At 37.8% G+C, this 72,089-nt stretch overlaps 1 protein-coding gene and 2 pseudogenes across 7 annotated transcripts; 1 reads left to right on the forward strand and 2 right to left on the reverse strand.

Moving 5' to 3' along the window:
- Window positions 1-5,597: 5,597 nt before the first annotated feature.
- LOC104609787 (uncharacterized) lies at window positions 5,598-13,428 on the reverse strand. 6 transcript variants are annotated; one of them, XM_010276177.3, is made up of 6 exons: window positions 13,018-13,207; window positions 11,248-12,298; window positions 10,150-11,148; window positions 9,899-10,000; window positions 9,767-9,817; window positions 5,598-6,096 (listed from the first exon to the last, which is right to left on the reverse strand). In XM_010276177.3, exons 2-4 carry the CDS (start codon window positions 12,262-12,264, stop codon window positions 9,962-9,964), a joined length of 2,055 nt encoding a protein of 684 aa, XP_010274479.1. In that variant the 5' UTR covers window positions 12,265-12,298; window positions 13,018-13,207; the 3' UTR covers window positions 5,598-6,096; window positions 9,767-9,817; window positions 9,899-9,961. The 6 variants fall into 6 exon arrangements, with proteins under 6 accessions (XP_010274479.1, XP_088750310.1, XP_088750307.1 ...); XM_088894184.1 differs by having other exon boundaries at window positions 13,044-13,185; XM_088894181.1 differs by lacking the exon at window positions 5,598-6,096 and having other exon boundaries at window positions 9,475-9,817; window positions 13,020-13,428.
- Window positions 13,429-31,973: 18,545 nt separating this feature from the next.
- LOC104609788 (isoeugenol synthase 1-like) lies at window positions 31,974-33,644 on the reverse strand (annotated as a pseudogene). Its single transcript, XR_016081391.1, has 5 exons — window positions 33,315-33,644; window positions 33,084-33,218; window positions 32,735-32,963; window positions 32,379-32,579; window positions 31,974-32,266 (listed from the first exon to the last, which is right to left on the reverse strand). The product of XR_016081391.1 is annotated as an isoeugenol synthase 1-like (transcript).
- Window positions 33,645-42,846: 9,202 nt separating this feature from the next.
- LOC148803796 (THO complex subunit 5B-like) lies at window positions 42,847-44,589 on the forward strand (annotated as a pseudogene).
- The last annotated feature ends 27,500 nt before the right edge of the window (window positions 44,590-72,089 follow it).

The following is a 72,089-nucleotide window of genomic DNA, read 5'->3' on the forward strand; positions in this document are numbered from 1 at the left end:
TTAGTCATTCTTCATGAACCAACAAGCACCAAGCAATGAGCTCATGAAGGAGAAACTTTAATTAAAGAAGAAAAAAGAAAGAAACAAATATAGAAGCCTTACAAGGTTAGGGAGAAATATAAACAACAGGATAATGCAGAGGATCAATCTTAAAATATCATTCAACACTCACCAGAGAAACAGAAAGAATGATAATATAGGGTCTCTAGGGTGTTCAATCCTATTTAGCACAAGATCAATTTATCATCTTTATTGATGAAGACTTGATTGAAGGCATCAAACTGGCTTACAAACTAGACCAATGACATATACAGCTTATATACAATAAAAAAAGTGAAATAATAAACCCCCATGGCCAGACAGGCAGACACCATATACACAATAAAATAAATAAATAAGACAATTCCCTATTATAGAAATTCTAAGGTACCAGCTAGCTTAGTTGGTAAAGTCTGGGGTAGTCAAACCCCACTTGGAACCAAATTCTTCATTGTCACTAACTACTAAAAACTGATCACTGAGTTTGACAACAAAAGACCCTACAATAAAAACTTGAATTCCACATCAGTATGGTACAGATGGAATGGAGTGACAGAGCATGACTTCTGTGATTGATCCCAAATAGTTAGATTTATTCTTAATTGAGTTCATTCTGTAGCTTGTAACCAACTTTATACAAAAGGCGCCTATATTCCTACTGCTATATCAGAAGGTATCACCTTCTCTCTCCTGTTGGGGAGGATCATGACATAATTTGAATACCTTTATTTATTGGAGTATGTGGAGATATTGACATAGAATTTTCCTTGGGAAACTCAATCAAGATTTCCTTTTTGAGAAGAGGTAACTATATTGATTATGTATCAAGAAGAAATTTAGACAAGGGATATACACAAGAAGTATTAATAGTTAATACTGTTGAGCAGAAGGAGAAGGAGAAGAAGAAGAAGAAGAAGAAGAGGCTACAGAGTAATGGCCTCAAAAAACTTAGCTTCAGTCGAGTGAAGCTTTGCATTTATACTATTCTGGCCGTACATAACAATACGTCTACAGAATTACAAAAATGCCCCTGTGGGTACTAAGTCTGTGAACAGTACATATATTACACCTGTTAACACTCCCCCTCAAGTTGGGGCATAGATATCAATCATGCCCAACTTGTCACAGAGACCTTGATGTTTGGAATGGTTTAGCCCTTTTGTAAATAAGTCTGCTAGTTGGTCTTCAGAGCTGATGTATGGAGTGCATACTTCGCCTGTGATGATTTTCTCTCTGATAAAATGCTTGTCAACTTCAATGTGCTTTGTTCTATCATGTAGTACCGGGTTGGCAGCGATACTGATAGCTGCCTTGTTGTCACAGAATAGAGTCATGGGTTTACCAAATGGAAAACCCAACTCTCCCAATAGATTCTTCATCCACATACCTTCGGCTACTCCATGTGCCATTGCACGGTACTCAGCTTCAGCACTGGATCTAGTTACCACGGTTTGCTTCTTACTCCTCCAAGTAACAAGGTTCCCTCCTACAAAGGTGCAGTAACCACTAGTAGACCTTCTGTCACTTTGGGATCCAGCCCAATCCGCATCTGTGTAAATTTCAACCCTCAAGTGTCCATGTTTCTAGAATAATAAACCAGCACCCGGGAACTTCTTAAGATACCGAAGTACTCTCTCTGCTGCTTCAAGATGGGTGGACCTAGGTGCATGCATGAACTGGCTGAGGACACCAACAGCATATGCTATGTCTGGACGAGTCATAGAGAGGTACAACAATCTTCGTACAAGCCTCTGAAATTGCTTCACATCCTTAAGAGGTTCACCTTGGCTGTCACTTAACTTATGGTTGGGGTCAATGGGAGAGTCAACTGGTTTAACCCCAATCTTTCTAGTGTCCTTAAGCAAGTCTAGGACATATTTCCTTTGGGAGATGAAGATACCCTTTTTTGATCGGGCAACCTCAATTCCAATGAAGTATTTGGCAGGTCCTAGATCTTTCACTTCGAACTGAGTGGCAAGGAAACCCTTCAAACTTTGAATTTCATCCTCCCAGTCACCAGTAACAATTATGTCATCCACATATACTATTAGGGCAGCCATTTTACCTTCTACCCTTTTTACAAACAGTGTGTGATCTGACTGACATTGCTTGTATCCCCTCTGCTGAACTACAGTATGAAATCTGCTAAACCAAGCTCTTGGTGATTGCTTCAGCCCATATAAAGACTTCTTTAACTTGCACACTTTCTGTTCACTTCCTTGAGCCAAAAAACCGGGGGGTTGAGCCATATAAACTTCCTCTTCAAGGTCACCATTCAAAAAGGCATTCTTGATGTCGAGCTGATGTAGATCCCAATTCAGATTGACAGCAAGAGAGAAAAGTACTCTAATAGAGTTCATTTTGGCAACAGGGGCAAAGGTTTCTGCATAATCAACTCCATATACTTGAGTAAAACCCTTTGCCACTAAACGAGCTTTATACCTCTGCACAGTTCCATCAACCCCATGCTTAACAGTGAACACCCATTTACATCCAACTGGAACCTTACCCTTAGGGAGATCAACAAGTTCCCACGTGCCATTCTTATGAAGAGCATCAATTTCTTCCTTCATGGCATTTGTCCATTCTGGTACTAAGAGAGCTTCTACCACATTCTTGGGAATAGGGATACTGTCAATGGAGGTAAGGAAGGCACGAAATGAAGGTGAGATGTTCTCATAGGAGACAAAGTTGGAAATGGGGTGTTTTGTGGTGCACAACCTAACACCTTTCCTGTGAGCAATAGGAAGGTCAAGATCATTAGCAGCAGGGAGGTCAGGACTATCATTGAGAGTCAAGTTACCTGAGAGGGTATGATCTTCCCTCGAGGAGTTTGATGGCACTTGAGGTATAGCTTATGGATTCTCCACAGCTCTTGAACTTGGTTGGTCTTTATGACGACGAGAAAAAACACGGAAAGGTGGAGGATCAGGAAGAGAAGGGGGAGAAGGAGAAGGATTAGGAAGAGGAGGAAGTTGAACCAGTTTCTCCTCATGCCTACACTCCCCCTGAGGAGAAACAGGAAAGAAGGTAACATCCATGGAGACATAGAATCTTCGAGAAACAGGATCAAAGCAACGATACCCTTTCTGAGAGAATGAGTAGCCAAGAAATATACACGGGATAGCACAAGAGTCCAATTTCCCCCGGGTGGGAGATAGGTTTTGGACAAAGCACCGACAACCAAAAGCACGAGGAGGGATAGAAAGAAGAGGGACCTTAGGAAAGAGAAGCTGATGTGGGGCTTTGTACTCTAACCAACGAGAGGGCATTCGGTTAATGAGGTATGTAGAACAAAGGACAGCCTCAAGCCAAAATCGTTTGGGAACATTCATGTGGAGTAGTAAACCTCGTGCCACTTCAAGGAGGTGTCGGTTCTTCCGTTCAGCCACACCATTTTGTTGTGGCGTACGGGCACAAGAGCTCCGATGAAGAGAGCCATGTGAAGCAAAGAACTCCGTGAGGTCACTATGAAAAAACTCTTTTGCATTGTCTGACTGGAATATTTGAATCTCGGTCTGAAATTGGGTGAAGACCATCCGCTGAAAATCTTGGATAATTTTTGGTACTTCCTCACGGGTTCGCATTGGATATACCCAAGTGTATCTGGAATAATCGTCAATGAAGGTAATGAAGTACTTGTAGCCACTCTCAGAAGGTAAAGTAACAGGGCCCCACACATCAGAATGCACAATGTGAAAAAGAAACTCAGATTTACTATTTCTTTGAGGGAATTGAGTTCTACAATGCTTACTTAACTGACACGTTTGATAGGAAAAATTAGAAAAAGACATTGACTTACACAGTTCTGGGAAAACCAATTTCAAGGTTTCAAAAGACAAATGACCCAGACGACAATGCCACAAATACATTTTACTCTTTTTGAACTGACTCATAGACTCTGTAACATGAAGGCCAGCCATATTCTCCAGCATGTAGAGTCCTTCAACCATACAACCCCTACCAATCGTCCTCCCCGAGGCCAGATCCTGAATCACACAATAGGTAGGGAAAAAAGTCATAGAACAATTCAAGGAATTTGTAATACTACTGAGTGAGAACAAATTCATAGGGAATTTTGGAACATGAAGAACATCAAAAGAGTAAGGCCGAGGGGAAGAGAGAGAGTTCCTTGACCAGCTATAGAAGTGTATGATCCATCAGCTAGTCTCACTTTATCTCTTCCGGAAAGAGGGTGATAAGTTTGAAAGTAAGAGGACATACCAGTCATGTGTTTTGACGCTCTAGAATCGATTATCCATGGAGAGTCAAGGTTGTGTGAGGAAGCATGGAAAGCAGTGGCAGAATTACCTGATATGGATGCAAAAGAAGTGGTGGAGTTTACAATATCCTCCCATGGGTCTGATCCAGAGTAGTTGTGTTGGCTATGAGGTGTTTGAGGCACAGGAGAAGTGGAGGGCTGATTCTTCCGAGAAACCATATTTGCCATGTGGTGTTTCTTGGTACCTTGTTGCCCGGGTCTTCTAATTACATCTGAGCCTTGCTTCTTAGGTAAATCCTGAACCCACTTTGGTTTCCCATGGAGATCCCAACAAGTATCTTTGGTGTGTCAGGGCCTCTGACAATTAGTGCACCACAATCTTTCCTTATTCATGATTCTAGGTTTAGAAGTACTCAAAAAACACAGGTACACTGCCTTACAGAGCTGTTACAGTCCACAACTAGGCACTTGCTGATTTTCAGTTTCACAGAGAACCAAACACAAACACTGCAGCTGCAGTACTAGGATGTATGACCTACACTGTGTAGGAGTCCACAGAACAATATATGAACTGCTCTTGCAGTGTAACCAGATCTGAAAGATCTATAGTTTTGCAACTTCAATACAGTTTCTCAACCAAAAGAAAAAAAAAAACTCAGTAGAAACAACAATACAAGTGGTGACGCACCACACCTAGTCGGCTGATATCCACTTTCCAAGACAGCCGAACAGTCACTTAGGGTCTAGGGTTCAACCACAGTCCCTCGGAGAGTTGAATAGAACAACATACACTCGGAGGAAGGGGAACAGTCCCTACACAGATTTTGGGACATTAACAGTCGTGCAAGAAGAGAGCCATAAACAGGAAAAGAAAAAAAAAGTTTCAGTCCCTATGTCACCCGAACTGTGAATAGGTAGAACAGTCGTGGATTCGAACTTCTCTTCAGGACAGAACCTTCCTTCGAACATCTGGGATGGATTTCCATAGACTTCTTAGCCGAGCAACACCAGCTACTAGCACCTAAGGCTGGAAGTTGAACAGTCAGTAGCAGAACCCCTTTTTTCTGCGCCAGGAAGTTGAACAGTCAGCTTTCATGTAGCAGAACCCAACTCGACAGTGGAGACAATCCACAGTACTAGAGAATGCTTCCTCTCCTTGTCTTCGAGCATCAGGACTATAGCTTCTATGCAGCAGTGGAGAGAGACCTCAGTTGGTTGTTTTCCAGGCCTGGACAGTCCTGCTCTGATACCATGTTGAGCAGAAGGAGAAGGAGAAGAAGAAGGGAAGAAGAAGGAAGAAGAAGAAGAAGAAGAAGAAGAAGAAGAGGCTACAAAGTTAAGGCCTTCAGTCGAGTGAAGCTTTGCATTTATACTATTCTGGTCGTACATAACAATATGTCTACAGAATTACAAAAATACCGCTGTGGGTACTAAGTCTGTGAACAGTACATATATTACACCTGTTAACAAATACAATACAAAAACTGCTCAAGATGGAGCTATCATCACTATATGAAAATGTCCCTCTGCACCCTGGATTTTGCTAGGCTATCTTCTGGAGCATCCGGTTCTCCAGGGAACCACCCCTAATCTGTATCCTCAGCCCAGCCAGCACTTCCTTAATTCCACTGACATAATTCACCAGTCTTCAAAGCACATCTCCAGTCTGGTACCAATAACTAACATTTTCTGAGTCTCATTTAATGGCCACGGGGGAGATCGAAAAAAGGAGCCATCTTTTCTGAAGGGGGTGGTGGTCTGGTGGAAACTGAAACAGTGGTGGATGACATGAGAGAAACCTAATTACAATCTTCAGTCTTCCCCTGGTCACCCTCCTGTGGAAGGGGAGATCCTTTTATAGTTAGGTGGCAGTTAAGTCGGTCCTGGGCTGTCAGGCATTGGTGGGGTTTTTAATCCACTGCCCAAATCCATGACATGAGCAAATAACAAGAAATTTTTCCCTAAGGCTTCAAAGCATGACTCTTTAGGCTGAAGAAACCCCACCATGCTGCCACATGGTGCTTGTGGAAAAAATAAGAAATTACAACCTTACATTTACCTGAAATCACATCAGGAATTTGTATTGCAACAGTAACAAGTTCATCTCCCAAAACATTCAAAGAGGAACAAACATCAGAGTAATACCTTGGTTCAGAAAAAAAAAGGATAGTTGTCCAATGCTTCCTTTTCTAGATTTTGGATTCCTGAATCCTGATACATCAAATTCTACCTGTTTTATGTATCAAAGACTAAGATGCCCTATGAATATATATATATATATAATTTAGCCATGCCTGTGAGAATTCTGATTGATGTACAAATTGCTTAAAATGTCTAATATGCCTCTCACTTCTTAAGATGTTAAAACTAGGATTATCCAATTATTTAAATTACCTTACGATTGTAGTTACTTATAAATGAACTAGTCCTAGGGCTGTCAACAGATGGACTCCAAATCTGAAACTTAATCCAACATCCTATCCAATTAAGGTCCAAGTCCAATTAAATTTATAATATGTAAATTATATTATATATAATTTACAATAAAAAATTCAATATTTCATATCTATAGTAATTAACTTTCTTTAGTTTTTATTTTCTTTATTTTAATGAAATATAAAACAGACTTGATTTATACCTGAAACTGATTCAAGTCTGGAAGGATATGAATCTGAACCAAGATCCCTAAATCCAAATGGATTCACATTTCAGTCTTTGATAATTAGATTGGATTTGACTGTGGCTGGATGTGATTCGAATCTGACCCAATTAGATCCCTAACTAGTCCTACTAGGTAATTAGTGATTGCAGCCTAGTTTTATGATGTGGACGCGTATTGGGAGAAGCAGCAGCAATGATCCGGTGTTCTCATCCTATCCAACTCGGCAGCAACAGTCTTATCCATTCAGCAGATTAGATTAGACTGTCTTGTTATTCTTATTTTATCTTATTAAGTTAGTAGATTAGATTATCTTATCTTATTAGGATTAGGATTAAGAGAGACTTATCTTATCTTATCAGTCTTATCTTATCAGGATAGAGTTGGAGGTCTCCCTATTCAGCAAGGAGTCTCCCTAAGAGCAGGACTCTTGTAATCTCCTATTTAAGGAGCCACTATTATTGAATAAAGGCATCCAAAATTACAGTCAATAGAAGAGTAAAGGAGAGTTAGGGTGATCTCTTGGACAAATCACCCCTTAGGTCGCCACGATAGGGTTTCCATGCAAAGGGAGGGGCAAGGGGAAACTAGAGGTTCTCCCCGTGGACCGACCCGTGACGAGATCCTACGCCCGGGCCCATAACATTTTGGTATCAGAGCAAGGCGTCATGGGTGATCTGGAGCAACTGCTGTCCAGGGTCCACGAACTCGAGCACCAGCTCATGGAGACCAGCTCAGAAGTACATGAGATCATGAACGAAGTCAGGGAGCTGCGGCGTCTAATAGAGTTATTCCTTTCTAGCAAAGAGAGGAACACAGAAGGGGGGACAGCCACTAGCGACCGCCAACCAGATCTGCCGGAGTCTTCCGACGAACAGCAGTTCGGCAACCAGGAGGCCGCAGTCATTCCCAAGTAGAGCAGGTTAGAATTCCCGTCGTACAACGGCAACGGAGATCCCTTGGGCTGGCTGTACCGGTGCGAGCAGTTTTTTCGAAATCAACGGACAGACGACCGGGATAAGGTAAGCCTAGCCGCCTTTCACTTAACAAAGGAAGCGCAACTCTGGTTCTATCAATTAGAACAGGAAGAACCTGGGCTCAGTTGGATCCAGTTCAAGTCCTACTGCCTTCTGAAGCAAAATACCAGTGCCAGTTCTAGACCCTCCTCGCGAGGGCATCTTCAGTGCGACCGGACCAGCAGGTAGACATGTTCACCGCTGGGTTAGCAGAACCTCTGCGGGTGGACGTGGAAATGCAGAATCCCCCCAACCTGGTTACAGCCATGAATATAGCTCGCACCTTCGAACGCAAACTACAACTCAGCCGTGGACCCTTCAGTATGGGGCGGCCTCCATCAGCATGGGCATCCCCGGAACCACTCGGAATGGCTCCATATTCAGCAGCCAGCCAAGAACAGAAGCCACAGACGAGCAACAATTCCATATCAGCATCCAATGTGGGGAGCAGCGTCGTTGCACCCCCTATTAGGCACTTGTCCAGGGCTGAGATGGCGGAATGCAGGGCGAGGGGACAATGTTTTAATTGCGATGAACTCTACTCAGTAGGGCACAAGTGCAAGAGACTTTTCTGCCTCCTGGTGAAACAAGAGGAAGATGAGGATGAACCCTCTTCATTGGAACCCGATCCAGGAGGGCGAAATCATTCCACCTATCCAGGATTCCTTTGACTGTGTTTCCAGACACCCATCCTGAATTCGAGCTTGAGGACAAGCTCGTAGTCCAAGAGGGGAGTAATGATGTGGACGCGTATTGGGAGCAGCAGTAGCAATGATCCGGTGTTCTCATCCTATCCAATTCGGCAGCAACAGTCTTACCCATTCAGCAGATTAGATTAGACTATCTTGTTATTCTTATCTTATCTTATTAAGTTAGTAGATTAGATTATCTTATCTTATTAGGATTAAGAGAGACTTATCTTATTAGATTAGGATTAAGAGAGACTTATCTTATTAGATTAGGATTAAGAGAGACTTATCTTATCTTATCAGTCTTATCATATCAAGATAGAGTTGGAGGTCTCCCTATTCAGCAAGGAGTCTCCCTAAGAGCAGGACTCTTGTAATCTCCTATTTAGGGAGCCGCTATTATTGAATAAAGGCATCCAAAATTTCAGTCAAGAGAAGAGTAAAGGAGAGTTAGGGTGATCTCTTGGACAAATCACCCCTTAGGTCGCCACGATAGGGTCTACACGCAAAGGGAGGGGTAAGGGGAAACTAGAGATTCTCCCCGTGGACTGACCCGTGACGAGATCCTACGCCCGGGCCCATAACATTTTATTATCAGATTTCAGGAGAAGATGTTCTTCCAAGGGAAAACATTTTTAAGAGAAACTCGAAAATGAATAGAAAGAAACCATCAAGATGTGCATAGATATCCATAGTCCATGTTTAAGTCTTGAAAGAATGAAGTTTAAGATACAAATTAGTACTAGTATAGCATACGGGAATTCAACCAAGTCCTGTACAAACATGTTAAAAGAGCAGTATTTGAATTGTATCTAGTTTCCAACTTATCAATACACAACTAGTAGAAACTGAAGCTAAAGCAGACAAGTATCTGCCAGAGAAATTCCTTCATTAAGAGTTACAAAAGGCCTCTTATTTGACCAAACCGTGAATGACTTTGTGTTTGTGTTGCCAATTTGGCAGCTTATTCTGTTATATAGAATGGCTGTTCATTCAGTTTACAACATAATCATAAAAGGAAACTGCACCAGTGAACTTGATATTCAATGAATTTGATGACCTTTACAAGAAACCAATCCAGAGATGTATAACTACTGATCTGCTCCATGAAAGAGAAGAGAATAAACAGTAATTAACTTACATGTATACTTCTAGTTACAAAATGGAAACTCGACCACTGAATTTCATTAACCTATAATAGCACAAGTAAACAATTAGAAAAAGTACCACGGCACCCACCAAGAAAGAAATATATAGAGAAGCTTTTAATTACCTTTTAATTCATTGATTGGAAAAACAATTCAGCTCAAGTAATTTAGGATAAGCCTTTGCAGTTCTATGTTCCTGCTTGCAGGGATGGAGGTGTTATTAATTCCTGACAAAATGCAAAAGAATGTAGGTGAAAATCAATTCAACTCTCCCAGAAAAAAGAAAAAGAAGAAAAATCCAAATCAATTTAACAACCTTGTCCCAAATATTTAGCAACTCAATGTGAACTACAAAAAGGAAGAATGACAAAATTACCTCAGAATACCGTAAATAGTCTGCATTTGTATTTGAAGATTTGTCAATCGTCTCCCACTTGGGATCATTGGAAGAAGTTTCAGAAAGCTGCTTTCTGAGATTGAACCGTGTGCCTTGGTATGACCGTAAAGAGGGATTCCTTGAGGGAATGGAAGGCAAGGCACGTAAAAGCCAAGACTCAGAAGGTGATTTTGGTAAAGGTGGGGGAAGAAGAGCACTTAAAGAGCTGGTACAAGAATTTCCATCATCATTATCTGCTGATAGAGGTTGTGAGTTATCAAAATCCAATTTTGCATCAGTAGGCACTTCTTTACACAAGGCAGACCTTGATTCCTGATCAAGAAAAGTATCCTGTCTGGAGCCCTCTGTTCTGTCTATCTGCCCTCCAAGAATTGACCTTTCTGCAGAACAAGGTAGATCAGAATCAACAACCCCAAATATTTTAGGATCCAATATGCGTTTATCCTCCAAGATTTTAAGGTTTTTAATATTTTCAATGCAAGAACCAGTTGCAAGGTTTTCTTCTTCCATCATACTTTCTCCCATAACTTCAGAATCTTTATCTTTGGTATCCATCAATGTCCTAGAATTTGCAGAACTTGACTTTGAATTTGGAGTCTCCACTGTGTGTACAGAGTCTACATAGAGAGTTTTCTCAACCATAGGGCTCAACGAGCCCAACTCTTGCTTATTGTTCTGGTGGAATAATATATCTCTTAAACAGTTACCACCTTTATTATATGAATCTAAACCATTAGCCTTGCGATCTTTAACTTCTCTAGGAATGCCAAGAAATCCTGATCCTTCATGAAAAGGAGACCGAGGTGCTTCATTCCGATATGGTAATATCCTGTAGGGAGAGGAGCCATCTGGTGTTTGAGAATCACTTGAATAAGTAAGATGGTTAGATTCACTTGTCAGCTTAGTCTCATCCTCAAGGACCCCAGATGGTTTTAGTCGACTAGCTAATTTGTGTTTATAGACAGCATCCCATGTGTGCTGCAAAATGCATGAGAACAGAGCAAACAACAAAAATATGGACATGAGACAAGAGCAATATTCCCAGGCACAGAGAGAGAGAGAGAGAGAGAGAACTACCTCATCATTTATTTCCATGTGAGGCCTAGAATGTCCAGTCTTGACCCGTGTACCAACCTTACGGACAGAAGAAATGGGCACGTGATTCCTAACTTTCATTCCTGGGATTGGATTTAGAAGGCAAAAGGAGTTCTTTAGGCCAAACCGAGGAAATAACCCACAAGCTTTTGCGGATAAATTCCCAGTATCATCATAACCATCTTCTTCATCTTCATCTTCACTTTCTTCTTCCCCTTGATCCATAGGAAATTGTGGCAACATGTAAGGCTTATAATGATATTGTGGAGGCCGCCTATCTTCACTTACCACCTTCACCTGCCTTTGTTGTTCACGTGGCAGAGGTTGCTTTCTTGAAGTATGTTGAGGTGTCTCCTCAGCCATTGCCTTGGCTGCAGGTAAGAAACGTCCCAGCATGAAATCCCTGGTCTGTGGATCTGTTGAGAAAGTTCCAGATGGTCTCATGTTTGGACCATCCAATGCACTCAACCCGGTTACACTACAGTTCAATAAGAATGATTCAGTTCTTGACAATGTTTCAAGTGCATCTGTAAAGGCTTCATCAACATCTTCCTCAGTATCTGCATCCCTTTTTTCCTTCAAGCTCTCCTTCAAGTTATCCAACGCAGTTACATTTTCATCCAAAGATGAAATTTTATAACTAGGATGAATATCATTAGCTTGGGGTCTGATGGCATTTGGATCTTCAGGTTCCTTGTTTGAAGACTGTTGTTTAACACCAAAAGCTCTCCCAGGTGGAAGCTTTGGGGGTTCAATAGGCCGTGCTTGGAGTGCATCCCCATCCCTTGGTCTTCCTGGGATCTGCTCCCATAGAAATGGAACTGCACCAGGATTTCTAACAGGCCCTGATTTCAAATCCGACTTGTGATAAGGAAAAGAAGGTATCTTTCGCTGAGACTTCTCAATTCTCTTACTCTCCTCTCCTGAAGAAGCTGTTATAGATGAGAAACGCCTCACAGACAGAAGTGGAGCATTAAAATCCAATTGCTTTTCCTCCATCTATTTCTTCAGCACACCATGATCCAAGTTAATTCTACAAATACAATGTATCAATCAAAAAACGCTGCACATACAGTGCCCCAAAACCCAAGTTCAAGATTCAATACAACCAAGCATAGCTCTGAAACCAATTGGATAATACAAGGTACGAAGCACAGAACAAACCGTAAATGATAAACCCATCAAACGTCCATCTCTCAAGCCAAGTCAGAAATTTTTCACAACAATCAGAATTCATAAAGCTCTATTGAAATTAGAACGATCAAGATTTAAGAAACAATCAAATTAATGCAGAAACACTCAATTGTAACTCTAAAAGTGAGACTAACAAGAAGATAACATCTTCAAATTGCTTCTAGTTTTCTTCAGGATATCAAACAAATACGTCGAAGAGTGAACTGATAACCTGATTCTTCACCGAAAGAGAAGAACAAAAACAATCAATTCCAGAAAAAATAGACAACTCCCAACATTACCTCCAAAACAAAAATAAGAACAATTATCAAACAAGCCAAATTCCTTTAATTCTACTGAAACTGGGAACCACGAAAAAAAACCGACACCCTTGACAAAAAAGAAAGCTATTTTTTATATAAAACAAGCATGTAAAAAACGAACCCAATTCCTACTTCTCTCTGAGGTTATGAACAACAAGAAGAAAAAATAGAACTAAGACAAAAAAAGAGCCAAGATCTATATTGCAGATATTCCACTAAACTTATAGTCCAGAAAGTTAAATAATTATCTACTTACACACAAATAAAAACCGAGAAGGGTACCTCCTTGGATTCGCCGGTCGTGAAAACCCAACTTCCCTCTTTTGCTGAAAAGATGGAGAGAGAGAGAGAGAGAGAGAGAGAGAGAGAGAGAGAGAGAAACAGTGACTTCAGAAGTGATGCTCCATCAGTCAATATAACCAGGAAAAAAAAGAGAGAAAAAAGAGAAAAAGCGACTCAAGAATAAACCCTTTTATCGGCTTTTTCTTCTTCTTTTCCCTGCTAACTCTCCTTCAAGTTACCGGGCGTTAATGGAAAATCAAATATTTTTCATTTCCTTTTTATTTTCTTGCCATTTTTCTTTCCATCCAAACAAGCAAATCGTGTTCACAGTTTTATAAAAATTTCAAATTTTAATCCTTGTCTTTTAATTCAACTCTTCTCTTGAACCTCGTTTAGTATCACGTGGAGACATTTATTGGGTTTATAAAGAAAAAGGCGGGTCTCTCTCTCTCTCACCGTCTTCAAACTGTGAAGCTCCATGTTCAGACGACGACGGCCTTCATTTCTTGGCTCATTAGATTCTGAGAAAAAGAACAACTGTATCCCTACATTTACCAAAATATCCTTCTTTATTTCAGCTAAAGTCCACTCGTGGGTCCGAGAGTAGTGGAATATTGTGTTTTCGCTTTACCCTTTTTGGAATTAAGGGCTGGCTACTCTTTTACTGAGTTTTCAAAGGAACTCACTCCTCTTAATCCGTGAAAATAGGGTGAGGGATTTGCTGCTCATTAATAAATGAGCCTCGGGCAGTTACTTTATTAAGCTGAGAAACGTTAGAATATGACTAAATACATCTAGTAAGTTGCATTGCTGCAGTATTATCCGTTCATCCATGCGATTAGAAAATCAAGGGGTGGTGATGTGACGTTGAGATTGAATTCGAGTCAAATGGGAAATGCTTGACTTCAAACTTGACCCAAGGCTGTGTTTGGTTTGAAAGAGAAGGTTGGGAAAGCGGGTAAGCGGGTTTTTAGAAAAATTGGGTTAGGAGTACCCGAACCACAAAAAAACCGCTCGGGAAAGCGGGTAAGCGGCTGCTGCTGTTTGACTCAATAGTAATTGGGCCCGTTTGGGATGGTTTTCTAGCAGCGGCTTCTGGATTTAAGAAGTGGGCCTCACCCAGAAAGCTTGTAAACCATGTTTGGTAGATGCCCTAAACATGACCTGCTGAACTTCTAGTGACGTCTCCAAAACGGTTCAATCAACATTCAGCAGTGTTTTTAAAATCAGACCGGACCAGACGGTCAGACCGAAAAACCGAGAATCAGTCATCTGACCAGTTCTGTTTTATCTCAAAATCGTCTTTTGGCTCAAAATCATTGATTTGGTCAGCAAACCGTTGACCCGAGTGATCAAACCGTTTAAACTGTCCAACAGTTTTTGGCCATTTCTTTATTTTTTTATCAGAACGGATCATCCATTTGGTTTAAACAGTCAAACCGTTCAACCTCAAAAACCGAACCCCTGAACAGTTTGTTGTCTGATTCATTTTTAAAAACCTTACATTTCAGCCCTTCCAAACAGGCCCTTGGGTTTTGAATCTTTCATTGATCTGCTTTTGCTAAGCTGTTTTGTAGAAAAACATTAAACGCCCATTTGGGAGCTGAGTTTATCACTTAATTAAGTTGATTCAGTTGCTTTGAAACACTCCAAACAAACTATCTAAAGAGGCTGAAGTGGATAGCCCAAAAATGACTGAAAGTCTGATTTGAGATCTCTAGATTTTTTAACAAACATAGCTTAAAAACTGTTTATATACGGTCCACCTCAAAAAGCCAAAAGCTGCAGTAATTCAACCCTCCTAAATGGGCACTAAAATAAGTTTCAACAAAAGCCATTTTTCGGGTTGAATAATAGTAATTTTGGGCTTTTTTTAGATTTTCTCATCAAACATTTTAAATAGACATAAAGGCTGCAAATGAATCAGATATTGATTCAATCTGATTTGAATTATTGAAAATCAGATTTGAAGATAACAATTTTCTTATTGTATTAAATTCCAAGATACCCTATCCAAATTTGACACGCAGCCCACTCGGTGCTATCAAATCAAATATGGGTGGGACCCGAAACCGTATGGCTTACTAGGTCCCCGATACATCGTTTTAGTGGAATTTCCATTAGAAAACCAGGACCCATAACAAATGTGAAATGTCCAATCTAATCCGGGTTTGACAACACAGCCTAAAGCAATGGCCTGCCTAGCTACTCTTGTAGATTCGGTTTGATTTCTCTAAATGGATCCGGATTAGTTCTCAATATGGACATTTCATTTTCCAGCTAACCCGTTTATTAAGTCAAGGTCAAGATAGCAATTTGCAGGTTCACATTAGACGACTCTTTAGTGAAAGTAATTACTAAATTAATATGACAAGACTCCATAAATTACAATTATAGAATACCCACTTGGAGCTTGAGTTAAAAGTTAAAACCACTTTTTTTGTTTTTACATGACAGAGAGAAGTGCTTTTTTTATTTTATATCTTGTATAGTTAGGCACGAGACAAACAACAGACTTGTGGAGTAGCGTTTGCTTTGAATCGTATTCTCAGCACCATGTAGGCCCACTTTTGTCCTCCTCGGAACTGAATGACTTTACAACCAAACAAGACTTATAAAAAACAAACTAAGGAGAATATAATAAAGGTTTTTTTACTCCAATTAACAAATGAGAAAAATGCTTTTCGTCAATGACAATTACTAAAGTATAGTTTGGCAAGTATTTTTTTCTTTTGAAAGATCTGACTGCCGATAGACATAGTGGGTTTTTACGTAAATATCTTAGCAGCCCAGGTATATTTTTTCGCACGAAAATGAAATGAAAAAAAGTTGAAAAACTTTATTTAGAATTTTTCGAAAATAACCCAAAATTGACTTTTTGCATTTTTCGAATTAGAATCTTTTGACAACTAGATTTTCCCCAATCAAACAGAACAGGAAAAGATGAAAATATGGTCTACCAAACTTCTAAACAGCCTGCACTAAGGAAAAACGCCAAAGAGGGTCTAAAAAATCTAAGGAAATTTATAAAATAAAAGTGTATGAAAAAACTGTTCATTACATATAATATAAAATAACGAAATCTACAATTTGATGGGTCCCACCAAAGCAAATTGTACCGATTTGAAGAATTTACACTTCATCAAAATGATGTGATAGATCTTACTGTTATAACCATCCGATCGGATTAATCGGTAGTTGTTAGCTGAATCTACTCCAAATTAAGTCGCTCTCATTAGAAAAACTGCAAATTAATGCTTTTTGAAACCCTTCCAGAAAGCCAGACAAATCCCACAAATATCTGCATGTAAATGGACAAATGACACCCACGTATAATACAAAAGTGCCATTGATTGATTGAAACCCATGAAAACATCAAGATGGTGGATTGATTGGTGGGTCACCCACATCATCTAATGGTGGAGATCAACTTTGACGATGGGTGCTTTAGAGTTTACTCATGGGAATCCAGGCTCTGCTTCCACGTTCCTAACCAAAGTCTAAATTTGACTTGCTTAGCTTTGTCTTAATTACATCATCCCAAGGAAAAATTAAATTAACAAATATAAGTTACACGAAATTTATTGCAGGCCACCTCATGTTTTTCTCATGGCAGTTCAGACTTTGCTGCCATTTTAGGGGTGTCAATTGGAGTGGATTTGGTCCAATCCAATTCAATGAATATTTCGGATCAATCTAATTCAATGTTTGGATCATTCAATTTGTTTTAATTTAGATTGGTTTTAATTTAAATCCGATCTATTGATATATATATTCTAACCTTATATCAATGGATCAGATTAATCCAATCCAATTTAATAAATATTTTGGACTGAATTGGTCCAATTTAATATATCTTATTGGTCTGTTTAATCCATTCAAATTAATTTTAAACCAGACGGGCCCAGTCTAAAACTGGTCCATTGACACCCATAGCTGCCAAGTACCTAACCAGAGTCAAAAGTAGCTTTCCCAGGCATGTCATATATACCAACTCTTCTGTAGCCTTGTTTGTGAAATTAAAAGTTTAAAATAGGTCAAAGGTTCAAAACTAACTGGTGAAGAGAGAAGAAAAGAAAAAGGCATGTCATATATCAATTATCAGACCCAATCAGAGGTGACTGATGGGGTGGAAGAGAGAGTCTAAGAGGGAACAAAGATTTCTCTTAATTTTTTATATACAGAAGTTCTGATCAAGGCAGTATTATTGCTCTGATGGTGTTCATCAAGAGCTAAATGATTTGTCTTTTTAATTCAGTATGCATTAACAAAAGTGGAACACCCATAATACCTTGTACTATTTTTCTTCAACAGCCACATTGAAGGAGTGACACCCAAAAAGCTGCCTACAGAAAATATGAGGATTTATGTTTTTCAACCTCTGAGTTGTAGATTATTTTATTGGGATATCTGATGAAATCTTTATCCACTCAATGGAATCAATAAATATTTCAGTTGCAGGTATCTAATTGTAATGATGCTAAGGGAACCTTTGTAGATGGAAATCATCATTCTTTGATTGGTTCTAAATATCTGTACAATAAACACTTATTAAAGAGTGGAAGATGATACCTCATAACCCCACTATGTGAGCTGCATGTCATATGGGAAATTGTGGCCTTGCGGTCCACCATCCACATAACATTTGATATGGACACACCCTCCCTCATTACACCACTGCTCATTTTGCTGGACCAATTATACACTCTATTTATTTATCCTGTTTATAGAATGCATTGTAGGAAGTGAAAATTAATTAAACATCACTTTCAATAATCAATTTGAAGCATTTAAAAAAGGTCTGATCCATCATCCAAAAACAGTATTTATTTATTTTACTATTTATTCTTTCTTTTGTCAAGACTATAAAAGTCAAAGTCGAATTTTTTTTTTTATATATATATTTCAATTGTAAGACATGTACATGTAAATTAGAAAATACAATTTTGTGAGATAAAAATGTTTTTTTTTTTGTAAACAACAAAAATAAACCTTGATCTGTAAATGATGCATTATGATCCCAATTCAATATTACATACAGAGTTCATATTGCAACATTTAAAGTTTGTACCACAAAACTTTTAGGAAAAAAAAGTTGTCTCCCATGAATGTCTTGGACCAATTAACAGTCAGTAGCTAGTGATAAGGACTGAGTCCCCATTTAAGTTTACATGCTGCCCCATTGAAACCCTGGCCAGCTAGGTTTAAATTCACTCAACACTTAGGGCTATGTTTGGTTTGAGGGATATGAGAAATGAAAAAGATAGTAAAGGGAAAGTTCTTAAGGAATTGTGTGAAATTCCTTGAGAACTTCGTGTTTCTCTTATTTTCTGTCAAACCAAACACAGCCTTGACACCCATAATCACGTTATAATGAGAGAGAGAGAGGGAGGGAGGGGTTGAGAAAAGCCCGGTTGGACATTACCGGATGAGTTGGCAATGGTGCATGGTTGGGCTACAAAGCATTTAACAAAAGTTTCTGTTTGGCATGGAAAATGGAAACAAAAAACAGGAATTCTGGTTAGAGCTTGGAAACCTAATATCAAGAGTCATTAATTCGTGCAACAGGAAACTTGACGTTTATCTACTTTTTGAAGGTCGGCTAGGGTTCTTACTTCTTATTAGGGGAAGCAGATGATTGAAATTTGCAATTTTTCTTGTTGTGAGTTTCAAAACCTAATTAAACCCATCAGTTTGAAAGCAATTTGTTTTCTAAGACAAAAAGCATAGAAAACATGTTATTAGTTGTAAATCTGTGTATGATTGTATCTCCCCTGATTTTTATGGTTAATAATAAGACCTCCCCAAGATTTTTAAACTGGACTACTACCTCCCCTGTTAAGTGATGTCACTGGGCAAAAACCTCCTCTCTGTTTGGAATTTGTGAGGTCCAGTTCGACCTCACCCATGGTTAAATTTTTTAAGGAAAGCCCGGTATTGCCCTCATCTATGAAGCAACCACTATTGTTCTTTTTCGGGGGTTTTTTTTCCAATAGATAGCGGTTTCTAGCGTGTTGACGTTCATGGCAGATTTTGGGGTGGATTCAACTAGGGATGGCAATCCTTCCATCCCGGATGGTATCTGATTTTCTTGACCCGATGGGGTCAGAGGTGGAGATTTTTTTGGCAAGATAGGGATGGGGATGGGGATTAATAGGAATTTTCGATCGGGATCAGAGATGGAGATTAAGGTTTTCACTTTTCTCCAACCCCAATTATATATATATATATATATTAAAATATTAATTATAATATAAAATTTTTATTTATTTTAAATAAATTTATTTTTCAAAAAAATATTATTATCTAAAAAAAATTTAGGAGATTCGGGTACTCAAAGGGAACCCATGGGATAGAGTGAAAGAATTTAAGGACCTGGTTTTAGATCCATCTTTGCCTTTGTCTATATATGATACAGGGAAAAATTACTAGTCACCTTTTACAGGGAATCAAACACAATACCCACTGAAAAAGAAAAAAAATATATATATATATATAATAAATAAATAACTTACAAAATTACCTTGCAAATGTTACGGTTAACAATTTATAGTAGATTGATAGTTTTTGACAATTGATGTTAAAGTTTTATCTTAAAAAAATAGAAACCACCGAATGGTTTTGAATGAAGATGGGATCAGGAATGGGTTTGGAGTTGTTTGCAGCAACTAGACCATCAAATGGTTGATCGGCACGGATTTTATAATGGTGATGAGGAGGGAGTCGATTGACACAATACAAGCAAACTTAGAGCAAGTAATTAGTACGGAGATTCGGCCTTCTGCTTCCGCATGAGATAAAAGGAGATTTGGGTTCCAATTGAATTTAGATAACATTTCAAAAATGATTAGTTGAAAATTTAAAGTATATTTAAGGGTAATCGAGTCTTTTTATTGACACCATCAGTTATAACAATGTTTTATTCTAACAAGGGAAGTTTATGTCCGTTTAAAAAAAGAAGGGAGGTTATAATATTTACGAGAAATCTGAAGGGAGCGAAGTTTAACTCTTTTACCTTTTTTACATGTTTTCATTTTTTTTTTACTTTTAGAAAAATATGTTTTCATTTTAAATCATCAAATATTATCCAGCATCATTCATAAACCATACAATATCAGAAATCCAACAGAGAGAAGGTAAAGTGAAAACCATCACGATGGTTCTCAAAATCATGTATTTGTTTTAAAAACTATATTTTGGTTTTAAACAAGGCCAATTTATTTTTATTTCTAAAACCAAAAGCGTAGTTGAAGAACATGTTTTTGCTTTTCTTATATCACTTAAACTCAAGGTCCGTAAGGAATAGGGTCTATTCTAATTCTAATTATTTAATTGGGTGGAATTGAAACCGTTGTCATTCCTAGGGAATGACATTCTCTCATTTGAGTAAATGACTATTTCCTCCCTCTCCCTTTGAAATAAAAAGGCAGGAGGAATAAATGATCCCTATTCCTTTAGTTTTATTTACCAAAAGGTGCCTGAAACGGGGAAGAAAGCGGATAGTCTCCGCGGAAGAACCTAGTGAGAATGTTCCAAAGCTCAAGTTAGTATTTCCTCAAAGGCAAGATAAAAACCAGATGGCGCAAAGTTATCACGTACCTCTCTTTTTTGGGGGAAAGGGGCCTTTTATAACCACTTCGCGCACTCATTCCCAAGCTTCTGCCATGTCATCACCTCTGCTAGGGCAGACAACCGCCACTTCTCTCTTTGTCGGAGTCGTCTTTGTAATTGGAGGTGGCGGTGGCAGGTGGCCGTTGAAGTGCGGCTGTCAAGCATCAGATGCTAAGTCAGTCAGGTGCGCCGCCTCAGGATACGGACTCCTTTGATGTCAGGTACGGTTGTTTAGTTTGACGGCCTGGAGACGAAGTGCCGGAGTGGTTGCGAGGTGAAATCTTGAGTTCGGATAGAAGTGTGACCCGAACTGCCCTGGGGTGGGCCAGTTCAGGTTGTTGCCCTTTGCGCTCCTCGTAAGGCTCGGGGTCAAAGGGAGAGTTCAGGCTCCTTTTGGGGAGTTCGGACCGCTGGTTCTTCCTCTCGGAGCTCGCGCCTTGAGTGTACTGTCGTGCCGAGCTGTTTCTCCTGCCAAGTCAACATCGATTGCTTCCACGTGTTGGGTGGCCAAGAGGTCGGGCCAAATCTTCCTCCATCACATCCAACTAAGTGATAATTGGGTGAGACATGCATAACGGGTTTAACATGTGTTGGTACAAGATGTATTGGAGGATTTGGAGAAAAAAAATATTAAACGGATTTAGGATTTAGAATCAAGATTGCTTAAACAGATTTTGAAATGGAAAGAAAAACATTCAAGTTATTATAGAATACCCAAAAATAAATCAGCAAGTTCAATTTCATTTTGACTAATTAGATTTTAAAAATTTGAAAATCAGATCTACAGAAAGCAGCTATTACATACGAGCTGCTCGACCACCACCATTAGACTATAGAGAGGGAGCATGGACCATCGAAAAGTGGAGTGGACATGTCAGTCTGGGTGGTGCCGCAGGGCCACGCTCGGGCAATGATTTACAATCGTCTAGTAGTACTGGGTGGGCAACTCATGATACATACACCATATGAAGTTTGTACATGTTTGTCCAAAACTAAAACATATCATCAGGTTTTCATTTGGCTATGGACTGAACGGCCTAGGCTGCGCACACAGGCCACGAGCTCTCCCTCAATTTGTGATTTGACACGTTAGTCGTCCTCTAGCCCTGTTAATGTTGCACCTAGTTAGTTTGGACTTTGGAGTTTGGATTAATGTGTCACAAAAGAATCCTATTATATATATATATATATATAGACCGTCAAAATATTCCCATTTCCATTGAAAATTCACGTCAGGCTGATGTGGTATATCGCCATTAATTCAAACCACTTTTCTGGTTAAAACTAAATTAATGCCTTTTATGTTGGTCCCACTTTTTTTTAGTATCACTTAATTTCAAGGTTTTTAAAATGGAATCGGACAACGAATCGATCAAAGATCTGGTTTCTAGGTCAAATGATCTGACCATTCGAATTGAATGGACGACATGTTTTGATAAAAAAATTTAAAATTTAAAATAAAAAATAAGCAAGGCCAAAACTGTTTGATAGTTCGAACGCTTGAATGGTTCAATCGCCCGGATTAGCAGTTTGTTGATTAAATTAACAACTTTTGGCAAAATAACGATTCTTGGATAAAATAGAACCGGTAATCTGACCAGTTTCTGGTTTTTCTAGTTCAGTCCGATTTTGAAAACTATGCTTAACTCTGTTAGTGTAAACTTGCCTTCCACCACCCGTTAATAAAAAGGGTGTCTTAGGTTTACAGGTGGTACTAAAATTTTTTGCTAAATTATGAATCTGTATTTATATTTTTATGCTTATTTTGGGGCATTTTTCAAAAAAAAAAAATCTTAACATAATGTTAAATGGGCAAGTATCTTATCACATCAATAAATGGATATAATTTTAAATAGAATGGATTAATGAAACATCATTTATGTAGTTAATCACATATAGTTGAGATAAGGTATGCACGATGATAATAATGCCATTGTCACTTGATGGAGTTGTAACAATACATCTAAAGCCATGATTCTCTGTTTTAGCCACGTGTTGTCAATAATTGGAAAATGTGAACCCATCCTCATTAGCTCATTATCTTCTGATTCAAGAGACTTTAAAGTGGCCTTACCTAGAGGTACAACTTAGATTGGGTTGGGAATTCATTTAACACTCAATGGGTCCAAACCCTGACCCGGCCCACCTTGATGTAGTTGAAACTCTCCAAATGGGGTGACTTACTTAACTTGCAGCCTTAATTGTACCATGTGATCTATTGTGTTATCATTTCCTTATAAAGTCAACGTTTTCGAACTGCTGTTGACATGGACGGTCAGACCGTTTAGCCCGAGAACCGTTCAGGCAATCAGTTCCGTTTTACCTCAAATCCGGAATCTAGTAAAAATCGTTGAAAAAGTCAATAAACCATTGACTCAGGCGGTCGAAACATCGACCTGTTGACCTGTTCAACAGTTTTTTACTGTTTTTAATTTTTTTAATTTTTTAATTTTACTGTCAGAATAGACCATCCGTTCAAACCGAGTGGTCAAACCGTCAACCCAGAAACGATGGCCAGAACGATTCCATTTTTAGATCGTTTTATAAAACGTTACATAAAGTAATAAATAATCAATGAAATATTTAAGAATATAGTAATCGATCCAACTTTTTTTTACTCTTCCCAACTTAGTTTCAGGCTTCCAGCCAATAAACCTTGTTAATTTATATTTATTGAGAGACAAAGAAATAAGCTATTCAGTTCGACCACTTCGACTACTGTTAGCAACGGCCCTACAGAATTTGGACGCTTGGGTAATCCAGCTTAGAAAGGAATAATTAATACCCTAACAAGCACCGACCAAATTAATTTGGATATGACAATCTAAGTATTATCATTATCTATAGGTTTCACAGTCACTGCTTTAAAAAAGAGAGGGTGCAATCTACCCAAAGAGAAAACCCTCAAATGGAAGAAGACACCCGAGGAGAAAACCCTCAAATGGAAGAAGACAAGAGAAAAATATAAACAAAAATGGCAACATAATAACATAAAAAAAAATGAGTTTAATCAATCAAAAGCTTAGATGAATTTGAGTGAAGTAATGGCTGATTGATTATTAATTTGTTTGGTGAGTCTAGACTTTTTGCTTGCACTTCTGGTCTGGTGACATAGGCTCTTTTATTTGTACTTCCAGTCTTGTGACATAGGCAGTACAAATGTAAATATGTAGAATGCAAAACCTTATATCTTGTAGTATTTTGTATGTATTTGTATTGTATATATTTGTATTTATATTCTTTTCAATTTGTTTTTTGTACAAATTTTATTTGCATTAGTGTAAATGCATAAGAGTGCGATAGGTAGAGTGTACATTCTAGTTTACATTTGCCTCAGATTTGACCATCTTATTTGTTTATGAAAAATAAAATAGGAAAATGATATAATTCCCACCTTATATGAAGGAGAATGGAGGTACTTGGAGAGTTATTTGTTCGGAAGTGATGTAGGAAACAAAATGATGTGATCCCCACTTCATATGAGAGAATTGAGATAGCGGGAATGTTGTGTCAATGAGTGTAAATAATATAAAGAGTAAATAATTTTGTATGATGGGAATACAAATCATAGTTACAAATAGATGCCAGACTGAATCGAGTGCAAAATTTGTTTTCGATTCAGATTTGCACTATAAACAAACAGAGCAATATATCTCATTATACATGTACAGATACCCATACATGTAAGACTACATAACTGGATTTCGTTCACTATTTTCCACTTGCGACACTAACCAATCATTGTGTGATAGGTGTTCAGTTATACATGTTTAAAGACCAATTCACATGAGAGCAACTGTGTATCATACTATGTTTGTGTTTGTTGCCAAATACAAATTTTGCACCCAGTTCAGTTTTACATTTTTTTGTATGTACTTGTAATTTATACTTTTATCTAATACACAACAATTATACCTTTTGTCTCACTTGCACTCATTGGCAGTGCAAATTTTATATCCAAGGCTCAGTTTGAAAGGAGTACAAATACAAATATGTACAGCACAAATACATATAAAATAATACAAAATATAAAGGTTTTGTACTCTACATATTTGTATTTATACTCCTTCCAAACTGATCTTAAAAAGAAGATGCAAAATTTGCATCACCTTTCACCCACTTCAATTCTCTCATGTAAAGTGGAGACCACATCATCTAGCTTCCTACCTCAATTGTCTTGCATATAAGGTGGAAGAAAAATCACTTTACTTCCTATTTTAGTTCTCATAAAACAAATAAGGCAAAGTAAAATATGAAGCAAAAGTATACTTAGCCTATTTGCACTCCCATGCATTCATTCCAATGCAAATGAAATTTGCGTTTTAACCAAATTGAGCCATAGGCTCCATTTGGAAGGAGTACAAATACAAATATGTAGAGCACAAAACATTGTATTTTGTATTATTTTGTATGTATTTATACTCTATATATTTATATTTTGGAAGGAATACAATATGTAGACTGCAAAACCTTGTATTTTGTGTTATTTTGGTTGTATTTGTACTGTACATATTTACATGTATTCCTTCCAAACTGAGCCATAATGATTGGTTAGTGCCAAAAGTGTTGGAATCCAAATTTGTAATGGGACACCTGTCACATACTTAATGTTAAGTGCGGGAAAACTGCAGCATTTTGAAACTCTACCAAAACATGAAAAGACAAGTAATTTTCCCCACACATAAATTATCTAGCAATTGGATTTTATTAGATTTTTCTTTTCTTTTTTGAGGGGCTATCCAAAAGGAGTAGCCCATCCCCCATTTGTTGATTGGGCTGAAAATTAGTTGTTAATTTTATGGCCGAACTTGTTAGGATTGATGTCTGAATTACAAAAGTTTCAGCCCACACCTGAGAATCAATTTCTCCATATTTGAAAATTTGAATTTTCTAAATCAATCTAGAATTAAATTGGACTAGATTTGAAACACAAAATTACATTGAGTATGCCTGATATGGAGTCCACAAATTACAACTCCTAGAGTGGATAGTTTATGCCCAAACATCTAAACCGAAATCAGCCTCCTAATTGAAGATGGTGCAATTGTATTTGAAGGTCAATCCTACAACAACTTGTCATGCCCAAACATCTAAACCCAAATCGGCCTCCTAACTGAAGATGGTGCAATTGTATTTGAAGGTCAATCTTACAACAACTTCTCAACTGAATTCGATCTTCAACAAGTTGGAACTTATGCAACTGTGAGAACTGCTTCAATTTTAATGTTTTTCTTCAAAAACATAGACGAGACTAAGGGTAGAACACTCCCTTGCTTGGCTGGTACGAACTAGGATTTACAGGAAGAAGAGAAAGAGTGCAAGGGAGTGACTAATGGGCTAAGGTCCATTTCTTTTAGTGGTTCATGTTTATAACTATTGCAAGCCTAATTGGGCTTGAATAATGTATAACCTACAAAAGTTTCATATCATTCCATATGGCTTTGGTTCAGCCCATGTTTGGAAAGATTGAGGCCAAATTCATTGCACAAGGGTAGTAAACCCTTGAACCAATCAAGTTGGGTTTAGTTTGTGCCTAGCACTTAAGCTTAAGTGATCCTTGGTTTCAGCCACCCTATAAAGTCTAAGGATAATGGATTGATATGAGATAAAACCCATCAGATTTCAACACTGTAATGGTCTCTTGCTCTTAATTTCTTAGCCTAAAATAATTAGAACACTACTCATAGGGAATGACCTCTTCCCTGACTGCAAAATGTAGCGCCACAGTCCTTGTTTAGAAAAATTTTAGGATTAAATTCTTTTGCAAACCATTTAAAAAAATAATACAATATAAGTATAATACATTTTGTAAAGAGATTTCAAATACAATTGAAATCCACTACTAGCATTTTTATGTTTCCATCAGAAAGAATATTAATCTTGATATTCACCTTGTTTAATAAAAGGGTTGATCCTATCACAATGATCATCCACTCGGGTAATATCCTAAATTACTCCAATTACCTAGGTATTTAACCATAAGAGGATCTTATTGATTGGCATATCAAAAGCAACTTAGTCCAATACCTAGTATAATATCGTTATCAAGTCATTGAGTTAAGTGTAACTTTCCAATTTTGCCTATCTACCTTCAAAGTTCATGGCATAATTAAAAATTGATTCATGTTTAGTGTTTCTTACAAATACCCACTTATTATACTTAGGGTCTTACCCACTGATTCAAATTAATAATAATTCAATATCTTACAAAATTAATAATAAAATTATGTAATAATAGTATAAATTATAATTTTATGGATTATTAAATTAAATAAATATTTAATATTTTAAATTTTAAATATTTTACATATTATTTTAGTAGTTAAGTAACTAAATATTTTAAATAACAAAATATTTAACATAACTAGATTTTAAATTTGTTAAATAAAGAAGTTATGTAATAAATTTAAAATAATATGAAAATTTGAAAAATAATTAGAACATAATATTGAAAATAATAATAATTTAATATTTTACGAAATTAATAATTAAATAACTATAAAAATAATTTAATATTTTTACTTAGTATTGTAAGTAACTAATTTCACTTATATCAATTAATAGTTTGAGAAAATAACTTTCATAAAAATTAATATTTATTAATAATAATTTTAAACTCTTAATATATATTTATTATATAATTATATATTCTAATATTAATATTTATTGTATTTTTGTAATTATTTATTATTTTCTATGATAAATGTATTTTCAATATAATTATGTATAAATTTATTTTTGTTTTGTTATTTTATCAAAAAACTTTCAATTATAATTGGAGATTAAACTACTATTATTGAAAATTTCAAATTTTGTTCATTGTACTTATTGTATTTACTGTATTTTTATATAACTTATTGATTAATATTTATTAGAGATTATGCTATTTATTCACTAATTTAATATATTTTTAGTACTTATTGTATTTTTGCAATTATTGTATTTTTTCAATATCAAATATATTTTTCAATAATTGTGTATTTTTGCTATATATTTTCAACAGTTATTGGAAATTAAAATATTATTATTTATCAAAGATGAGACTATTAATTTATCTGAAATTATGAGTATTCATGAGTTGGTTCGGTTCGTTATATGTTGTTTTGCCAACCAAATTGACCTGCTCAGTTGAAACCGACTGACCATTTTTGAAAACCGACCCACTCAAGTTATATCAGTTTGGGTCGATTTTTTGGTTTGGTCAGTTGGTTCAAAAGATTTAAACTTGAAAATTAAATTTAAATTTTAAAAATTATAGTGCAATTGTTAAAAAATAAATTTAAAAATGAAAATTATGATATAAAACATTTTATACTAAGAAATATGGGAAACTTCTCACTTGTTCATATTAAAAATTACATTTTAAATATAAAATATTAATATATATCAATGGTCAAGTCATCCGATTTTGGTTGATTTACAAATGGCCGAAGCAAAACTGATTCAATATGATCAGGTCAAGTTGATCGGGTTGGTCGATTTCATCAATTTAATGAATAAACCTAACTGAAACTAATTTTTGTATTATAAAAATTTTATTAAAAGTAGTATATAAAATATGAATAATTATTAATTATTTATAAATTTGAAAATATAAAATAGTTGTATACTCTTATGTAGGGGTGTCAATTGGACTAGATTTGGTCCAATCCGGTCCAGTCTAATGTGAGTCCATTACAAATGGACCTGGTCCAGTCCAATCTAATGAATATTTTGGACCATTTTGGACCAGTCCAAAGACTGTCCAATCTGTTCAAATTCCTATTAATTTAGATTGGTTTCAACTCAAACCTAGTCCGTTGACACCTATGTTCTTATTTTCTATCAATGGACCAGATATTGGTTCAATCCAATATAAATTCATTATGGACGGACCTGTAGGGATTATTGCATATAAGGGCAACTTTTGGGCCCTAATATCAATAAAAATAATATTTTTAAAAGAATTTCAAAAATAAGTTAACTTTTTAAAAATAATATCAATTTAGGGCAAAAGCATTGTTCATCTTCTTCCTCTTGCAATCCATTCAGCAGCACCGTCGTCTGCCACCGCCTCCGGCAACATTGCCGGAGGTGGGCGGAGGTAGAGGCGGTGGTGGCCATTCCTCTACCCAATGCCACCACCTCCGCCCACCTCCACCTCCACCTCTGACAACGGTGGAGGCAAAGGTGGCGATGACGCTAGTGGTTATTCCTCTGCCCAACACCGCCACCTCCGCCCACCTCTTGCCAGAGGTGGGTGGAGGCAGAGGTAGCGATAGCAGCGTTGGGCAGTGGCCACCACCACCACCTCTGCCTCCGTCCACCTCCGACAACATTGTCGGAGGCGGAGGCGGAGGTGGGCAGAGGCATTCCCGGAGGTGGCGGTGGGTAGCGGTGGACGGCGGTGCTGCTGAATGGATTGCAAGAGGAAGAAGATGAATAGTGCCTTTGCCCTAAATTGATATTATTTTTAAAAAGTTAACTTATTTTTGAAAATTTTTAAAAATATTACTTTTATTGATATGAGGGCCCAAAAGTACCCTTATCTGCAATAATCCCTATTTTGAAAGATAATCACTTGTATCATAGTGGGCATTTGGTAGTCTTTTTCTCCAATAAACACTTAAATAAGCATTTGTGACTATTTTATCCTTCATTTTCTTTCAAAATTTCAAAATATACCCTTATGAAATTACTTTCATAGAAACACTTTTATCAAAGTAATTTTTTGAAAGCACTTTTATAAAAGTAATTTCATGAAAAACACTTTTATGAAAGCGCTTTTATAAAAGTATTTTTAGGAAAGTACTTTTATGAAGGCACTTTAAATAAAAGCACTTTTGTGAAAGTACTTTTATAAAAACACTTTTACGAAAGCAGTTGCTTTTATAAAAGCACTTTTATGGAAGTACTTTTATAAAATTCAACTAGGGATAATTTTGAAAGAAAAAAATTGAATAAGTGATTATTGTATAAGCACTTAAAAAATACTAGAAATTTGGGCTTAAAAAATAAGCCCTTATTTTTAAAACAAGCACTTATTTCAGGCTTATTTAATTTCTCAAACACCAATAAGTGCTTAATGGTGTGGTCGCTGCCCAAATAAGCACTTCCAAACATGGCCTTACTTAATCGACCTTGCATTATTTAATAGTGAAAAATGACAATTTTTACCCTAATGTTCATTTGAATAAATTTAATCAAAAGAAAATAAAAATGAAAATATTATTTTTGCCCTTAGTAAAACATGTGTAGCCACTCTATTTGACTCTATTTGGCTCTATTTTGTCGATCTTTTTTTTTTGGTATAGAAAAGTGCTAGAGATTTTGGAATAAACAAGCAGGAGCCCTTGCCCTAGAACATTTTTCATTAGATAATCATGTTACTATTTTTAGATGGCAAAAAAACATTTCTTAATTAAAGATCAATTAAGCAAATAGGTTACGAACTATAGAAATGTTTTAGTAAAATGAAAATTATAAGAGAAAATTTAAATAAATTTATAAAATTATAGGGAGTGTTCTATTAAATGACCCAAAATTTTAATATGAGCATTATGTCCACTTGAAAAGTGTCATATGAAACTTTGTGTATCAAACATGTCCATATATCGATATGTGGAACCTTGCACAGGAGTTGAAGAATGAAAAAGTAGAAATGCTTGTACATGACCAGCACAACATAATGCACACAAGTTGATGCCTGAAAAAGCTTATACAAATTAAGTACAATGACTCAATGAGACAACACTCAGAGGATGTCTGGCACAAATGAGGTGGCATGTTTTAGAAAGTAAAGAGTAATTTAGGTATTAAAACTTAAAAGAAAAAAATACTTGAGAGTTGAGAGATAAAGTAAGCCGACTAATTTTAGCCCATTTTTTGATAGTTTGTTTTTTTTGTCGCATTCTACACGTCAGTTTATGACTTTGAACGAGAGGGCTGTATGGGCTGTGGGCTCATCGCAAAAGCCACTTTGTATATATCTAGATCCTTTGAAGCTAAATGTCGACAAGATGACAACTACGGTCTATCAATTTGTCAAACAAGGTGTGCCCATATTTGATAATTGATAGCTATAATTATATAACCCTAACAAGTGCACTAGTTATCAAGTAGTATAAAGGTATCATTCCCACGAGGATTTAACAAAATAAGTATTAGAAATATAGCTTTCCTCAATTATTTGAACAACCGAATTCTAATAATAGGAACTACTAAAAATTAAAGATAGAAAAAGAAAGAACAGAAATAAAAACAAAGGCAATCAATGACTGAACTTGCAACAATTTAATTGAAAGCGCTAGGACTATTGGTCCACCTAACCATCCCAATGAACATCAATTTATTAAATTAACCAAGATGATTTATTATTTTCATAAGCTGAAGTCTTTCCTAATATATATGATATTCCCTCCTAGGATATATCAGACCTACTTCTATCAAGTAACCCTTTGATCCCTCGATTAGAATTATCGAGATAGAAAGTGCAATAAGTTTTATAAAAAACATGTATCATCAGATGAATCATGTATATATATTCCTATATACCATTCAATTAACACTATGAATTATTTAGTCTTTTATATGAATTTCCCTTCCGGTTCATTCATATAAACCAAATCAACTAGGAGGTGGCCAAGCTCCTAATTGCATTACGCATAATAACTCATAGACAATATGAAAATAAAAACAGCTTAGTTGAATTAAATAAAAATCAATCAATGGTCGTGGTTAGGTTTTCCACAGCCCTAGCTACAAATAGATTAGTTCATGATAAATGAAATTAAACAAACAAGGTATAAGAAAGAACTCATGATGTCGCCCCTTGAGGTTGAGATCGATGAACTTCTTCTCCTTGCCGCCGCCTTCCTCATTTTCTCCTCCTGCGTTGCCGTCTGCCTTCTTGAAGGTTGAAGCTCTCTTGGAGGATTTCTCCTTGATTGCTCCAGAGATTGATTGATTGATGCCTTGATGCCTTGGTGCTGTCTGCGTTGCCGTTGAATTTGTCAATAACCTATTGACTCAGGTGGTAAAACTGTCCATCCATTCAATGGTTTTGGTTGCTTTTTATTTTAAATTTTTTTTGTTGGAATGAACCATCTATTTGAACCAAATGGTCAAACCACCAACCTAGAAACCGGTGGTTAGAACGATTTCAATTTAGAATGATTTTTAAAACATTGAATATAAACAAAATGGAATAGCCAAATAGGATTCATGTATATGATGCTGACGATGCATATGTTTTACCACATTTTGACAAAATTCAGGAAAATAACGAAGCTGAATTACTGTAGTAATTAAAAATTACGGCATTGATCGATTTAATGGATCTGCAGCTGAAATCTTTTCTTCTTAATTAAGGAGTTACAATTGAACATGAACCTTATTATTTTCAGATGAACTCGGACCACAAAGCACAAACTACTAAAAACTGGTCAACTTGGGTTTGGGAGGTGGATTGACGACACAGATGTCGAGAAGACGATCAACTGACGTATACTGGTAATCAGGAAATAACTTGGATGCCTCCAAATCCTCTTCCCGTAGTTCAAAGCTCATCTGTGCTCCCACAGCGAAGATGTTGTGAAGGATGGAAGGTGGAACGTTATCCGGATGTGGCAAGGCTGAAGAAAGAACAAAGGGAATATAATTAAAACAATGTGTTAAGGGTAAGATCAATACAACAATACGTAGTGATAGTGTAACTACAAATGTAACCCAGTATGGATTTCTTACTTTCAGAGAGCTTCACAAGTTCTTCTGGGATATGAACCTTCTTCAGACTCCGTCCAGACTTCTTCTCCCAAGCTGAGATAAGTTTCAACTGGGTTATGATATTTCCTGGCGGTCTGATCATCATAATTCGATTCAGTGTTCTGGGATCGACTGCAGCTTTTATTGTATAGGCAGCCACATCCTCCTCGAAGTTGAGGACCGCTGAACAGTCACAAAGAAATCAAAAGCAGGAGTTTGCTGAGATGAGGTTTATTGCTGGTATGGTAGCAGAAGAGCAATTAATTTGTTCTCTACATATATTAATTAATAATTAGTTCAATTGATGAGATGTTTAATTGTGGAAAGTCTATACGTACCCTTGGCTTCACCGCTGCCGTAGACTGTAACGTCCTCTCTTTGTTCATGTGGATGGAACAAGTAATCTATGAAATATGCAGCAAAGGCGTTGGCAGTGACGAAGGTGTATGGGATCCCAGAAGCCTCTGTAGCCCTTCTGATCTTCTTCTTGCTGTCGAAGATAGCTTGGAAAGGTGGAAGTCCTGTAATTCTCTCAGATTCGTTGCCAAAGTCTGATGGGACAAACTTCTGAGGGACAATTAATTAGTATATAACACAATCAAGACAAACTTGTAACTGACAATGATTTCAGTATTGCATATATTTTTTTTTTCTTTTCCTGATGAAAACAGAGGATCACAGTATTACCTTAATGTTACCAGCTTCCTTGATGGCATTTATAATTTTGATCTGCTGGGGATATTGGGGAATTGCAAGTGCAGGGATCACCACATCTACTTGTTGAATCACATGCACAAGCTTCTCATGCTCATCCAAATCTCCCTGTGATCAAGTGATGATATACAGAGCAAATGAATTAAGGGTCTAATCACCATGGGAGAGAAAAATGGAGCTGAGGTTTGAATCATATATAATTACTTAGATGGTGACGCCCATAGACTCGATTTCTCGGTGCTGCTCTTGCTTGGAAGAGCTTGTTTCAGATGTGATAGGCCGTGCATACACATAGGTTGGATGTCCCATCGAAACACTTGCCTTCACCATGTACTTCCCAACATACCCAGTTCCTCCAACTATCAGTATCTTGCTACTCTCACTGGCCATCTCTCTATCTCTCTCTCTCTCACTCTCACTCTATCTCATTCTATGTGTGTGTGTGTGAGGGAAGGGATTGGAGAATTTTTATAGCAACCACTAGTTTGAAAAAAAAGTTGAATTACTAAAACCTCTCCTGAAGTTTTTCATCGTTGCTGAAACCTCACTTTAAATTGGTAATTGCAATCAGTTCCCCTAAACTTTCTAGCACAGTTGCATGTAGATTCTCTCTCTTAGAATCCTCTAATAAAAGGTATGAAAAGGGTCTAAAATACCTATGCAGTTACTTTTGATCAAAATGTTTATTTTTTCAAAATTTCTATTCATATCAATCGCTACCCCAAACCCTTTCAATCTCTGTTCCAAAGTTGATTTGTTTTCCAAATTTTTTCCTTGCATCAATCGTTCAAAGGTAAAGCTACAACTTTAAACTCACCTTTTTAGTTGTTTATGAAGTTTATATTGTTTTTTCTATAAAAATCAGTCTCAATAGTAATTGTATAGGTATTTTGGACAATTAAAATACCAAAAATTTGATTGTAATTACCAAACTTTAGGAAAAGTTTCAACAATTTATCCAAAAATGCACATACCACATGTACATAATAAAAAGAAGTAATAAACAGTGGGGAAAGGTTCCACCAAATAAAAGCACTTCTGCTCCTTACAAGGTAGTAAACAATAGGGGCGGAGCCATGGCCCCCCTATCGCCCAGAAATCCCCACTTGTAAAAAATTATTGGCTCCGCCCCCGGTAGACTAACAAGTGGCAAAGATTTGCTAAAAACAATGGTGTGTATGTAACCAAGAGGGAACTTACTAGTGATTCTAACACAGCTCTGTGTGCCATTATGTATAGCAGTTTTGGTTTTTCTTTTCATTCTTTTTTGGGTGAACACAATGTGTAGAGGTAGAAGAGTAGTATATAAGTATTACAAATATCCTCATATTTATTTATTTCTTCCATAATCGAGTTTTCTTTGAATTTATAATTAATTACCAACGAATTGTTCTCTTCAATCTCTTCGACAATCGGCAATTTTGGAAGGTAGATTGCGTGGCCTGAAATTAAGCTACTCGATCCCTGTTCTTTCCCATCTACTGTTTTCAAAAGACAATTTACTATTTCTTAAAGCAGATGTCAATAATTGGATTAAATGACACTGTTGGGGTGGTGTTTCATTTTTTAACCATCGGATTAGATTATACTCTAACAGTTGGTGTGGTCTCTCATTTAAGTCCAATGAGTTTTATATATAAAAGGTTTCTTTTGTACGTATGATTTTTAAAGAAGTTTTTGATCTTTTCTTTGTTAGTGAGGAGAAAAAGAATGCTCTTGGTGTTGGAGTGGATTTATTCTCCTGTCTTGTTCTTTAGGTTAAGAAAGGAAAAGAAGAATGGGTGTATAAAGGTTGAGGGTTAGTATGGATTGTACATCACAAGGTACAAATGTTACTTCTGATATTCTTTCATAATGAAGGATGGTTTTTGTTTCCCATGTGGACGTAGGCAATAAGATCAAATCACATAAATCTTTGTGTTCTAGGTGGTGTTTTTTCTATTTGTTTTTGGTTGGATTTCTTTATTTTTATTGCTATTAGATTCTCTTGGTTGTTATTTATTTCAAATACTTTGTAGTTTTATCCTATAGATGGTTACTATGAACCCCAACAAAGTAGTATTAGAGCTCCTATGTTGGTATTTACAAAGGAAGGTGAAAGGCATCCTAGTTCAATAAGGCTTGGTTAGAGCATTGAAGGAAAAGAATAGAAAGTCAAAAGATAAAAAGGATACTAATTGGAAGGACATCGAGTTGAGATATGTTAATATGATAAGATTGCTTCTTGGTTACAACATTATGAAGGAAGATTTTGCATCAAAATTGTGGGAAAAGCTTGAAAAACTCTATTTGGGAATTTTTGAAACACCTAAATATGCTTAATAGCCTCTTAAATCAACTAGGAAAAGTTGATATCAAAGTAGAGGAAAAAGACAAGGCCCTTTTGCTTCTTATCTCACTTTTTAATAAATATGAAAACTTGATGACAACGTTATTGTGTGAGAAAGACATGGTGAAGTTAGAAGTCACTATATCCCTCCTATCTAATGAGGTTAGGAGGAAGCCTAAGTATGAGGGTAGACAAGATTCTGGAATTGTTATGTAAGGAACAAATCAGAAAGGAGAGTCATCTCACAAGGGATTTAAAGGTGGTGGTTCTAGTTCTAAAGTTAGGAAAAGGGTAAGATATATTATAAATGCAAGGGTTTGGTTACGTAAAGAGAGATTATCCAAAAGAGTGGGGATGATCAACACTTATGAATTCATTGTCCTAGATAATATGAGATATAAAACAGATTCCCATTTTTGTAAGGGAAGTTCTTAGGTTTTCTATTTTGAAAACTTGTCTAACAAATAAACTTACTAAAAGGAATTTTGGCTCTTACTCAACCTATGAATCTTTCAGAAATGCAATTCCTTACTGTGATCTATGTTTGGAACTAGGATTTTTAACCAAAATCATGTACTTAATGACAGAGATCAAGCATAGCATAACTAATGCATTCTAATCATCGATACAATAAATCAACACATCATTGCTAATTAGTATCTAAACATTAGAAACTAGCTAGCATATAAACAAAAGTTATGGTCAAACCTCATTGTAGCTAACTATTCTTTCTTTCTACATAGCTTGCACATGGCTTATCATCTTCTTTAGATTAAAAGATTTCATCATCACTATAAGTTTCATTAAGATCTTTTCTTCCCCTAGTTGTTGTCTTGCTCCTTTCTTTATAAACACACCCTCCACATGGATCTTCCTTCTAGGTAAGGGGCTAAAACTTAGGCTATCAATAAACTTTGTCACTTAGTTGTTAAACTAATTTCCTTGGAGAACCTTGCTCTGATAACACTTGTTTCTCATATGACAAAGCCTAAGAAGGTTTTTCCTAACTAATGCCTTCCAAAACTTAGAATGAAAGACTCCCAAGCTAACATGTTAGGCTCTCAGGCCTTATATTGCCCATTCACTTGGTTCACCACTAGCTACGAGCCGTTGCATACCATGAGGTGTTTTGTGCCGACCTCTTTCACCAGTCATAGCCCGACAATCAGTGCCTTGTACTTAGATTCATTTTTCGACGCTCAGAACATGAATCGAAGAGCATACTCCAGCTTCACCTCGCTAGGTCCATAGAGGATCATCCCATCTCAGCTTCCGCATTGGTTGGATGAGCCGTCTACATGAAATATCTAGGGCTCCTTGTCCCAAGTCAAGGCAGGTGCCGCACTAGTTGATGCCTCTGAGGTGGTCATGGGCTCAACAACTTTAAGGGTCAGCGTGCTGAACGTGTACTTGATGACGAAGTCGGCCAGGACCTGTGCCTTGATCGTTGCACATGGCTCAAATGGGATGTCGTACTCACTAAGTTTGATACCAATTTGGTTAGCCTACCCAAGACCTCAGGCTTCTGGAGGACTTGCCTTAGGGGTCAATCAGTTAAGACCATGACAGTATGGGCCTGAAAGTAAGGGTACAACTTACAGGATGCTAGCACTAGAGAGAAGGCTAGCTTCTCGATGTTCGGGTACCTAGTCTCCGCGGTGTGCAGTACTTTACTTACGTAGTAGATAGGTCACTACAATCTGTCCACCTCGCAAATTAGGATCGAGCTGACTACCTCATCACTTACAGAGAGGTAGAGTTTGAGTTCGTCCCTAGGTTCTAGACTAGTTAACAAAGGTGGTGAACTAAGGTACCTCTTGAGCTCATCAAACGCAAGTTGGCACTCTTCAATCCACTTGAAGTCTTAGTTCTTTTTATGGCCTTAAAGAACAGAAGGCACTGCCCAACCGACTTAAACTTAAACCAATTTAGGGCAGCTATCCAACTTGTTAGCCTTTGAACTTCTTTAATCGACATAAGGGGTCTCATATCTGGGATGGCCTAAATTTTGTCCGGGTTGACTTTGATGCCACATCGGTTCACTATGTACCCGAGGAACTTGCCCGATATGACCTCGAAGACGCACTTGTTCGAGTTGAGTTTCTTGTTATATTTTCTTAGAATGTCAAAAATGCAATTAAGATCGAAAATTAAAGAATTTGAGAACTAAGTTTTCACAACCATGTCATCAACATAAACCTCAATTTTATTGACTATTAAATCAGAAAAAACTTTGTTCACAAGGCACTAGTAGGTCACTCCAGTGTTTTTTATACTAAAGGGTATAACTTTTATAAAAGTACAAGCCCATTTCAGTACAAGCCCATCTGGATTTGGTTGTAGACAGACTATGCATCTATGAAACTCAACAACTCGAACCCCGAGGTCCCATTTACTAGACGATCAATCCTAAGGAGTGAAAAGTTATCCTTTGGGTAGGCTTGGTTTAGGTCAGTGTAGTCGACACACATGTGCCACTTGCTGTTGGCTTTCTTCACGAACACTAGGTTGGCAATCCAGATTGGGTATTGGACCTCTCTAACAAAGTCTGCTATGAAGAGCTTCCCGACCTCCTCATGTACTATCCTCCACCGCTCCTGGGCGAGGTTCCTCTTCTTCTGCCCGATAGGTCTGACTAAAGGGTCAATATTTAACTTATGAGTTATGAAAGAGGGGTCTATGTTGGGCATTTCTATTGCTGACCAAGCAAAAAATCTATATTTTTAATTAACAAACTTTCCAGGTCAGAGCATAGTGGTTTTGTGAGGTGAACTCTGATCTGCATCGTCTTCTTGAGGTTGGTATCCGACACCGAAACCAAGACGATGTCCTCCATGGGGTAAGCTCTCTCGTCGTAGTTCTCCGGAGGTGGCTCTAAGTTGATGTCAATAACCTGCTTTCCTTTGCCCTTTAGTGTGGCCTTGTAGCACTTGTGACACTCGAGCTGATCACCACCACCCCTGCTCCATAGTTTGTCAAGAACTTCATCAACATATAGTAGATCAACACTACCGCTTGAAGGATGTGCAAGATAGGCTTACCCATAATGGCATTGTGGGGCGAGGGGGTTGAGACCACTAGAAAGTCGTGATCAAAGTGTATTGAGTTCGATGTCGAGCCCGCTGTTATTGGCACTCTCATTGGCCTAGGGGCCACACCATTTTTTCGATAAAGCTGACCAAGGGGATGTCGGCCGACTGTAGGTCCTTCCTCTCGAGCTCCATCAGCTCGAACACCTCCAAGAAGATAATATCAGATGAGCTTCCAGAGTCTACCAAAATCTACTTTACCTTGAAGTGGTTTATTACTAATTTGACTATGAGGGCATCGTCATGTGGATAGATCTCGCGAGCATCATCCTCGGTGAAGTAAATCACTTCCTCCACATGAGGGTGCTTCGACAGGTTCGCGTCCTCAAGTTCGAACTCCCAAATTGAGTTCTTTCTTGCCAAGGTGTTTCATCCTACCACTATAGACCATCACGTGATCATCTTAATAACACCACAGATGGGCCGCTTTGCTAGTGGGTGGGTCTTGGGGAGGTTAGTTCCAGCTCGACTATGGCACTTCTCTTGGCTAGTCGGCAAGTGGTCTTTGGTCTTCTTGCTTGATAAACTGCTTCAAGTAACATTGGTGGATCAACTCCTCAATCTCATCTTTGAGATTACAACAATTCTCAGTGTCATGTCCAATGTCCCAATGAAAATGACAATATTTGTTTGGGTTCCTGTTAGCAGGATCTCCTTTCATTCGAGGTGGCCACGTGATGTACTCGACTGTCTTGATCTACATTAGAATTTCTTCCCTCTTTGGGTTCAACGCAGTGCAGTTATAATTCTGGATAGGAGGGGTACAACAACGCTGACCCATGGATCTACTCCTTCTGTGCGAAGATTTGCTTCTTCTACGCGGCGACCTACTACGATTGTTACGAGGGACCTACTGTCCCTTGGTGACTTACTCTTTCACCATTGTTTGCTACTCCTCGGCTTGTCTTCCATCCTCTTCTGTTTGTCACTCAACTCCAACCAAGATCCAAACACTTGCTTAGCCTTTGTAAACTTGACCGCTTGGTTAAGGAACTCCTCCATGGAGGTCGGAGGTTCAATTTGACCTCGTAGTGCAAGTCGAGATGTTGGACACTATTGACCTCGTAGTGCAAGTCGTCAGCAATCAAGGAGGAAGAGTAGAGTTCGCCCCCCTCTCATCTGGAAGCTGTGAATTCATCATGGAGTGTCTGTAAGTTTTTATTTCTGGTTGAAGGGTTAGGGAAGCTTTGATTCTATAAACATTGTGAGATCTAATTGATTTTTATTTCAATTCATTGTTTATGGGTATTCATATGTTTTCTGCGATTAACTGTGAGGATTATTTTTATTGATTAAGCAAGAAGGGCCCCTTGCTCATTCAATGAAAATAATCTATGGCCGATTGAACCTCCAGTTTCATATATGATTGGTAGGTTCAATCATGGTGGAAGCTAACAGAAATTGATTGCAAAAAAGTTTTCGATCAATGTTAGGAAAATGTATGATCTGTTTTAAACGGTCCGAGCTTGTGAGATCGTTGACCAGAATTGGGTCTCTCCCCTCTTAATGCTATTAATAGATTAAATCCTAAAAGCTTGTTTAAGACTATCTATTAATAAGAGAAGCAATCAAAGAGCTTGTTTTGGTTGTCGAATAATACGAGTAGAGGCGGCTATTAGAGCTTGTTAATGGTTATAACCAATTTATTCATAAACATATGAATCTATCTTTGCATCAAGGATCAATGATAAGAATCAAAGCTGAACTTGTCCCTTCAACCGGAAGCTATCTACCATCGATTTGATCTCTTTATTTCCTGTTATTTTCCTTATTTCATCTTATTGTTCTTATCTGCACAACCCCCTACTTCGATTACTTGGAAATAAATCCACCCAATCCCTGTGGAGACGACCTTGCTCATCACTATCTACAAATTCTTTAATTGGAGCAAGACTATTTATGTTTGGTTGGATTCGACACCCACCATAAGGGCACGGTAAATTGCCCAATAGTCATAGAGAGGACCCCGGGGTGCATAGCGGGTTGGTCCTGCCCCCTGTGACTGAGTTGTTATTGTTAACAGGGTTGTTGCTGGGTGATGCCATTAGGCTTCTAAAGCTGAAGAAAGGTGAGAACTTGGCTTTGTGTAGCATGTTCCCACAAACAACACCAATTGATGTTGCACAATTTGGTGCTCCCAACCGGTAAACAACTTAGACGTTGAACCGTCTAAGTCGTCTAAGCTGTAAAAGATGAGATCAAAGTGTCTGAGTTGTTTTATCTGAGGTGGGCACTATGATGCTTAAGTTAGCGATGAGTTATGAGAATTGGAAAGCTTGAGAGCAAGAAAGCTATTAGTGTTGAATCGTTCGTACATTTTTTATGAATGGGTATGCCTTTATATAGGCTAGCTGCCGTGAGGCTCACGAAGCGCATCCGAGATCTCTGGCCCGTCTGGTTCGGAGGTAGTTTTACACCTAGAGATGGACTCCGTGTAAGCGGGTAGTGTCAATCCAATCGCGTCCAAAGTGGGTGGGGTGATAACTGGATCTTCCAATTTGGCATCGTGATCCCGGGGAAGTCAGAGATTATAACCCACTAAACGAGGAGGTCACTTGGCATGTAGCAGGTTGCTAGTTGAACTCGGTCCATGTTGGCGGAAGCAAGTCGCCTCTTATGTCGACCTAAGGTCTTGTTGGGCTGTTCATAGTTCGTCTGTCGAGGTGGTACCAAGGTCATCAGGGTGGGTGCGAGGTGTCTAAGGCGCTCCCAAAGTTTGCTTATGTGGTGCTAAAATGTCGTCTAACTGTTTTGAGGTGCCAAATGTCATCATGTCACTGGAGGGCCAAACCACCCCTCATCATGCATGAAAGTGCAAATGGAAAGAATGCAAGTTTTGGTTTAATTTTGATTAGGATTGTACTTTAATTTGCATTAGGTCTTATTTTGCTTCATTTATATTGCAATCAAACAAAATAAGGTAAAATTTAAAACCAAAATAAATAGGAATTTGCACATAACCATAGTTTTGCATCAATACACCGTTAATCAAACACAACATTTAGAAATAAGACTTTGAGAAATAACTAGTAGAAAGCTAACTAGATTAGCTGGGTCATAAGGAACTTAGGGTTTTCTGCTTTTGTTCAGCACTTTTATTCTTTTCAATTTTTATCTCTACCAAATTAACTACTTTAATTAGACATTAAATCTTACTAATATTAAGTATAACACCAAAAGACATATACATAATATATGGGTTTGGAACTGCTAAAACCAGTCCCAACCCAATAATACTCGCTACATAAAACTATTATTTGGGGTGAGCATGGGTTGGTTCAGTTTGGTACCATGGCAGGGATCAGTTCCAAGTTTTTAAAACTAAAACCTACCCTATGAGGTCAGTTCTAGGGTCGATTCTAGCCTTGGTGGTTCCGGGGTCAGTTCCAAGGTCTACCCATGGAACTTGTACTTTCTTTACACCCCCCTTCACAAGAAGGCTGTTATGGACGCATTCCTTGGGAAGACGTACCATCGCCACCTGCAGCAACAGGCACCTGACCCACCGCCAGTAGCAGCAGTGATTCAATGATTCTCATCCTACCCAGTTCAATAACAACAACCTTATCAAGATTAGATTAGATCATCTTGCTTGTTCTTATCTTATTCTATTGCTCTTATCTTATTTTGTTAGTAGCTTATCAGATTGGGATTAGCTTATCTTATCCTTAGCAAGATAGAACTGGAAGTCTCCCTATTCAGCAATGAGACTCCCTTTGATTAGGACTCTTGTAATCTCCTATTTAAGGAGACCCCATTATTGAATGAGGATATCAAATTTCCAGTCAAGAAAGAGAGTAAAAGGAGAGTTCGGTGATCTCTTGGACAAATCACCCTCTAGGACACCAAGATAGGTTTAGCTAGGAAGGGGAGGAACAAGGGAAAATAGGAGCTTTTCCCCGTGGACTGACCCGTGGCACGATCCTATTCCCGGGCCCATAACAACTTGGTATCAGAGCCAACCGTCATGGGAGATCTGGAGCAGCTATCATCCAGGGTCCACAAACTGGAGCATAGGCTCGTGGAAACCAGCGTGGAGGTTCGTGAGGTCAAAGACGATGTCCGGGAGCTGCGATGCTTGCTGGAATCGTATTTCTCTAACAAGGAGAGGAATCCAGAAGGGGCTATAACCACAAAAAGCCGTCGACCAGACTTGACGGAGCCATCCGGCGAACAGCAGGACATCGCCCCGATAGCTGCAGTCATCCCCAAGTACAGCAGGCTGGAATCCCTGTCGTACAACGACAACGGAGACCCCTTAGGCTGGCTGTAACACTGCGAGCAGTTTTTTCAGAACCAACGGACAGATGACCGGGATATGGTAAATCATTCTATATTGCTAGAAGAGGATCGTGTTAAAGCAGAAACAAAACGTGCTAAGGCACCAATAGATTTCACTACATTGCAGCTCCACAATTTGATGTATGAGAAAATTCATTTTGTTAAAGCCATAAAGGTGTGCAAAGATTTCAAGTCAAAGTATCCGAATATTGAACTTGTGCCTGAGGAGGAGTTTTTCAGTTCAGTCCCTCAAGATATTAAAGGATCTGTACTATCAAAATACAGTGCACATGACCTGATGCTAAGGCGGCTTAATTTTGAGCTTTTCCGGCGAAAAGAACTCTGCAAACTTCAAGAGAAACTGGAGCAACACAAGAAAAGCCTTATGGAGACCATTGCACACCGAAAGAAGTTCCTTTCAAGTCTCCCGAAATCTCTGAAGAAAGCATCCTTGCATGTCCAACACCAATTAGGGGTTCTGCGTACAAAGAAATTACAACAACATAATTTAGCAGAATTACTGCCACCTCCACTATATGTGATTTACTCACAATTGCTGGCTTAGAAGGAGGCATTGGGGAGAGTATTGAATTGGAAATTATAGGAAGCATGAAGGATGCTCAAGCCTTTGCCCACCAGTAAGCAATTAAGGACAATGGTGTTTCTACAAATACAGAAATGAATAAGTTGGAGGATGATGTGCCTGATGAGGAAGAGGAGGGCCAAAGAAGGAGAAAGCGGCCAAAGAAGGTTACTGGAAAAGAGAACCTTGACCATCAGGAATCTATCGATCTCATCCTCTTAAAATCATCCATCATATACATGATGATGAGGTTTTAAATCCCAAGCCTGCAAAACTAGTTACTCTGAGGTTTGAATACTTATTGAAGTTGAATGTTGTATGTGTTGGGATTGATGGTTCTCAAGAAGGACCTTAGAACAACATCTTATGCAACTTGTTTCCTGATGATACTAGTACTAAGCTTCCCCATCAGTCAGCTAAGCTCTTTGTTGGTGCTGCTGTTGAAGTCTTGGTAGAATGGTGTAATTTACCATCGGTCGAAGCCACATGGCTTCCATTGGCAGAGTTCCAAGCCACATATCCAGAGTTCGAGCTTGAGGACAAGCTCGTAGTCCAGGAGGGGAGTAATGTTATGGACGCATTCCTTGGGAAGACGTACCGTCGTCACTTGCAGCAACAGGCACCTGACCCACCGCCAGCAGTAGCAGTGATTCAATGATTCTCATCCTACCCAGTTTGGCAACAACAACCTTATCTAGATTAGATTAGATCATCTTGCTTGTTCTTATCTTATTCTATTGCTCTTATCTTATCTTGTTAGTAGCTTATCAGATTAGGATTAGCTTATCTTATCCTTAGCAAGATAGAATTGGAAGTTTCCCTATTCAGCAAGGAGACTCCCTTTGATTAGGACTCTTGTAATCTCCTATTTAAGGAGAGCCCATTATTGAATGAGGATATCAAATTTCCAGTCAAGAAACAGAGTAAAACGAGAGTTCGGTGATCTCTTGGACAAATCACCCTCTAGGACGCCAAAATAGGTTCAGCTAGGAAAGGGAGGAACAAGGGAAAATAGGAGCTTTTCCCCGTGGACCGACCCGTGATGCAATCCTATTCCCGGGCCCATAACAAAGGCATATTCTTTAAAAACTTGATTTTTAATAAATATAATATATAGTTTAAAACTTATATTATCTTTATTGATTAAATTAGGCAACTTAATATGTAGATTATCATTATATGGGTAAAAGCTTATAAATTAAATTTAAATTTTGTAAATATTACTTTTATACTACTTATTATACACATTCAAATATTAAAATGAAAACAAATGATCAAATCACTTAAGTAATTCAATGATCAAGTGAGATCATGGCTTTTGTAACCATGAATGTTTGGGTTCAAATCTTCACATACCCAAAAGTATTTTGGGGTTTATTTCAAGTTAAATTCAGTTCCAAGGCAGGTTGCAACAAATTCAGTTCCACCAAGGCCGGATCTTCGAGTCGGTTCAGGTAGGTAAACCCCTAGACCCTGGAACCAACTTGGGTGGTGGTTAGTTCCACGAATTTAGATCCAAACCCTACCCTGTAACAAATTAGATAAGGTTGGTCCAAGGCCGGTTTCAGATCGGTTCTATTCGATTCTGGGTAAAACCTACCCATTTTCTCACCCCTAACTATTATAGCCATCCAATTGTACAAAATCCATAACCAATGGTTTGGTTTTATTGGGTAGACTTGATGCCCTAGGATTTTAATAACCCGCAATTCCAAATTAAGAAAAAAACTCATTGTGGTAGGTGGCCCCAGTCTTACGCTGGAGTTGCGCCTCTCTATATCATGGTATTATGGTTTGAGAGAGACCGAATCTGACCCCTACAACATCCCATAACACATCCTCACCGTGTATTTGGAACGTCTCCCGATGATAATACCAGGAATGGTGATGTCATCCTTAGGAGATATTCCCAATACACGACAGGGGTGTGCTGTGGGACGTTCTGGGGTGTAGTCTTGTGGGGCCGGGGCTGATTTGAACCCAGTAGGAGAAAGGAAGTGGCATCCTGACCTGTATGTAAAGTACTCAAGCGTTCAACTACCAACCTAAGTTATGGGTGGTACATGCTACTCTGAGACCCATGAGAGACATGCTGGCCTTGTAGTGGGGTGATAGACTCATAGTGAATTTGGACAATGCTAGTATTGAGTGGTAGCTAGGGTTTGTTTCCAGTTGGGGTTGTTGAGGGGTTTAGGTACTTCAATGCAGCTGGTTGACCCTGGTCTTTGAAAAAAGTTGGGGGCTTTTGAGTTTGGGTGAAGTGGATGAAACCTGAAGGTATGGTCAAAAGGGTGGTGTCAACAACCGATTTTTGCTCGGTCTACTACCTAAACCTTCAATTCACCCCAAACACCTGATCAAACCCTTCCAACCTCTCCAAAACACCCAAAAACCCAGAAAACCCAAATTTCACCCCGAAAGCCCTTAGATCCACCGTTAAACTTGTCCGATACCTATCCGATGGCCCCGATCAACCCTCACTTACACCTCAACCATTAGGTTAAACACAACCATCAGTCCCGGAACATCCCAAAACACGTATCCATGAAATTTGAACTCAAGATTCCTTCGTTTACCTGTCTATCAAACTATGTTGACTGGTACAGGAACCTTATGCTGGTCCTAGCTTTTGAAAAGCTGGACAAAGTGGCAAAGAATCCTGCCCCGGAGCGTCTGGGTGATAGGGCTTCTGAGGCCCGAAGGAGAGACTATCAAGAATGGGAGGAGAAAAACTCCCTTGCCCGGTGTTACATCATTGCCTCCTTGGACAACCCGATACAGAGGCAGTTCGATCAGATCGAACTTGCCAAGGACATATTGGACAGTCTCAGGACGATGTATGAAGAGCAGAATCGTTCTACTCGATAAAAGGTCTTGAAACAGTTCATGATTGCACAAATGTCCAAGGGTCAACAAGTTCATGACCATTGTCTTCGAATGATGGGTTACATCAACGAACTAGAGGCTCTTGGATCCAGGCTGGACCTTGCAACCCAGATAGACGCTATCCTTAACTCTTTGCCTCCTTCCTTTAATCCGTTCATCATGAACTATAACATGAACAAGCTGAATGTCAGCTTGCAAGAGCTCAGCAATATGTTGCAAAGAGCTAAAGAACTGATTAGAAAGGATGAGCCTGTAGCCATGCTTGTTGAAGCTGGCAAGACAGGCAAGAGAAAGAGGAAGGCAAAGAAGCCTCAGAAGAAAGCCACTAAGAGCAAGAAGCAGAAGAAAGACAAAGCATCGGATGCCTGTCACTTCTGCAAGAAGACCGGCCACTGGAAAAGGAATTGTCCTGCCTACCCGGAATCCAAGAAAGGTAACTTCGAAATTTGTGTTATAGAAACCAATTTGTTGGTAGCTTCTGCGTCCTGGTGTATTGACTTCGAATCATCAACTCATGCGTGTAACTCACTGCAGGGGTTTAAGGTAAGCAAAAGGCTGAGTGAAGGAGAAGTCACACTCTACTTGGGGACTACTGCAACTGTTGCAGCCACGGCCATAGGAACCGTGGAGTTATTTTTTAGAGAATGAATAATTGTACTGAAAGATTGTCTTTTTGTACGAAATTTAAGAAGAAATTTGATTTCTGTCTCAAAACTGTGTGCAGATGGTTATTCTATTTTCTTTACTAATACAATTACTATTAAAAGAAACAACAGATTCATCGCATACGGGGAACTGGAGAACGGTCTCTATGTTCTACATCCTTCTCTAGAAATTAACATAACCAAAACTACGTCGGATGAAATCCCCAAGAAGAGAGCCCGTGATACAGTTAATACCACGTGTCCGTGGCATTACCGACTTGGCCACATCGGTGTTGACCGAATCACAAGGTTGGTAAAGGATGGTCCTTTGAATTTTCTAACTATTGAAGATCTTCCCACTTGTGAGCCTTGCCTACAAGGCAAGATGACAAAACGACCATTTAACGGTAAGCCTGAAAGATGTACAGGCACACTTGACCTAATACATACTGATGTATGTGGTCCCCTGAGTGTTAGGACACGAAATCAACACGTGTATTTCATCACCTTCACAGATGATTTTTCACGATATGGTTGCGTGTACCTAATGAGACACAAGTCTGAATCCTTTGAAAAGTTCAAAGAGTTTAGACAAAAGGTCGAGAAACAGTTAGGGAGAGAAATTAAAGCCCTTCGACCAGATCGAGGTGGCGAGTGTCTTTTTGACGAATTCAAGGACTACTTAAAGGACAATGGGATAGTATCACAATTAGCTCCTCCGGCTACACCACAACTTAACGGTGTTTCAGAGAGGAGGAATAGGACCTTATTGGATATGGTCCAATCGCTTCTTATACACTCAGAGTTACCCACATCCTTTTGGGGTTACGCATTAGAGACTGCGATTTATGTGCTGAATCGGGTTCCAACCAAATCGGTTCCGAATACTTCATATGAACTTTGGACCGGAAAGAAACCAAGTGTCAGACACTTGAAGATTTGGGGTTGTCCAGCACACGTTAAAAGAACGAGTGCAAAAAAGTTGGAATCCAAGACCAGCTGTTGCCTATTTATAGGCCACCCAAAAGGCTCTATCGGTTATCTATTCTATGACCCAAGTGAGCAGAAAGTGTTCTGCAGTCGAAATGCGCAATTCTTGGAAACCGATTATATCCTGGACACCCATCATCAGGAAATTGTCTTGATGAGGAGAGCTCAGGAGCAGTGGGAGATTTCCCACAAGTTCCAGGTAGTGACCAACCTAGAAGATCCACTTGGGTATCCAGGCCACCAGTCCGTTATGGTTATGACCAGGATAGTTACCTGGTGGAAACCTTGACTAGTGAGGAGGATCCCGTGACTTACATGGAAGCTATGTTGGACATAGATTCCCAGAAGTGGGTGGAGGCCATGAGAGCAGAGATGGACTCAATGGAGACCAATGGAGTCTGGACTCTAGTAGATCCGCCCTTCGGGGTAAAGGCAATCGGTTGCAAATGGATTTACAAGAGGAAGAAGGGCCCCGATGGTAAGGTTGAGACCTTCAAGGCTCGTCTGGTGTCTCAGCTGCCAGGGTGAGACCCTAAGCACATACAATGTAGGATTAATTGAATCTATGAACTGGACCAGATTTCCAGTATTGCCCTAGACCTTGGAGATTGATGGGCAAAACTGGAAAGTTACACCCGACCCCTAGACTCGATTATGATACTGCACTAGGTGTCGGATTGGGCTGTCTTTGATATACCAATCAGTGAGATCCTTAGCGGGGGTCAAAACCTGGGTGTGTTGGGACAGTCCGAGAATTCATCTGAGTGGGTGATCATAGTGACATGATCAGCCCCTTTGTCGGACAAAGGTAATGATCGGGGATGCACTCTCATTGATGGAAACCAAGACTATTGGCAGCCGATTTCAACCGTTGAGATTTGTTTTGCAAAGTATATTTTATATGAGATATAAAAGTATATATATTAGGGTTTCTCAAATGTTTGCAAAAAGGTTTTAATTCCCAGGATCCATATAAGTGGAGAGTGCAACACTGTTCCTTGCAGCCGAGGGAGAGGTCCTCTCTTCTCGGGCAGTGTATGATCATTATGGGCTGAGAGGTTAATTGTAAGACCATTGAGGATAATAACTGATGGGCTAATCTTGCATCTACCCACAGTCCCTGGGTGTTACAAGGTGGCTTGGCTCAGGGACCACTTAGGGTAAGTGTTGGGCCTATAGAGCCCATTCGCTGGGTTTCAGGGGGTGCACTGTCTTTAACAGTGTATTCGGCCAGGCCTTGTAACAAAGGCTGGGCCGAACCCATGTGGCTGATGTGTAGATCAATGCTTGGGTTCCACGCCATACAAGGAAGCCCAACTGGGCAATAGTTAGGAAGGTTAAGTGAGCAGATAAGCTTAATGGGCCTAAAGCCCATTTCGAATTGGGCTATTTATTTAGTTAATAAAGGGGTGAATTCTGAGATGGATTAGCAGATAGGATAGGGTCTTGACCCTATCCACTCAGAGAGTCCAAATCTGAATGTAATTCAGATTTAGAAACCTCCTAATGAGATTAGGAGAAAGCTAATCTAATCTGCAGATAAGATAAGGGTTTATTCCTATCACCTAAAGAGAAGTCTTATCCAAATATGATTTGGATAAGCTGCTCCTAATTGGATTTGGAGCTGATCTTTTAGGTTAACAAAAGAAGGAAGGGGCGGTAGCCTTGCAGAGACACAGATCATCAGATTTTCTTTAGTGCTGAAATCAAGAAGAGAGAATTCTGCACCCTGCGAATACTCTCTTGCCGCCTCTCTGTTCTTGCCGCCCTGTTTGCCAGTTTGATCTCCAGTTGTGGGAGCAGTCAAGATTGGATCTTGACATCAGTTCTTTGAGAAATGATTGAAAGGAAACTGTGCTCACGTACCATCCTGCTGATTCTTGCGAAGGACAGAGTTCTTGGAGAAGAACACTACTGATTCTGCTCCATCCTGCACTGCGCCATCTTCAGTGGGAGCAGTTTTTGGATCCTTCCTTGGGCGTGAACACCTCCATTGGGAGATACTACTTCTCCGTATCAGGTATAATTCTCTCATACTCCTTTTGGTTCAGATCTGATTCAGTTTAAGGTTCAAGAATGATCCTTGAAAATATGATTTTCTAAATAGGGAATGTGATTCCCAGTTGAAGGGAGAGAAAATTTTTTGAAATTCACCCCTTATTCCGCAATCTTTGGGCGTCCATGTGATGGATCTCTCATCCCTTTAGGAAGGAACTTGAGATTCTTGGAGAGAAGCAATGAGTTGTTGGAGATACTCATCCTTCTCCCAGCAAGCTTGTATTTCCTCTAAGAGGCTAGACTGTAAACTTGATACTGCTAAGGCAAACAACTCAGAACCGTTCACCCTTGAAAGAGCATCAACAATTACATTTTCTCTCCCCTTCTTATATTGGATCTTGTAGTCAAAACCAAGTAGCTTTGTCAACCATCTCTATTGTCTAGGGGTTGCGATCTTTTGTTCCAGTAGATATTTTAAACTCTAATGGTCAGTTTTTACCTCAAAGTGCCTTCTAGTTAGGTAGTGTTCCCAACTTTTAACTGCATAAACCAAGGCTAGTAGTTCTCTCTCATAAACTAAGAGTTCCTGGTGTCTTTTGGAGAGTGCCTTGCTAATGAATGCAAGTGGATGGCCTTCTTGTAACAAAACATCACCAATTCCATGACTTGAAGCATCTGTCTCAACAACAAAAACCTTGGAAAAGTTCGGTAAGGAAAGTACTGGTGCAGAAACCATGGCTTGCTTGAGCTTCTAGAAGGTCTCTTCTGCTTCCACATACCACTTAAATCCATCTTTCTTTAATAGAGCAATTAGGGGCTTGCTGATATGACAATAGTTCCTCATAAATCTCCTATAGTGACCTGTGAGACCCTAGAAATCCCTTTAATTGCTTAGCGGTTGTAGGTGTTGGCCATCTAAGGACTGCTTCTATCTTTTATGGATCAGTTGAAACCCCTTCGGTGGGGATAAAATGGCCTAAGTACTCAACCTTGGTACTGCCAAAGCTACACTTGCTCCTTTCGGAATACAAGGTATGAGTTCTGAGTATGGTAAGTACTTGCCTCAAGTGAGTCATGTGTTGTTCCTCGAAAGGACTATACACCAATATGTCATCAAAAAACACTAGTACAAACTTCCTTAAGAAGGCCCTAAACAACCCATTCATTAAGCTTTGAAATGTTGAGGGTGCATTAGTAAGGCCGAATGGCATGACAAGAAACTCATAATGACCATCATGAGTCTTAATGTAGTCTTATACTCATCTCCAGCATGCATTCTAATCTGGTGGTAGCCAGACCTAAGGTCAATCTTAGAGAAAATAACAGCCCCATGCAATTCATCTAAGAGTTCTTCAATCACAGGAATAGGAAATTTATCCTTTACAGTGGCTTTGTTGAGAGCTCTGTAATCAATACACATTGTCCAAGTGCTATCCTTTTTCTTTACAAGAATAACCAGGGAAGAGAATGGACTATTGCTGGCTCTTATAACTCCATTATCTAGCATTTCCTAAATGGTTTGTTCTATAATGTCTTTCTGAATATGATGAGTGCCTATAGAGCCTTAAGCTAATAGGATTAGTGTTGTCCTTTAATACTATGTTGTGATGATGTGCCCTATGTGGTGGTAACCCTCTAAGTTAATCAAAAACATCACTGAATTCATCTAAAAGAGCCTGAATGGAGGTAGGGATTACCGAAGTTCCTGCTGCTAGTTGCATAATTGAGGGAAGTGCAGCTGATTCTTCTTTGCTTCTGACATGAATGGTAAGGAACTGAACCAGTCCACTGTGAGTGGTTTTCTTCAGCTGTTAAGACAAGGTTTTCTCAAGTACTGCCATTACTGCTACAATTTGCTCATCGAACAACACTATTTGTCTACCAGCTAAGGTGAATTCCATTCTCAAAGTTCTAAAGTTCTAGAGAACATCACCAAGTGTTTCTAGCCACTATATTCCAAGTACTAGTTCGCAACCACCTAGATTTAGTATCAGTACATCAGTTGTAAAAACATACCCTTGCATGGACCAGGTGAAGCCTCTACAGATTGCATTGCAAGTCAACAGCTCTCCGTTTGCTACTTTGACTGAGAGGCCCCTTGTGGTTTCTAGTGCACAACCTATCCTTTTTGCCAATATAGCATCCAAAAATTTATGTGAACTTCCTGAGTCCACCACTGTATGCAAATTCCTCCTCTTATAAGAGCTAGTGATCCTCATGGTGTTGTATTGAATAGTCTCAATTTCCTCCAATATAGCATGGAGAGATATCAAGGGTTGTAGAATCTCCATTGGTGTTTCTTCTTCAATGAGTAGAGACTCCCCTTCAGTAGTAGATGTCTCCCTTTCACAGGCAGTTGACTCACCTTCCTCTTCTTCAATAGTTGTGATGGAATACAACTGTTTTCCCTTACACCTATGTCCCTGTTCATATTTATCACACCTACGTCCTTGTTCATATTTATCACCACATGTAAAGCACAACCCCTTGGCTCTTCTCTCCTTCAACTCCTTACTAGACAGGGTTCTAGTATGTCTAGAGTTGCCCTTGTTTAATGGTTGTGCACTGGGAGGCAATGGTAAAATTCCAGCCTGATTGTTTCTAGCTGAGAGAGCTGGTGGTGACAGTCTTGGTAATAAAGGTTGCTATGGGGTCTAGGCAATAAGGCCTATTGGGGTGGTTTCGTTGATATAGGAGGTTGATGCCTTGGAAGGGACTGATATTGTGGTTTGAGGAGAGTCTTGGCCACTACAAGTAATGACTCATTAGTGACCTCCTATAATCTGACCATTCCATTAGCCTGGGAGAGTGATACAGGGTTAAACATCCTAACTGGATTCTGAATTTCCTTCTCGAGGCCTGCAAGGAAGAAGCTGAGAGCTTGGGTCTCAGTCACATCTGCTCGTGTGTATAATTGCTCAAATTCATCCAAGAAATCTAGAGGGAACCTGTTTGCTTAAGGTTCTTGAGCTCAGCGAAGGGATCATCATAAATTTGTTCACCAAATCTCTCATTCATGGCTCTCAAGTACTCCTCCCAAACAGGTAAACCCCTGAATCCCCTACTCTTAACATACATTTGATGCCATTGTAGGGCCTTACCTTCTAAGTGGATTGCGGCTACCCTGATCTTGTTCTCAGTGACAGTCCTATCGAATTCAAAGAATTGCTCCACCTTGTACAGCCAACCCTTGAAATCCTAACCACTAAATCTTGGAAAATCAATTCGAGTCAATCTTGTGAAGGGGTTCTGTTATGGCACATTCATCTGCTGGTTCTGTTGGGCATTAATGGTTTGAACTTGGAAACTTAAAGTTGTAAGTAACTCCCTCATTTCAGCCAGAGATCTGTCAAACCTTTCGCTTAACTCAATAATTTGAGCATCTGCTTTATCTTGCCGCTGGTTTGCCTCACGCATAATGTTCTTGAAGGACTCCTCGAGCCTCCTAGCTTCTTGGCCCCTGGTACCTTCCGCCATGATTAGTCTTGCCACAAATTGAAATCCTTAAGCAATGGTGCCAAGATCAAGCTCAGATACCACTTGATACATGCTTGTGTATCAACTCCAAAATGCCCAACTATTTTAATATTTTATTAAAATATTAATTATTAATTATTTTAATATTTTTATTAAACATTAATTATTTTTTTACTAAATTTACTTGTGTTATTTATTACTTTTATTAACTAGTAATTTTTAATTATTTCATTAATTTTTAAAAATTATTTTAATTTTTATTTGTGTAAACTATTAATTAGTAATTATTAATTATATTTAATATTTTATATTCATTAATTATTTTTAATAATTCTAATCGTTTCATTTATTAATTTTATTTGTATTATTTCAATATTATTTTGAGGTTGAAAATTATTATTTATGAGATAATGCAAATTGAACTCAACATTTACAAATGGTATGTTCTAGGGGTAAAATAGTAAAATCAGTAAATTTCATATGGTAAAGGGTTGATCCAACACAAACAAACTTATGAATTCAGATCCTCTAAAAAGTAGAAAAGCATCTATGCCTCTTTTCCGATTTCAGGCACTTTTAATATCTTTTTAATTTTTCAGATTTATTAAATGCCACCTCAAATTAATTCAGGTGATACAAACTAAGATCCCAAATCAAAAGGTAAAAGGAAAGCTAATGCATACATCAACAATTAATCCATGATAAGGAAAGCTAATGCATACATAGGGTCTGTTTGGTTTGAGGGAATAGGACCCTGGAATCGAAATCAGAATGGGTCATTCCGATTCCAGATGTTTGGTCGACCGGAATGGGAATCCTATTCCCATTCTAGGCGGAATGGGAATCCCTCATATGGGGGAATGGCCATTCTCGACCCCTCCCCAGGGAATGCGATTCCCATTACGGATTATGAATATCATTTTTATTTTTGGGGACAAGGTGTAGTCTTGGAGTTGCAGTCTCAAAGATTCATAGATGCTCACCATTGTAGTCTTGGAGAATAACAGTTCAGTCTTGCACTCTTGCTCACTATTGTTATTGTAGTCTTGAAGATTCATAGTTGCAGTCTTGTAAATTCATAGATGCTCACCATTGTAAAATAACAGAAAAAAAAAAGAATAGATTCTTAGATGCTCATTGTTGCAGATGTTCACAGGGTGCGTACAGTTGTAGAGACAGGTGGGTTCACTCCTCAGTCTTCACTCTTCACTAGAGAAGTTAAACTGGAACTCGCCGCTATCGCCCTCTGCTGGATTAACTGATGTCGCTGCTCGCCACTTGCTGGTGGTAAATGACAAAAGATGAAGCCCAGCCAAAAGGTCACCGACACCTGGGTGGAAAGACAAAGTCTCGAAGGGGAAGCAGGAAGGGGTTTTGCGTTCTCGCCGCTGCCGCCTGCTGCTAGATTAACTAATGTCGTCGCTCGCTGCTTTCCAGTGGTAGATGATAGAAGATGAAGCCTAGCCAAAAGGTCGCCAACGCCTGGGCAGGGAGACAAAGTCTCAAAGGGGAAGCAAGAAGGGTTTTTGCATTCTCTCCGCTGCCGCCTGTTGCTGGATAAACTGATGTCACCACTCGCCGCTTGCCAGTGGTAGATGATAGAAGATGAAAGCTGAAGCCCAGCCAAAAGGTTGTCGACGCCTAGGTGGGAAGACAAAGTCTCGGAGGGGTTTTGCGTTTTTTTCGAAATATCTATTTCCATTAGGAATAGGATTTGGGAAATTAGGAGTTAAGATTAAGACTTAAGAGGGAAACAATTTTACCTACTTACCTCTGTAAGTTTGGTTTTTTCGGTTAACCAAATTGATAAATGCCATAACTGAAACCAAAAATCGAACTTTAAGAAACCGGTGTTTAAAACCGAAACCGAACCAAATCCCACGAACTAACTGACCCGAAAACACCGAACCCGAAATTCTAGTTTGGTTATTCGGTTTTAACCAAAGTATGCTCACCCCTAACTTTGAGCCTAGTCTGAGTCATGTCGGAAGTGGCTTAATTGGTTTGCCAAACCGGGTTTTGACCTCATATTGGGCCAAGCCTGAACATGAGGTCTAAATCTTTGGCTTAGGCCTATGTTTGAAAATCAACATGGTTTAATCCGCCCAATTTACAACCGTACTGAAACTGAGAATACTCTGATGTTACAATATTGCAAATTTCTAAGAGGAACATCTCAGAGCACAAGCTTCAAAAATAAGACAAACAAAAGGAAGAGAAAATATCATGAAACTTGCTCGAGGCAAATATTGAGATCCCCAAAAATATCTTTGGATTTTTACCAAAAAAATGTTATCTTTGGATCACCATTTCACCTTTGGATCCAACTTGCCCCACCAGGATCATGTATTATGAAATCGGATTTTGTCCTCACAAAATTGTTCTCACAGCCCTTTCTAGCGATGTATTGGGAACATCTCCCCAGCACTATGGAAATTGTTCTTAAGGCATAGTTGAAAAAGGCTATGAGAACGGTGTGAGCACTATTTTGTGAGAATTGAAACTACCCACATGTATCACCAGCAGCATAGATTTTCTCTAAGGCTTTGATTGGAAAAAGTATAAATACTGGTTTTGTGCATATATACTCCATGGTTCAGTTTTGTAGGTCTTCAAGAAGAATGTATGTGTATTGAAAATGACAAAAAAAAACACGAATTTCAAGACATATTTGCATCTAAAATGAGAGCAAAGTTTGCATCTAAAAAATGGATGCAAACTTTGCACTCAAGTTGATCAATATAATAAAAAAATAGAGGATTCCAATCTCAAGATTCATGTTTGTGCCCATCACAACAAAAAATCACTTGGCAAGAGCACAAAATTGCCATTACAAAATTAAACCAACTTTGCATTTTTATGAACCAAACATTTGCATTTGTAGTGATCATTAATTTAAACTTTTTTCCAAAGGGAGCCTAAATTAATAACATAGGAAAGAAAAGTTTTTATTATGATGTTTTGTTCTAACCATGAATTGGGCTTATTGTATTCACATTCAAGGTCACGGAGACTCATGGATACAACAAAATACTAAAGGTTTGGGGGTAGGTCACAGAGACTCATGGATACAACAAAATACTAAGGATTTGGGGTTTTTTTAAAGTTGGGAATGAAGGAATGCATCACTCTCTGGCTGTTAAAATACAACGATAACAACAACAATAACAACAATGACAACAACAATAGTAATAGTTTAATCTATTGATACACATTGATACCCAATTTTTGTATGGGTGTATGTTAATATTTTTATCTTTAGTTCTAACTTGTCCAAATTGTTGTAGAGAGAGATTCTTTGGTGGAAGTCTTCACCTTCTTTTCTCTACCAGATATCAGATATGAATTTAGTGGTTAATTTCTTTTTAATTTTCTTTTAATATACTTTTAATTTAAGAAAAAACAAGGGAAACCACCAAATGGAGGATTATATCTGTAATAGGAAGTATAGTAAAATGTGCAGAAGAAAGAGTGTAGGAGACCCAAGTTCCGAAAGGTATCAAATTACAATTTTGCTCTTCAATTTTTTTGTGTTGTTGGTCTTTCAATTTTGTTTTGTTTTTTTTTATGCCATTATGTACTAAAAGTGACAGATTTCTTATCTCTACATTTTATGGTCGTGTTTGATTAAATAAAAAGAGGTAAAAAACAAGCTTTTCTTCTTGAAAGTTGGTGGAATTGAGTAAGTGTATATAGGGGTATAATGATACCCGAGTAACTTGGTTTGAAGCAAAAGAACCCTAACATGATACTACACACAAATAAACATGCCCTAAACCTAACCCTATGGGTTTAGGTTTTCCATTTAGCTTAACCCATTGACTCTCCTAATTAGTACCAATACATTGTGTAGTACACAAGATTTTTTTTTTTTTATTTGTGAGTTCTAGTATCGTACTACAATCTAAAAGGTTAAACAACTTCAATTAACAAATTCCAATATTCCTTATGTGTTTTTGCATATCAGCTAAGTACCTAATAGTTAGTATCAAAGTCTATGTTAAATGATAGGTTAAATCACTAAAAGCGCTAGTTGGAGTAGAATGAATACCACCAACAATAAGGAACCACCAATTATTAGAGTGAGAAGCATCAATGCGGGCCCGTGCCATGCCGTGTTGTTCCGCAGGCCTGGGCCGGGCTGGATTGCAGGCCGGGCCATAGGACGAGCTTTGGGCCTAGGCCAAACTGGGCTAGATTTATTTTTTGACTTTTTTTTGTTTTTTTGAATTTTTTTATATCTTTTTTAAGTAAAAGTGTAAAACTAAAACATTTAACTTTTCTTTGAGCTTTGGGAACTATTTGAAAAATTAAGAAATGAAAAATCTAACACATAAATGAAAAAAAAAAAACTTAACCAAATAAGAATCAAGAATGATGGAATAACAAATTAGATGAAAAATATGAATTTTATTTCATTTAAATTTGAATGATACAAATTACAAAGCATACAATTGTTGGATGTTAAGATGAATGAAATATGAAAATGGAATAAATTAATTGATGGAGGGTGATTTGGCCGGACCTCATAGCACAGGTACACGTGGGTATGACCTTGATCAAGTGATGACTCAGCGTGATAGCACAGCAAGCGCAGCCGCAACTCGGTGAGAAGGGCTCACCGAGTTTAGTCTAGCAACTCGGTGGGTTAGGCTACTCGCCGAGTGTTGCCTGGCTTGCACCTTCCTCCCAAGGCTGAGGCGCTCCGAGCTACCTCCCAGCTCGGGGCCCCCTGACCTTTTCTAATGACCAAGCTCCTCCCAGTGGATTTTAGGCCACTCTCAAACAGGAACACCCCAATCCGCCTCTAGATACCCCGAGATAGAGACACCTCGGGCTAGACAGCTCGGTGTAGCTTGCCACAGGTAGCTCGCCACTTGTAGGGTAGCTCGGTACAGGGTAGCTCGCAGAAGAACAGTTTGGCATATCACAGGAAGGTCTCCTGTCCGACCACCGTACCTGACAAACTTGGAGACTGCTGCTACGTCTCTCGTCAGACAGTGTTGCCCGTCACCTTTGGAAGGTGTCGTACATCTGACAGGTACGTACCCTACAACGACGGCCCCGTGCGTGCCACCTCAGCCCTGGCTGTAATGGCTGTGGCAAGACGACAGTGGCGGTTATACCTGCCCTTTCAAAGGCAGGTGAGCCTGATTCGACAAAGTTCTGTTATAAGTAGCCCAATCCCAAAGGACAAAGGTAATCTTCGGATACTCGCGCTATCTGCACTCTTAGCCCCTTCTACTCTCTTTGCATCTTTCACAGAGCTTTAACTTAAGTGTCGGAGTGTTCCCGCCAGGCAAGCCCCCCGGGGATTCCTCATCTTCTCCATCTTAGGTACAATCCAGGAGCCATGCAGCTGCCAGATAGGAGTGACCGGATCGCGCACCATCATTTGGCACCGTCTGTGGGAACAACTTCAAAAAGCCTCCCCTTAGTTTCTACAACTACTTTCTAAGACTTAGCACCCATGGCTTCTTCAAGCAACGCCGGATGCAGCGTGGAGATGGACATCGCTAGGGAACAACCCCAGGTCCCCGTGGTCTGCATTGGGCAGTTCACCATTCCCCTCTTCGTGGATGGAGTCCTTAGCCTGAATATGCCACGAGTAGTGGCGCCTGTGAGTGTTCCCCTTCCCCCCTCTGTTGAGACAACCTTCGCTGAACCAACTGTTGTCCCTCTGGCGACCAACCAGAACCAACTCGATGATTTGATGCAGTGCATGCGGGGCCATGCAAGCCCAAGCGCAACATCCTTGCATGTCCAACACCAATTAGGGGTTCTACGTACAAAGAAATTACAACAGCATAATTTAGCAGAATTACTACCACCTCCACTCTATGTGATTTACTCACAATTGTTGGCTTAGAAGGAGGCATTGGGGAGAGTATTGAATTGGAAATTATAGGAAGCATGAAGGATACTCAAGCCTTTGCCCACCAGCAAGCAATTAAGGACAATGGTGTTTCTACAAATACATAAATGAATAAGTTGGAGGATGATGTGCCTGATGAGGAAGAGGAGGGCCAAAGAAGGAGAAAGCGGCCAAAGAAGGTTACTGGAAAAGAGAACCTTGACCATCAGGAATCTATCGATCTCATCCTCTTAAAATCATCCTTCATATACATGATGATGAGGTTTTAAATCCCAAGCCTGCAAAACTAGTTACTCTAAGGTTTGAATACTTATTGAAGTTGAATGTTGTATGTGTTGGGATTGATGGCTCTCAAGAAGGACCTTAGAACAACATCTTATGCAACTTGTTTCCTAATGATACTAGTACTAAGCTTCCCCATCAGTCAGCTAAGTTCTTTGTTGGTGTTGCTGTTGAAGTCTTGGTAGAATGGTGTAATTTACCATCGGTCGAAGCCACATGGCTTCCATTGGCAGAGTTCCAAGCCACATATCCAGAGTTCGAGCTTGAGGACAAGCTTGTAGTCCAGGAGGGGAGTAATGTTATGGATGCATTCATTGGGAAGACGTACCGTTGTCACCTGCAGCAACAGGCACCTGACCCACCGCCAGCAGTAGCAGTGATTCAATGATTCTCATCCTACCCAGTTTGGCAACAACAACCTTATCTAGATTAGATTAGATCATCTTGCTTGTTCTTATCTTATTGTTCTTATCTTATTCTATTGCTCTTATCTTATCTTGTTAGTAGCTTATCAGATTAGGATTAGCTTATCTTATCCTTAGCAAGATAGAATTGGAAGTCTCCCTATTCAGCAAGGAGATTCCCTTTGATTAGGACTCTTGTAATCTCCTATTTACGGAGACCCCATTATTGAATGAGGATATCAAATTTCCAGTCAAGAAAGAGAGTAAAAGGAGAGTTCGGTGATCTCTTGGACAAATCACCCTCTAGGACGCCAAAATAGGTTCAGCTAGGAAGGGGAGGAACAAGGGAAAATAGGAGCTTTTCCCCGTGGACCGACCCGTGATGCAATCCTATTCCCGGGCCCATAACAAAGGCATATTCTTTAAAAACTTGATTTTTAATAAATATAATATATAGTTTAAAACTTATATTATCTTTATTGATTAAATTAGGCAACTTAATATGTAGATTATCATTATATGGGTAAAAGCTTATAAATTAAATTTAAATTTTGTAAATATTACTTTTATACTACTTATTATACACATTCAAATATTAAAATGAAAACAAATGATCAAATCACTTAAGTAATTCAATGATCAAGCGAGATCATGGCTTTTGTAACCATGAATTTTTGGGTTCAAATCTTCACATACCCAAAAGTATTTTGGGGTTTATTTCAAGTTAAATTCAGTTCCAAGGCAGGTTGCAACAAATTCAGTTCCACCAAGGCCGGATCTTCAAGTCGGTTCAGGTAGGTAAACCCCTAGACCCTAGAACCAACTTGGGTGGTGGTTAGTTCCACGAATTTAGATCCAAACCCTACCCTGTAACAAATTAGATAAGGTTGGTCCAAGGCCGGTTTCAGATCGGTTCTATTCGATTTTGGGTAAAACCTACCCATTTTCTCACCCCTAACTATTATAGCCATCCAATTGTACAAAATCCATAACCAATGGTTTGGTTTTATTGGGTAGACTTGACGCCCTAGGATTTTAATAACCCGCAATTCTAAATTAAGAAAAAAACTCATTGTGGTAGGTGGCCCCAGTCTTACGCTGGAGTTGTGCCTCTCTATATCATGGTATTATGGTTTGAGAGAGACCGAATCTGACCCCTACAACGTCCCACAACACATCCTCACCGTGTATTTGGAACATCTCCCGATGATAATACCAGGATTGGTGATGTCATCCTCAGGAGATATTCCCAATACACGACAGGGGTGTGCTGTGGGACGTTCTGGGGTGTAGTCTTGTGGGGCCGGGGCTGATTTGAACCCAGTAGGAGAAAGGAAGTGGCATCCTGACCTGTGTGTAAAGTACTCAAGCGTTCAACTACCAACCTAAGTTATGGGTGGTATATGCTACTCTGAGACCCATGAGAGACGTGCTGGCCTTTTAGTGGGGTGATAGACTCATAGTGAATTTGGACAATGCTAGTATTGAGTGGTAGCTAGGGTTTGTTTCCAGTTGGGGTTGTTGAGGGGTTTAGGTACTTCAATGCAGCTGGTTGACCCTGGTCTTTGAAAAAAGTTGGGGGCTTTTGAGTTTGGGTGAAGTGGATGAAACCTGAAGGTATGGTCAAAAGGGTGGTGTCAACAACCGATTTTTGCTCGGTCTGCTACCTAAACCTTCAATTCATCCCAAACACCTGATCAAACCCTTCCAACCTCTCCAAAACACCCAAAAACCCAGAAAACCCAAATTTCACCCCGAAAGCCCTTAGATCCACCGTTAAACTTGTCCGATACCTATCCGATGGCCCCGATCAACCCTCACTTACATCTCAACCATTAGGTTAAACACAACCATCAGTCCCGGAACATCTCAAAACACGTATCCATGAAATTTGAACTCAAGATTCCTTCGTTTACTTGTCTATCAAACAAAGATTCCATTTCGATCATTCTCGCACCCACAACCCATATCCACTTGATCCGAACACATTTAAACAAATCACCCTAGAATACCAAAAAACCCCTGCATATGAAATTCCAACCCAAAACACATTAATTTATCCTCGATCACACAAAGATTCTATTTCGAGGCTCCAGATTGACCATATTCCAAATCTGCCCGATCCAAGCCCAATTGGATCAATCTGATTTTACCAATTATCTCAGACTACCCAAAAACCCTACCTTGAGAAATTTCACCCAAAACTGCTTTTATTTTCCCCTTCATCATACAAAAATTCCATTTTGAGCCCTCGTATTAACCAAATCGATCCCTTTCCAGATCTGCCCAATCCGGGCCCAATCGGGCCAATCTGACCCCGCCAATCAACCCAAAATGTCCAAAAAACCGACCCCATGAAATTTCATTCGAAACTACCCCTGTTTGCCTTTTCAACTAAAAAGATTCTGTTTTGGGCAATTTCACTAGGCCTCACACACAGAACCCCATCTACAGTCAGACCCATCTCAACCCTCCATTCTTGACTTAAAATCTTAGCCCTTCATCTGAAACCCCGGTTTGACTGTTCATTGTCTTCTCCGTTCGAATCAGCGGCGGAGCAAGCATTGAAGACCCCGGTTCCCCGTGTTTCTGCCCGATTTTCTCTCTTCTTCATCCTTCTTTCCTCAGTTTTTGCCTCTTCCCTCTCTCTCTTCTTACTTTCTTCTCCGTTCACAACTTTCTCCCTGTTTTCTTTTACGTTCGAACCAACGGCGCAGCAAGCAACGAAGGTCCTTTTTCTCCTGTGTTTCTGCCCCGGCTCTCTCTTCTTCTCCATCTTTCTAGTCTTCCTCCTACTCTCCCTCCTTCTTGTTCTTCTTTTAATTTACACTGGACTCAGCGATACAGCGGCTGTGAGACGAAGCTCTACTACCACCATCGACTCTCCCCTTCTCTTTTCCTCTAGTTCCTATTATTTCGAAATGCATTTCGGTCGCCATAGCTAGTTTCGTTTGCCATCTATCGCACCTTCATCGTCAAACCAAGAAGTTGCAGAACGAACCCCTATTCGGACCGAACCCCTGCGGGACTCTTTGAGATCTTGAAGCAGACCAACTTTCCTCTTACCGAAGTTCGGCCAATCTTTGCAGTATCCGGCGACCTCTTGGGAATCAGCGCACTCAGGTAACCCATCTTCAATCAGCGCTCTTCCTCTTCACTCTGTATTATTCTGTTTTTCCTTCATATATTCGTGAATCAAGGGTTAGAAAGGGGAAGAGCCGATTCCCTGTAAGCTCCTGTACCCGGTCTAATCCTAGTTTACTTCTTCTTAAATTCAGCTCTGCTTCTGTGATTATATCTCTTCTTTTGGTTGAATTTTTTTGATTGAAGATGAATGCATGTGGGAAGATTATTCTTCTTTGAGTTCATGCAAAGCAATGCAATGGCTGCCGAATAGGATGTTTAGCCGGTTCCGTTCCTTTTGATTTTCTCTTATGCATTCTACCGAATTGCAACAATAGGTTATTGTCTTTTCTTTTGCCGTTTGTTCTCTGATGTATCTCACTAAACTATTGTATTAGATCAATGTATAATATGTTTTGTTAATCAGTTTTCAATTCGGCGTTATTTTAGAATTTGGTATTTCTTTTAGATGGCTTTTAATTCCTCCCGAATAACAAATTTACCTGGATCCGATGTATCTTATCAAGAACGTTTCTTATTCTACTTTGTTTCTGCCGAATAGTTAATCATTATTACTATAAGTGTTTACTTTCTAGTTTTAATGCTTTTAGTTTCATCTTCGTTTTTTTTCTTTTTAATTATTACCATTTGGTCTTCCCGGATCTGGTTATGTCAAATTGTATGCTCCATCTATTGTGATTAATAGCTCGTGTTTTATCTTTAGGTTCGTTTACGTTTAGTAATATGTTTTAGGTCTTTAATTGGTTCAGGCTATTAGTTTTTTTAGTTTGTGCATATTCGTTCTTAGCTCTCCATGTGGGTTCCACCTTTGGACCCGAGAGATTCAAGACCAACTCGGATTGATTGAACCGGTGCCCTGAGCTGCGGGAGTCACTATTGAGCCAAAGCTTAAAAAATAAAAAAAATCATGTTTAGAGTTCCCATCATCTCCATTGCTCAAACTGATGGGTGACGATTTCACCCAAATGGCAAGTGAACCGTTTTTTCAATACTCACAGATGATTTTGATTGTAAGGGTTGGGTGAGTGGGTGGAATGGTTTAGACGTAGGCTGTTATTCAAAATCTGGGCCATAAATTGAATTACATATGCTTGTGTTATGGATGTTTATCTAGGGTGGCTTAATTTGGGTAGTATATATAGTTAGTATCATGAACGACGTCTAAAGATATATGAGGGTTGATCCCAAGGCTGTGGCTGTGGTGAGGGTTTCTATATATGAAGAATTGAAGATGTTCATAGGGTTGGTTACATGTCTCCTGCATGCTCACTAATGTCACACATATGGCCTATTCCATGTCTCTGTAGTCATCTTCCTAATACATCACTACAGGAAAAATGACTTTTTGCTAGAAGTTTTACCGACAGCTAATAAATATCACTAAAATAAGTATTGCTAGAAGTTCTAGTGGCAATTTTTACAGTTACCAGTATAAAATAATGATTGCCGTTGAAACTACTTTAGCGGCAGTCGATAGTCACCTTTACCGGCAATCGCGACTGCTATTAAATTTATATATTTTTTCAAATAATCTATAATTTTTTTTTTTAATTATTCGTGCTTTGTTTCAAATAACCATTTTTCTCTTCATTCATATACATTGTAATAAAATACAAAACTCAAATCATCAATTACAAATGCAATTTTTGTTTGAATTACATTGAAGTTGTTTAATCTGTGATCAATGAATACATTCATCTACATTGAAGTTGTTTAATCTGTGAACATAAAACCACACAACAAGAATAGCTGCTGTGAAGAAGATAGATTTGTGATTCGTCAGTGCTTCCCAACCAATCTTCTGAAGATTTCCTTCAAGTTGTTTCCAACATCTCTCGATTGCACTACTCAAATGTGACTGAGCCGGTGGGTTATTGTTCTGAGCATGGGCAACACCTCCTAGTGTATGAGTTTCATAGGAATGGTTCACTGCTTGACTTCCTGCACCTCTCAGATGAATACAACAAGCCATTGACTTGGAACACGTGTCAAAAATCAGAATTACATATTTGGGTCATTGGAGAAAAAACCCAAATGAAACTTAGCTTTTTAGTAGTCCTATATGATTCTATTTACAACTCTCTGGTGGAAATTCATTTAATTTCTATAACTACATTTCAACTTAATAATGATTATGTCAGACAACAACATGTTTCTGGATCATAACATAGAGTAATCGAAGAATGGTACATAATTTTCCTACCTTCAAATGAAACAGGAGCTTGGTTTAATTAACTTTATCTTGTTATTTTCATCTCAATTATAAAGAATTATATATTGCAAGAGAACATTTCATTTAGTTCATATAAAATTGGAACAAAAGATGCAACTTGCAACAAAGTGTTCATGAAAGATATATTTTTTAATATATGCCACACTTGTGTACTCTTAGGTTGTATTTGGTTTGAAGGAAAAGGTAAGAAAATCTTTACAAAGTTTGTATGAGTTTGCCTTCCTTTCTCTATCTTTTCCTTCAAACCAAACATAATCTTAAAAAATCATAGGAAAAGGTTAATGAAAAAAGAACATGATCAAAATTAAGTCCCAGCTGGCATTAAGTCTAACTTTTCAACCAAAAATCAGATCACTCGACCTGCTGGATTTGAATCAGCAACCTAGAGGATTAATCCCCTGTTTTGCCTTCTGAGCTAATTAAGGTCAAACTAACATAAATTCCCTTGTTTTCATCAATATAGAAATTTCAATTGGATAAGTACTGGGCACAAAATGGAGAATGACTAATCTCTGTGCATGTGCACCCTGTCATCTATCTGTGCTTGTTAGTCAATAGTCTCCAGGCTACTTAGAAAAACACAAAATGGTCTTATGCGAATTTTCTGGGAAAGGAAAAGTAGAAAATCCTTTCGAAAAGAACTTTCATGCGAATTTTCTTCTTCATTCTTGTATTCCTTCTTCATCCCTTTTCTTGGATATATGTTTGTCCATTTTACGAACAAAACCTCCATTTCCGGTGATTAATAGAGAGGAGAAAATGCTAGCTAGTAAGCCGGGCTCCGGCTTAATATCGAGGAGGGGATTTTCATGATGCTCAGGGCAGTGACGATATGTATGTAAAAGTGCAAACATATACATACGAGACCAGATGATTGGATTTTCTATACTTTTTTTGTTTTTTTCACTTAGAGGGTGTTTTATAGTGTGGATGAGAAATTGGTGGGTGTAGATTAGTCCATACCACACCTTGTAGCAGGGATTAATCCACACCACACCGCAGTCCACAACTGTTCTGAATTGTGGACAAACTGTGTGAATTGGACCACACTCATAGTGGCGTTCTGAAAGCATGGGGTGGACCAGTTCATACCACACTTTTTGATTCTATGTATCTCATATACATTTATGAATGATCTACACCAACGTTTTAAAAAATTAATTGAAAACGGAACCGTTCTGGCCACCGGTTTGTGGGTCGACGGTCTGACCATCCGATTCAAACGGGCGGATGGGTCGACAGTTCGACCGCTTAGGTCAACGGATTGTTGAATTTTCAACAGTTTTTGGCCTAAACCGGGTTTGGGGTAAAACGGAACCCCTTACCTGGATGGTTCCTGGGCCGAACGGTCTGACTGTTTGGGTCAACGATGGTTCGAAAACCTTGACCTACACATTTAATCATAAATATCTAATTTTTGCATTTTATATGATAAATATATTGAAAAATGCATCAATGAATTAATATTAGCCAATAAATATTATTTTTTATAAAAGGATTAGTAAAATAATTAAAATTTTAAAAAATATATTTTAAATATTTAAAAATATTATTTTATTGATAAAAATATTAAAAAATTAAAAAATTAAATAAAATAATTAATATTTTATTGACAAAAATATTAAAATGTGAAACAGACAATAAGGTTTCAACCTTTTAAGAAAAGTGTAAAGCAGGAGATCAAAAATAGAATGTAGATAGACTCTAACCACAAATTTTTGCCATGAATAAAAAATTAGGGTGTGAATGGAACCGGTCCACCATATAACCAAATAATAACACAGGTAAGTCATGCATGTGAAGAGTAAATGTTCAATACTAAGATTCACAAAGAAAGCGACAAACCCTGATATCCGAATCCCTGCTTCGTGGTCACCCTTCAGACGTCTGTAGTGAGTTTTTTCTTCTTCTACTCCTTAAATTGTGGATTTCGAGTTCTAATGTTTTTGTTAGGGATTCAATTGTGCCAGTTATATTCGAGATTTTTTTTTTAATGTTTTGAGATAATGTAGAAACGCCTTCTACATTATCTGGTTTTGATCGTTACTTAATATAATTTACCGGTTTTCAACATCAAAGATTTTGGACTTTGAGTGAATGAGTTCAGCTAGATGGGCCTGATGCACAATTTTGACCTTTCCAAGTTTATTTAGCTTTTTTTTTTTTTTTTAATTGGTTTGTGCAGTTGGGGATAGTGACAGAAGGGGAATCTCATTGTCATTGTTACTTGGTAGTCGAAGACTTTTTTTGGTTCGTATAGTGATAAGTTGAAAAATCTATCAAAATAAAAGGGATATTGTATCATAAATAGGGTTTTTGACTTTACCTGTTTCCAAACTTGAGCCACTAAATTCTTGGGTTACATCACAATCGTTAACCTTTACCAAATTCACAGGAGTGTTATATGAATTACTGCAAATGAATTAAATCGATAGATTCAAATTTGATTTGTATATATCTGAGTTGAAACAAGACCTTGTTCAGTGGATTTATATTAGATTGAAGTCGAATTTGGATTGCAATTGGATATATATATATATTAAAATAAAGCGGTCAAGAAATTTTCTCTTTTTTTTGAATTTTTTATTTTTTTATTTCATGTCATTTTTGAAACAACCAATGAGATGCACTTTTCCAATAACCTAAATAATCTATTTTTATAAAATTTCTCCCAAACTACCTCCCCCACTATCCCCCACTTTCTCCAAAATTATCTTTAATTTCTATTTAATTCCTATTTATTTCCAAAGTTATCTCTAATTTGTTAAAGAGTTTCTCTCCTAAATTATCTCTAATTCCTATTTATCCTCTCCCCTAATTTTTATCTATGCTTATTTAAAGAAAGTTTGGATTAAAAAATTTAAGAATTATTTAAATATTCTAACAAAATTATATAATAACTTTAAAATATTGATTAATTTTATATTTTTACCAAATATATCACGGAATTATGTACTAACAATTTAAATTATGTTTTTTTGGATTATCAATTTAAATGTTTTTCAAATATTTAATAATATGTAATATCTTTAAATAAATTAATAAAATTCAAATAACAAAAAATTTTAAATATTTTATAGATTATTTAAATATTTAAATAACTAAATGTTTATCATAACTAGATATTAAATAGTTAAAATAACGAAATTATGTAATAATTTAAAAAAATATTCTTCAAAGTAGAAAAATAATTATAACAGAGCATTGAAATTAATAATAATTTAATATATTATTAAATTAATAATCAAAAATATGTAATAATAGTAATTTAAATTATGATTTTATGGATAATTAAATTAATTAAATAATTAATATTTTAAATTTTATATATTTTATATATTATTTCAATATTTAAATAACTAAATTTTTAAATAACAAAATATTTAACATAACTAGATTTTAAATAGTTAAAATAAAGAAATTATGTAATAAATTAAAAAATTGTGAAACTTTAAAAAATAATTATAACATAATATTGAAATTAATAATAATTTAATGTTTTTACATAGTATTGTAAATAACTAATTTCACTTATATCAAGTAATAATTCGAGAAAATAACTTTGAAAAAAATTAATATCTATTAATAATAATTTTAAACTTTTAATCTTTATTTATTATATAATTATGTATACTAAAATTAATATTTATTGTATTTCAGTATTTATTTATTGTTTTTTTGTAATAAATGTATTTTCAATGATTATGTATAAATTTATTTTGTTTTGTTATTTAATAGAAAACTTTCAATAATTATTGGAGATTAAACTACTATTATTGAAAATTTTAAATTTAATTTATTGTACTTATTATATCTATTGTATTTTTGCTATAACTTATTAATTAATATTTATTAGAGATTAAACTATTACTTGAGATTATACTATTTATTGACTAAGCTAATATATTTTTACTACTTATTGTATTTTTTTCATTAACAATATATTTTCAATTATTGTGTATTTTCGCTATAAATTTTCAATAATTACTAGAGACTAAACTATTGTTATTTATCAAAGATGAGACTATTAATTTAGTTGAAATTATGAGTGTTCATGAGTTGGTTTGGTTCGGTCGTAGGCTATTTGCCCAACCAAATTGACCTGGTTAGGTTGGAGAGTTGGTCAGCTAAAATTAAATAACCTTTTGTTAAAACTGACCGACTCAAGTTGTACCAGTTTGGGTCGATTTATTGGTTTAGTCAATCGATTCAAAAGATTTAAACTTAAAAATTAAAATTCATTTTAAAAATTATAGTATAATTATTTAAAAATTAGATTTATGATATAAAACATTTTAGACTAAGAAATATGGGAAATTTCCCACTTTTCTATATTAAAAATTATATTTAAAATATAAAATATTAATATATATCCATGGTTTGGTCATTCGTTTTTGATCGGTTTACAAATGGCCAAAATGAAATTGATCCAACTTGCTCGAATTGGAAAATTTTTGAGCCAACGCCGACCTAAAATACTAGAAAACTGACCAACTCAAGTCGAGTTCATTGGGTTGGTTGGTTTCATCAGTTTGATGAATAAACCTAACTAAAATTAATTATTGTTATTTTTGTATTATAAAAAGTTTATTAAAATTTGTATATAAGATATGAATAATTATTAATTATTTAAAAATTTGAAAATATAAAACAATTGTATATTCTTATCTGTTTCTATTAGGGTCATTTATTGGAACACACTTTATAGTTTTACATATTTACTTAAACCTCCTTATAGTTTTCATTTCACTAAAGCACCCCATGTATTTTACAACTTATTTACTTAATCAACCTTTCATTAAGGAGTGTTTGTTTTGTCATTAAGCCCATGATTTTTTATTCCAAAAATACTCTTAACACTTTTTTTTTTTACATAAAACAAAATTGACCAAATATAGCCAATAGAGTGGTTGCCCGTGTCTTATTAAGGGAAAAATGGTATTTTTATTTTTGTTTTCTTTTGATTAAATTTATTTAAATGAGTATTAGGGTCAACACTGTCATTTTCTATTATCATCTAATGGAAGATTGATTAAATCTATGGCAAATTATAAGTGGTGCTTTCGTAAAATGCTAACTATATGATAGATTTTAGTAAATCCATGAAACTATAAGGGGTATTTTAGTAAATAACCCTTTCTATTATTTACCTTTCACTTAATAAACCCCATGTATCGCACGGGTCCCTGCTAGTATATATATTAAAACAAAGCGGTCAAGAAATTTTCTCCTTTTTTTGAATTTTTTGTTTTTTCTATTCCATGTCCTTTTTGAAAAAACCAATGAAATGCACTTTCTCAATTACCTAAATAATCTCTTCTCCTAAAATTTATCCTAAAATACCTCCCCCACTTTCTCCAAAATTATCTCTAATTCCTATTTATCTTCTAAATTACCTTTAATTCCTATTTATTTCCACAATTATCTCTAATTTAGTAGAGAGTCTCTCCTAAATTATCTTTAATTCCTATTTATTCTCTCCCCTACTTTTTATCTATATCTATCCGAAGAAAGTTTGGATTAAAAAATTTAAGAATTATTTAAATATTTTAAAAAAATCATATAATAACTTTAAATATTTATTAAAACCACAAAAAATAATTTTATAGTTTTACAAAATACGTCACGAAATTCTAACATCTCCAACTCCCACTATTTTGCATGTGCTATTATCGCCCATGTAAACAGTCCCACCATCGCACGATTAGTATGTGTAGAACCAATCTCTGTAGGACATCATATGGAAAGAAGCACCAAAATCTAATATCCAGTTATGCTTTAAATTTTCACAAGAATCAACAAACAATACCTCACCATCTTCTGATGAATCACTTCCTTCTATGATGTTTCCTTTGGAATTATTTGAAGCCGGATCTTTGTCAAAGTTATGCCGATTTTGCTCTGCTTTGGGTTGCTGACAATCTTTTCGAAGGTGCCCCATCATTGTGTCACCTGAAGAATTCTCACAAACTTTTCTACGAGATTCTTCCGTAAGCAACACAGAAATAGTAGATTCTAATGACAGATCTTTAGTATTGCTCAAATTCATTATCAAACTATCCCAAGAGTCTGGCATAGAGCAAAGCAAAACAGCAACCTTTTTCTTCGTCATCGATACATAGCTCTACAACTGCTAATTTGCTTACTAGAGTGTTGAACTCATTCAAGTGTACTTTTAGAGAGGCTCCGTCCTTCATCCTCAGATTGTAGAGTTGTTGCCGGAGAAAGATTTTGTTAGATATCGATTTCCCCTCGTAGAGATTCCGCAACTTGTTCCATAAACTTTGGTAGTGGTTTCCTCGGACACGTTGAATAGAACTGAATCTTCTAAAGCGAGAAGAATATTAGCCATGGCTATTTGGTTTTTCTTCTCAAAATCTTCGTCTTTCATATCAACAAGATTCTTCTCTTTTCCTTCTAAGGCAATTGCACAATTCTTTCACAAACACAACATGCATCTTCAGCTTCTAGATTGCATAGTTGGATCTGTTGAATTTCGGTATGTCGAACCGAGTATAGCTCGAACTCGCCATATTCAACACGTGCAATACCGGAATAGAAAATACAAATTTCGACAGAATCCTGGAATAGAACCATGTGGCTCTGATACCAATTGTTGGAATTGCACAACGGAAATAACGTAATCTGTACGTGCACAGAAACAAACAAAAGCAGATAGCAATAAAGAAAGAAAGAAGAGAGAACACCTGATTTACGTGGTTCGGCCAAATTGCCTATGTCCATGGGCAGTAGCTTGGAGCTTC

Source organism: Nelumbo nucifera, chromosome 1 (assembly GCF_055504915.1).
Source record: "Nelumbo nucifera cultivar China Antique chromosome 1, China Antique-T2T, whole genome shotgun sequence".
In the NCBI taxonomy this organism is placed as follows: Eukaryota; Viridiplantae; Streptophyta; class Magnoliopsida; order Proteales; family Nelumbonaceae; genus Nelumbo; species Nelumbo nucifera.

What these genes read in the sequence shown, in the direction of transcription:
- LOC104609787 (XM_010276177.3), bottom strand. Translation starts at nt 12,264, where the DNA reads ATGGAGGAAAAGCAATTGGATTTTAATGCTCCACTTCTGTCTGTGAGG. An exon ending in ACATGGAAATAAATGATGAG is followed by an intron (nt 11,149 to 11,247) that starts GTAGTTCTCTCT and finishes TGCATTTTGCAG; the next exon opens with CACACATGGGATGCTGTCTA. An exon ending in ACTATTTACGGTATTCTGAG is followed by an intron (nt 10,001 to 10,149) that starts GTAATTTTGTCA and finishes GCATTTTGTCAG; the next exon opens with GAATTAATAACACCTCCATC.